Genomic DNA, 57,649 nt, shown 5'->3' with positions numbered 1-57,649 from the left:
TGCCACTGTACTTGGCTTATGTGGTGCTGGAGGTCTGAACCCAGGCCTCATGCAGCACGCACTTTACTCACAGCTGTCCAGCCGCCCAACACTGTCTATTTGTTTTGATTTTACAAGGTACTTTTTTCAGAATCGTATTTTATGACATTTAAGAACATATTTACACAGTTGCCTAAAAGGAGCTGACATTTTCCACATGACTCAGATCTTACTGCACTTAGATGTATTATTCAAATTAAACTAGTCAGATATAGGAAGAGAGGCTAGAGATTAAAATGTGTTACCTGCCAGAGAGCGGGTTATAATAAACAGATAACGGACTCAAGGAGGAAAGCAAATGTTTTCAGCTTCTCCAGTGTGAGACGTGCTACCTCCTCTCTGACATTTCTCTTCAATAGAAACACCTGGTTAATATGTATTCTATAGAGCACTGTGTACGGAGCTCCCGAAGGAAGAATGCTAAGCTCATCTCACTAAACTATCTCAGACCAAAAACAAAACATGTGTGCAAACACATTATGGAGCAAATACTCTATTTCTCTAGCTAGCCTGCAGGGAGACATTTAAAGGAGCCATTTACCAATCTCTCCATAAACTTAAATTAAATGCTGGACATCTAGCTTAGAAATCTAGTTTTACCTCAAAATAAACACTAAATTCTGATTTTTAAAAAAAGTTCTGATTTTCTTAATTACAAAGAAGTAATCATTTCATAATTCCATTGTAAATTTATTGTGTTTTCATAATTTGATGAGTTTTAAAGAACTTAGTTCTAAAGGTAGGTAATTTATTTTTTGGTTTTTTGAGAGAGGGTTTCTCTGTGTAGCCCTGGGTGCTCTAGAACTCAATCTGTAGACCAGGTGGGCCTGGAACTCATGGGGATCTGCCTGCCTCTGCCTCCCAGGAGGTGGGATTAAAAGGGTGTGCCAAAAAACAGGTTATGGTAGAACATGCCTTTGAGTTTGAGGCTAGCCTAGGCTACAAAGAGTTCCAGGACAGCCAGGGCTACACACAAAGGGCCCAGCTGCGGCAGGTTTTATTTTTAAAAAGTATGTTTACTTATGGGTGTGTGTACACATGTGCCACCAGTGGAGGTCAGAAGGCGACATGCAGGACACAGTTCTGTCCTTCTACTACGTGGTCTTGGGAGCTGAAGTCTTACTGTTGGGCTTGGCCCCAAGGGCATTTACTCACCAAGTTATCTTGCCAGCCTGGGGTGGGACTTTTCTTTTTTAAAAACGGTTTGCTTATGTATTTATTTTGTTTGTAGGGTTTGTCTGTATAGATGTCTGTGTGCATGCAGTGCCCTCAGAGGTCAGAAGAGAGCACCAGGTCCCCTGGAACTGCCTATGGGTGCTAGGAGTTGAACCTGGGTCTTCTGGAAGAACAGCCATTGCTCTTAATCACTGAACCCTCCTTGCAGCACAGGGCTTTTCCTTATTTACTGCTTTAAGTGAAGTTTTCCCAACTATTTTCACACTCAGCCACAGCTACAGAATGATAGTACTTTTGCACATGTGTCTGAAAGTGATCAGTCCAAGGGCTGGCTTGGAGGGCAGTTCTTAGTGCTCTGGGTGGCAAGTTTTGCCGTGACTATTTCCCAGCTGTGCCCGCTGCTGCAAAGCTGTGTTAAAAGCTGCAGGTTTGCTTAGCACAGGTAGTTCTCACCAAGGCAGCAGGAGCTTTGCTGTAGCACCAAGAGCCAAAATTTGTTCAAAACAAAACAACCCAAAAACTCTCTTATTTGGGTTGGAGAGATGCTGCAGGCCCGGTAGTGGTGGTGGTGATAGCAGCACATGCCTTTAGTCCCAAAACTCAGGAGGCAGAGGCAGAGGCAGAGGCAGAGGCAGGCGCATCTCTGAGTTGGAGGCTAGCCTGGTGTAAAGAGTGAGTTCCAGGACAGCCAGGGCTACACAGGGAACCGGTCTCAAAATCCAAACCAAACCAGGTGTATAAACTGCTTTTGCAGAGGACCCAAGTTCAGTTCTAGCATCCTTGTTCGATGGCTCACCACCACGGGTAACTCCAGTTCCAGGGATTCAATGCTTTTGGCCTGTGAGGGCATCTGCACTTAAAAAAAGAAAAAGATTTATTTATGTATTTATTTTATGTATTTGAGCATTCTATTTGCATGTACATGACAGAAGAAGGTTGTGAGCTACCAAGTTGTTGCTAGGAATTGAACTCAGGACCTCTGGAAGCATAGACAGTTCTCTTAACCTCTGAGCCATCTCTCCAGCCCTTAAGATTCCATCTACAAACGGCTGTGAGTCTTAATATGTTCACTAGGAACTGAGCCCAGACCTCTGGAAGAGCAGACGGAGCTTTTAACTGCTGAGCCATCTCTCCAGTGCTGGCATCTGCACTCTTGTGTATATACCAACCCCTATTCACATAATTATAAACAATCAAAATAAATCTTTCAGAAAGTTATTCGGAGCAATAATACAGTTTTGTTCTCTATTTCTTCTAAGGGTTCTAGCATTATCCATTCTTTAGTGAGAGCTTTGTTTCAGCAGCCAACCAGAACTTGAATTCTGTGTGTAATTTGCATATGTATGCTTTTTATGCAAAGTGGGTTAGAAACTAAAAATACTGCTTAGTCTGAGCTCTTCAAAAGTATTTGAAACTAAAACATACATGTAATTTTGGGCAGACCAGAGTTCCTAAAAAGGTAGCTAAAATAATACATTCTTCACCTACGTGTCTGCTGTGTGGGAGGCTGGGGCAGGTTTTGGGAATTGGACTCAGGTCCTCTGGAAGAACAGCAACTGCTCTAAACTGCTGAGTAATCTTCCACCCAGAGCAAAGCAAACGTTAGAGAACGAAAGCATGAGGTGGTTCTCTTTGTAATAGGGGTGTGATGGAGGAGACCAGTTTGCATTTTAGTACCCTCCCAGAACTAAGTTAATTTACTAACTTTTCTCTTTTGAAGACAGGATTTTACTTCTTAAAAACTTGATCTTTTATGAATAAAAATAAAAATCCCTAACAAATCAAGTTTACTCCATAGCCAAGTCTAAAATGAATTTTTATTTTATTTTTTACTCACATGATTTCTTTCTTTCATTTGAGTTTTCTCAGGTAAGCCTTTATTATGATGGGAAAACCAAACCAAACAATTCTTCTCATGCCCAGTAAAAAACAGGAAAAAGAATTATCAATTATGTATAGACAATGCATAATAAAAAGGGGGAGGAAAAGAATACATAGATTAAGACAGAATTGTATTAACATTCACTTTTGGGTTATGAGGTGAATTTCATTCAGCTTGGTACACTCACAACGAGACAAGGTGGGTTTTAGACTGTCCTACCACTGACACTCCAAATTGTGCTGGGAGTGTCCCCACATTTTCAGAAACACCAAGTGTGGAGAAGGGCTCTTGGGTTGTGGGGCCTCGGCTGGCTCAGCACTCAGGCTCTGTGCCCTGGCCTCCCCAGGGCAGTCTTCTGTCAGGAGGTAGGAGTGCTGTGTGACCTGCAGGGGAACAGGAGGCGAAGAGCAGATAGCCTGGGCCCAGTCTTTACTGTGTGGTGACGAGCTTCACAATCATGCTGATGATCCGAGACCCCCTAGGACAGTTACACAGGTCCATGCTTGGGTTTTTAATTTTATCCTGGAGGAGCTGGTCAAGTTCGCAGCGGAGTTCCTTTACCAGTTCAGCCACCTAAGATGAAAACTGCAGTATTAGCTGTGCTGGAAGCCAAGGGGAAATCGATTTTCGTAGAGAAATAGCTCATTATGACTGTCATGATTTAAGACTCCTGACATTATTTTAGAACATACTTTAAACACATCTATTTATTGTTTGTTTATCTCTTTCACATCTATTTATTACTACTTTAGAGGTAAGCTCTTGCCGCGCAGTCAGGCTGGTCTGGACCGTCTATCCTGTTGCGCCAGCCTCTGCATGCGGGGATTGCAGTGTATGTTATCAGGTCTCATTACTTTAGGAAGTGTGGTATTTAAGTGTCTTCCATGGTTTGGCTTGTTAACTTTGTGTGTCTGCGAAGCATGGGAATCTAAATTCAGTGCCTCATGCTCATCCAGGAAGTGCTTTCCTGAGTGCCACCTCTCTAGCTTTGTTGGCGCTTTCAGACAATCTCACATCTAGCCCAGACTGGCCTAGAACTCACAGAAATCTTCCCTGCTCCTAAAGGCTATGATTCCGAGGTTACAGGTGTAAGCTCTATGTTCAGTGGGAGCTTTGATTTATTTGTTATTTAATTATTTAATTAATTATTTATTTTTTTCGAGACAGGGTCTCTCTGTGTAGCCTTGGCTGTCCTGGACTTGCTTTGTAGACCAGGCTGGCATCACAGCGATGCACCTGCCTCTGCCAACGAGTGCTGGGATTAAAGGTGTGCACCAGCACTGCCCGGCTAATTTCTTTACTATTTATAAAATAATTTTATTTATTTATTTTAAATTTTATATGCATTGGTCTCTTGCCTGCATGTATGTCTGTGTGAAGGTGTTGGATCTCTGTAATTGGAGTTGTCTACAGACAGGTATGTGCTGCGATGTGGGTGCTGGGAACTGAACTCCTGTCCTCTGAAGAAGAGGCCAATGCTCTTAACCACTGAGCTTTCACTCCAGCTCCAGTGGGAGCTTTTTATTTTACTTTATGTTTTTCAAGATAGGGTTTCTCTGTGTAGCCTTGGCTGTCCTGGACTCACTTTGTAGACCAGGCTGGCCTCAAACTCACAGCAATCCACCTGCCTTTGCCTCTCAAGTGCTGGGATCAAAGGCGTGCACCACCACCATCCGGCTAGTTTGTCTTTTTTTTTGTTTTGAGACAAGCTCAGGTTGGCTTCATACTTGCTTTGTAGCTGAGGTTGTGCAAGAACTCGGTACCTCTTACCCTGGGGTTGTAGGTGTTACTGTGATGCAAAGGTGTTTTTTTTTTTGGTTTTTCGAGACAGGGTTTCTCTGTGTAGCCTTAGCCATCCTGGACTCACTTTGTAGACCAGGCTGGCCTCGAACTCACAGCGATCCGCCTGCCTCTGCCTCCTGAGTGCTGGGATTAAAGGCATGCGCCACCACGCCCGGCTTGTTTTTGTTCATTTTTAAAGCTAGGTTCCCACTATGTATCCTAGGATGGCCACTCACTCAGGCACATCAGCATGCAAGTGCTAGGTTATAAGCACATGCCACCACTGCACCCGAGGGAAGCTCTGATGAAGCTTCTAAGCGTGGAGAAGCCTTTGGGATGGCAGTTGTGAAGCCAGGATCTACTGCAGCCATCTGGCTCACACAAGGAGAGTGGGCCGTTCTCATTGAGCTGCTGCATCAAACCGGCCTTGCCTGGCTCCATGGTTGGTGACTGCCACTAGGCATATGTGGTTACTGAGCACATGGAACGTGCCTGCTTCAAACTGAGATGCGCTGAGAGTATAAACGCACGCCTGTCTTCGATTACATGTTGAACTAAACTAACTAAAACATGAAGGGTATATTAGGTTAAATAAAACATACTAAGATTAGTTTCACCTATTTTTTTTCACCTTTTTTCTTTTTTTAGTATTGGGCATTGTATCTACAGCCTTACACATGCTGCTGAGTGCATGCTCTACTACAGAGGTATATTCTCAGCTTTTTAAAAAAGATAAAGTGTTACTCTGTGGCCCAGACTAGTCTTAAGTACCTGGCTCGAGTGATCCTCTTGCCTTAGTTTCCTGCGTGGCTGGGATGGTATACACATTTCCTTTCATTTTGTTTTAATTATTTTATTATTTATTGCTTTATCTTTGTGGTTTTGGAGATTCAACCCAGGGCCAACCAATGAACTATTACCTGACCACTTTTTTGCTTTCATGGTAATGGTAAGATTATGGTGATTTTTTTTTTTTGATCAGGGTGATTTTTATCCATTAATTTTTGCTTATATAATAGTACATTGTAGTGTACCATTAAGGAGCTTCTGCTGCTTTTGCTTTTGTTTTTGGTGTTTGTTTTTTTTTTTTTGTTTGTTTGTTTTTTGGCTTTTCGAGACAGGGCTTCTCTGTGTAGCCTTGGCTGTCCTGGACTTGCTTTGTAGACCAGGCTGGCCTCGAACTCACAGAGATCTGCCTGCCTCTGCCTCCCAAGTGCTGGGATTAAAGGTGTGCGCCACCACCGCCCGGCTCTTGCTTTTGTTTTTGAAGCAAGGCTTTGCTATGTAACTCTGGTTGTCCTCAAAGTCACAGTAATCATTTTTCATCAGCCTCTCAAATACTTGAGCCTGTGACCTTAAACCTTTATATCAATCCTAAGCCACCCCAGGTGGCCCTGCCCTAGGCTTTCCTTCTGCCTCATGCAGGTTTCCCTCTTCCTGCCCACAGGCCCTCACACAGTGCTGCTCACTTCACATTAGCAGAGCTCTTTCTGAGCTGAACTTTCACACAGTGAGCTCTCCTGTTACCTGATGGGAAGCGGCCACAAACCGGATCCAACCGTCATCCAAGGAGACAACGAACGCACCCCTCTGAAGTTGCACATTCACTTGGCCTCCCCCAAACAGGACCAGGGGGTACACAGACACCATGCTGCATTCTCGGATAAACACCCGGCTAGTTTTGATTTTCTCATGGTACAACAGGTAGGGACTGTCAAAATGTCTGACCTGTAACATAAAACCTCAGAATGACAATGTTGTCGCAGTCAACATAGGGGATTTTCACCAGTCCTGTGTATTTTATTTTATTGTTTTTTGAGACAGGGTTTCTCTGTGTAGCTTTGGCTATCCTGGACTCACTTTGTAGACCAGGCTGGCCTTGAACTCAGAGAGATCCGCCTGCCTCTGCCTCCTGAGTGCTGAGATTAAAGGCATGCACCACCATGCCCTGCTTGAACTTGGTGCTTTTATGTGTGATATCCTAATAGCCATTTAGACATTTAATAAGTATCTGACACTGTGTGTTTTGCCTACATGTATGTGTGTCTATGGAGGTCAGAAGAAGCATGGAATCCCTTAGAATTGGTGCTATGGACAGTATGAACCATCATGTGGGTCCTCTGCAAGCCTATACCTAAAAGAATTCTTGATTCCTTCTTTCTACATCTCCTCATTTCAGAGAACGGCAGCCTCACTTGCTCAGCTGTCTAAGCCCGGGTGTGTAAAGCCTTGGTTCTGTTTTTCTCCCCATTCCATTTGGATCACCATCAAGTCCTGACAGCTGGATGCTTAAAGTGCACGGGAGCTGACATATTCTCATCTCATGACCTTTCTAGCTGCCACCGCACTGCAAACCATCACCTTCCGGCGGAACCACTGCAGGGCTTCCTCTGTGCTCATGCTGTTGTCACTTCTGCATCTTTACTGCTGCTTCTCACAGCAGCCACAGTGATCTTTCAGTTATGGCCAAAACACTCCAACGGTTCCCCAAAGATTAAAAGTCTAACCGCCCCCATGGCCCATCTGTCCCTGCACACCTCCTACCACTCTCACCTTGATGAGCCATCCCACTGAGCTTCATTATCTGCTGCCTTCCTGCATATAAACATCTCGAACATACTCTCACCTCACATCTCAGCACTTATTTCCTGTGCTCGGACACACTCTCCTTAGAGATCTGTATGGCTTGCTTTTCATTCAGGATCTGACTATTTTGACCCATAGAGTTCTTCCCAAATTGCCGTACAGAAAGGGCCCCTCTCTCAGTCTTGCTGCCTGCTTTATCTTTTCCTCTAGGGCATTTGCCACTGACAGGTACTGGCTTATTTTCTGCCTAGCTAGAACAAACTGCTTGAGTGGAGGGACCCCGCTCACTTTCTTCCTTCAAGGCCTACAATGACAGTGCCCAACACAGCGCTAGGACTAGCTGGTACTGCAGGAATGCATGAATGCTTGCGTCTTCCATGTGGCTAACTGAAAAGAGTGGTGTTAACTCAGGCCTCTGCTCTGCAAAGCCAGATAGAGTTAGATGAGTGAGGACCTCCTGGTCCTCAGGTTCCTGAGTTTGAGGAGATCCTTCTCATGGTTTGGCGCCACGTTTTTCAGTAGCACCATGGGGCTGACCGGTGCTGACCTTTTAACCTCACCCCACATCTGTTCTTTTGTTTTGAATAGGGTCTCACTATGTAGCTCTCTGGCTATCCTGGAAATCACTATGTGGAGCAGGCCTGCCTCTGTCTCCCTAGTGCTGGGATTAAAGGCATGCACCACTACACTTGGCTCTCTCTTCTTCTACTGTTTCCTCTTTTTCTCCTTTCTCTCTCCTGAAAGCTTCATTGAGCATCACTTTCAGCCATGCATCGTGCTAGACTCTGGAAATATAAAAAGGCTTCAGATTCCTGTCTTTGGGAACTTTACAATTTCAGGACATAGTACTGTAGTAAGAACAGTGGACAAATGCATGCTCAGTGGCAGAACACTGGGAGGAGGGGAAATTAGAGGGAAAGACACTAAGGAAATTCTGTTCATTTTTAGAAGTGCTGAGGTGTGAACACAGGGCCTTGCCATACCAGGCAAGCACTCGCCCACTGAGTTACACTCCCAGCCAGGAGATGGCTCTTAGTGGAAAAGTCAGGGTAAGCAGGGCTTCCTGGGGAAGGAGACTAACTCTGGGAACAGAAGCAGCGTGTCTGGTGTCAAGGTATGGGGACACTTGCTCTGTATGCACTGCTATAGCATACAGAATGACAGAGGAAGTGGGTTTCGAGGGGCCAGGGCCAGATGTCAAGTGAGAGTCCATACAGAAAGACTTAAGAACAGGATCAAGATGTTGACAACAGTGGTGCAGAAGGCTGGAGAGAATCCCACGAGACAGCATTTGGGTTAGAACTGAGGACGTGGCAGTGAGCATGGGAAGAGGCAAAGGTGCCACTGCCTGGACGTGGTGCCCGTGAGAGTCAGTATAGAGAAAGGCGGAGGTCTTCATGGCATCCTGCTCTAATTCTGAGGCTGCCGTTTACCAGGACGGGCACACAGGAGGAGAATGGTGCACGGGAAGGTGATGGGTTTGATCTGAGGTGACTGGAGGGTGGTAGCCACTGTTCTGCAGCAGGACAGCTCAGAAGATGCTCTGGAGAGACTCAGGACAGCATGTGAGGGGTTAGCTGAGATGAGGAGGGTGTGCCCTTGGAGGGTCAAGGAGTATGCATACACTATAGTGAGAGAAGCAGAAAGGCAGACCACTGCCGCAGAGCAGAGGAAGGGGGCCTGGTGAGGACACAGAGGGAGATCGGGGACAGGAGGAGATACTTCAGGACCAAAGGGAACATTGTTTCAAGAGGAGGAAAGCTAGCAATGTCAAAAGGTACATTAGAAGCAAGTGTGCTTAGATTCGACAACTGGGAGCTGCTGTGACCATGGCTGAGTTTAGCCTATTGGTCGGAAGCAGCAGCAGTCTCCTAGCACCATGCGGAGGGATGATAAACCATGCTGATGGTACAGTTAGCTCGTGACTCCTTAAACCAATCCAAAGAGACAATGTTCATCTGGGAGCAGGAATGAGCACTTCTTGTATATAGTAGAATTTTCTCAAAATGGAAAACTTTCCCAGAAACAGGTTGCCAGTCTATACAGATTCAACCTTTATAAATCTGTGGTACTGCTGGGGACACTGCAAGTCACGGAACAAGGCTTGTCTGCTTTAGGGACTGCATTTCTTATCTGAGGATATGCCATAGGTAGCACACTAAAGGCTGCGAGGCTGACCTGATAGTTCACTGAGGAAGGGTGAATGTGGACATATCCGTCATTCTTGGTAACGAACTTCAGCTCGGCTGACTTTGGCTGCAGTCTGACAACTCCACTACTGGTCTTCTGGAACTTTCCTTCTGGGGTCTTGACCTATAAAATAAGTATTTATAAAAATACACATGTTTTCATTGCAGAATTTATCCTTTGAAACAAACAAGGATTGTTTGAACAGTTTTTATTTCTTTTTATGTTTCATTTTTTTTCAAGGTAGGTCTCACTGGATAGCACCAATTAGCCTGGGACTTACTACGTAGCTTGGTTGGCTTCAGATCTTTGCTTCTCCTGTCTCATATCCCCAGTGGCTGGGATATGTGTGCATGTGTGCATGTGTGTGTAAGCATGCACACCGTGTGGAGGTCAGAGAACAGCTTCCATGACTTGTTCTCTCTTCCCACCATATGGGTTTCAGGCATCAGGGCAGCAGGCTTCAAGGCACCTTTACCCACTGAGCCATCTCTCTGTCCCAGGACTGTTGAATCGCTTGCTTATTTATTTATTTATATAATTTTATTTTTAGACAGTGCTCTGCCTGCATGTAACACCTGCATGCCAGAAGAGGGCAGCAGATCTCAGTATAGATGGTTGTGAGCCTCCATGGGGTTGTTTTGGAAGAGTAGACAGTGCTCTTAACCTCTGAGCCATCTCTCCAGCCCCTCACCTGCTTTTTAAACTTTGCATATTGAACATATTTTTCTATTTGTTCAAGATTTTCCTAAAGTATTGTTATCAAGAGTTATACAGTACCTCATTGTAAGTATCTAAAATTCAACATTAAACTTTATTTTTAGAGCGGGTCTCAAGTCACCTGTGTGGCCTTGAACTGTATAGCTGAGACTGTCTTTGAATTTCCAATTCTCCTGCCTCCATCTCTCATGTGCTATGATTACAGGTGTGCATCACCACACCTGGTACACGTTACTGCAAATTCAGAGTGTCTGCTGAATGACTATCCTGGCTGTAATTTTTTCTAATAGCCCTAGAAATGGAGCATAATTAGGATAGATATATACATTTTATTCTTACCCAGAGTGGTTATTTAAGACTCACACAGCATCAGTATTATTAAATGTTTTGTTGTTGTTGCTGCTGCCAATTTAAAAAGTAAACAAGTCTACTGTAAATCTGCAATTCTTTGTACTACTAAATGCAGGCACTCTTTGTGTGTGCACTGTAGGTTAATTTACACCCTCATTTCGTACAAAATATGTGTCCTTATACAGACCGGGAGAATGAGTGAATTGGGAAGCCTTGTGAGCTGTGTGTATCTCTTTAAGATGACTAATAAGCATATTTTAAGTTTACCCTTTGGTACTCGCTTTGGCAAAACATATACTAAAATTGGAATGATACAGAGAAGTTTATCCTTTGGTTACTAAGAAAACAAGAAATAGGAGGATTCAGGAAAAGTGTAGTTACCTGCACTACGTTTGGATACAGAGCGGCGCACAGTACTGCTGAAATCAGCTTGGGGTTCTCGGCATTTGTGTTTGCCTGTGAGAGAAACACAGCATTAGCCACACGACATGTTTCAGCAGGTCATGTGTTTGCCATCATCTTCCTTTTTTCTTTTTGAGACAGGGCTTCATCATGTAGACCAGGCTGGCCTCGAACTCACAGAGACCCACCTGTCTCTGCCTCCCAAGTGCTGGGATTAAAGGCGTGCACCCCTCCCCCTGCCGTTGTATTTTTTTCTCTCTCTTCTTTTTCATTGTACTTAAATTTGATGTCTGTCTAAAAACAAACAGAAAAGGCACCTAATTTCCTATTTATTATAAAACCAATTTCTTCCTAAGCAGAAAATAAACCTTGCAGACCATAGTCACACAGGACACATGTTAAAGTGCTCACAATGACTCTTTCTGGATGCACATGCATGCAGAGCAGCTGTGAAGCCAGTGCTCCTGACTGGGGCGTGGCTAAGGGGCCTCGCCTGAGCCAGGGTGAACCTGGTGCCAAGGCCTGAAGCTCCCAGCACGATCAAAGTGAACTCTTGGTTTTGGATTTCTTGATTTTTGTTTTTGTTTTGGTTTTTTGAGACAGAGTTTCTGTGTTACAGCCCTGGCTGTCCTCGACTCGCTTTGTAGATCAAGCTGGCCTCGAACTCACAGAGATCCACCTGCCTCTGCCTCCTGAGTGCTGGGACTAAAGGCGTGTGCCACCACGCTGGGCATAAAGTGAACTTTTGGTACAGGGTTAAACAAATAAATACATATGGGTGGTGTTGATGAGCACCTTGGAGAGAGGCTGGTTTGTGAGGCAGTTGATGCTCCAGCAAATACTAACTGCTAGAAAAGAAAGGAGCCTAAGTTCATTGCGAAGAAGTGCTCTTCCAAGACAATGGCTGGAAAAGGCTGACCTGCTTTGAGAAAACGTTACCAGAGCCGACTGTGAAGTACAGAATTATTAAGAACAACTTGATATTTGTTGATCAACGTGAAATTTAAAAACAATGTTGCCAATGAACAGAAAACCTCTTGGTCTCATGAGTGTTAGCTGACAGTGTGTGAACAGGGAGTGCCGCTGCCGCCTGCTCACTGGCTGTAGTGGAGCACGGCCACGACGCCACTGGAATTAGTTGAACAAGACAGAAGTACACATTCCTTACCTCTTCTCCTGTGGCGTCCAGGACACCGTCTCCTCCTTGGGCTCTTTTTTCGATTTCTCTTGCTCTGAGTCCCTCTTTCACAAACCCTATGTCAGACAGCAGTTCAGTGAACTGCCGTTTTAGGCTGGCCATTTCCTGAAAAAAGGGGCAACCCTTTAAAAGAGGGAACTAGCAACATATCCCAGGTGAATGGCTCACAAGTGATTAGCAATGGGTGCAGATGGACCATCTAACAAGATACAAAGCTAATCTTGTCTTTTTTTCTTTTCCAAGGTTTCTCTGTGTAGCCCTGGCTGTGCTGGACAGGCTTTGTAGACCAGGCTGGCCTTGAACCCACGGAGATCCACCTGCCTCTGCCTCCCAAGTGCTGGGACTAAAGGCATGGCCACCACCCAGACCTTGTCTATCATTTTTTCTTTCTTTCTTTCTTTTTTTTTTAGACAGGGTTCCTCTAGGTAGCCTTGTCTATCCTGGACTCACTTTGTAGACCAGGCTGGCCTCTAACTCACAGAGATCCCCCTGCCTCTGCCTCCCAAGTGCTGGGTTGTCTGTCATTTTTAAAAAGTGGTTTTCACAAACTGGCAGTCAGAGTGAGATAGTTACATGGAAGTCCAAAGCCTTAAAAAACTCTGATGATCATTTTACACTTTAAACATTTTAACTGGGGTGTGGTAGGTCTGATTTTCTTGTAAATTCTTGGGATAAGCATAACGGATGTATTTTGTTTGTGGTATTATTTGTTATTTGTTTGTTTGTTTGTTTGTTTTTCGAGACTGGGTTTCTCTGTGTAGCCCTAGCTGTCCTGGAACTCACTTTGTAGACCAGCCTGGCCTCAAACTCACAGAGTTCTGCCTGCCTCTGCCTCCCAAGTGCAGGGATTAAAGTACGCAGCCAGGTTGTTGCTTTATTTTTTAAATCTGTTTGCATTTCTATTCAGGTCCTGTCAGTTCCTTACTTGAGCTTAGAGTGGCTAATGTTTCTCTCAGTGGAACTCATCTACAGGACTTCCCCTCTGTTCTACTTTGTGGTCCTACTGGATGACAGCTGATGCATCATGGAGTGCTGTAGATCTAGACAGTTACAAGTGCAGCTCTCTCTGTCTTGTGGCTTTTGTTCAAACACAGGCTGCAAGAACCAAGTTCAGCAGCTCATGTCTGCGGCCTCATTACTTGGAAGGCAGATACATGTATTTGAGGGCAGCCTTGGCAGCACAGGAAGGCCCGTCACTTTATTTTATTTTATTTATTTATTTATTTTTTAGTTTTCGAGACAGGGTTTCTCTGTGTAGCCTTGGCTGTCCTGGACTCGCTTTGGAGACTAGGCTGGCCTTGAACTCACAGCGATCCGCCTGCCTCTGCCTCCCGAGTGCTGGGATTAAAGGCATGAGCCTGCACACCCGGCTTGGCCTGTCACTTTAAAAGTGGGGGACAGACATGAAGGGAGGGGCTTCCTTAGCATGCTGGAGACCGACTCCCCGCACCAGTCTGCAGGAGCAGCTAAGGTCTCTGCTCTGGTACACCTTATCTGCCAGAAGGAAAAGTAGATGTTGGGGGCACAAGCACTAAGAACACTGATTTTATGTTCCACTGTCCCTGCCCTCTCCAGCCCCCAGATCGTTAGAGAAACAAAAGCTTTGAGGAGATCTTCTCCTTTGCTACTCTGGCTTCCGAGACACTGTGGAAGGAGACCTAAAAGTATGTCACAGGGGAAGACAGACACTCTTGTCTGTGATTATGCACAAGACAACAAACATTTCTCTCTCTTCGATGCTTGCCTCTCATAAACGGTAGTTCTGGTGGGCACAGGAAAAAACTAAGCATGAAAATCTGACTCAATATTCTTTGGTTTTGCCCAAAGAGTTAGGGGGTTAGGGATGGTCACAGACCCCACTGAGAGTGTGGTAAGAGCTACAGTTAATCTCTTGAGAATGATGCACATATGCATAGTTTGGCACATAGTTCAGGGGGTCTGGTCCAGGTTAAGGCCTGCTACAGGCACTGGGAAATGGACTTGAAATAAGCAGACCCCTCTCATGCTGCCCGTCCACTCTGTCTCCCACGTTCAGCAACACGGAACAGGTCGGGTGAAAGTTTCCTCACTGAAAAAGCCTCGTGTCATGTGGTTCCAGAATCCATTCTGCACAGCCCAGAAACCTGAGCATACTCAGAGGTAACTGTCTAGACACGGCAAGTGAGGTAAGGCTGCAACCCCGCTGGGCAACTGTGAGCTACTACAGTGGACACGAATGAAGGACTGGACACAAGAACTCACCTGCAGAGTTCTCCCCGACAGGAAATTTTGTCTGCAGTAATTATAACTCGCTCTCCCACTTTCTTTTGTACTCAGTTGCCAACCCTAAATTGTGGAGAAAATCAAGCTGAACTTACACACTGATGTTGGTGCCAACTCTAGCCACAAAGCTAAGCTCTGAGGTCACCTTACCTTATATGCACATAGAAGGGCCAGATAATCACTGTTTGCAAATGCAAATTCCAGCTTTTTCTGATTAGCCTCTTCTTTTTTATCCCAGGGAGACACCTGAATGAGAAATGGATTTGGAGGTCACGCGTATCTGAGGTCCACATGGCACTGTCTCACTGCTGGAACCGAGTGCACCACCCCGTGTATAGCTTATTCAAGGCAAGCGTGCTGGCGAGGCTGATGAATGGCCTTGTTTGTGAGTCCAAAACGAGCCCATGGTAAGCGTGCCAGCTTTCTCAGCACAGGTGGGAAAGACAGCTATCAAGGACCTACTTGTATTTTTTGGAATTGCTGTTTGGCTCTTCCTTTTTTATTGATTTATTTTTACTTTATGTGCATTGGTATTTTGCCTGCATGTGTCTGTGAGGGATGACAGATTCTTGGAATTGGAGTTACAGACAGCTGTGAGCTGTGATATAAGGGCTGGGAATTGAACCTGGGTCCTCTGGAAGAGGAGCCAGTATTCTTAACTGCTGAGCCATCTTTCCAGCCCCTGTTTTTTGTTTTTAAAGACAGTCTCACTGTGAAGCTCTGACTGGCCTGGAATTTGCTATGTACACTAAACTGGCTTTAAATCTGTGGTGGTCATTCTGCCTCTTTCTCCAGAATATGCACCATCACACCCGACTTATTTTTAATTTTTATTTCTGCAGGGATTCTATTCTATAGCCCAGACTAGCCTGGGACTCACCATGTAGCTCAGGCTGGCCTTGAAAACTGGTCATAGTGGGATGGTTATACAAACCCCAAGTTGGTGAGGCTCCAAGGCCTCACCCATGCTAACAAGCACTGCACTTTACCTCCTAAATGACACCAACTTAAATACTCTCGAGTGGGTGGATTATATGCAAATTATCTTTCAGTGGAGGTACATTTTAAAGTTGATAAATATATTAATTATCTCTTGAAATTTATAGGGGTATCTTGCTGGCTTATTATTTTTTTATTTTTCTATGATAAGCAATAGCAAACCCAAAGCACATTATTTTAATAAGCTATACCTCTAATTCCCAATTTTTTGCGGGGGGGGGGAGGGATGGGATAGTTTTTTTTTTTTATTAATTTATTCTTGTTACATCTCAATGTTTATCCCATCCCTTGTATCCTCCCATTCCTCCCTCCCCCCCACCCCCGGGATATAGATCTTCAAAGGATCAAATATTGTGTTCTGAAATTTTTCACATCCCACATACAAGCAAATTTTTATGGGTCTTACATACCTCTGAAGCCTAAAGATTCCTTTGAGACTTGTGACATAAACTCAAATTTAGACAAACATTTACTTACAAAAGGGGACTTGAAGGCCAAGCTGGCAGCAATGGTGAGAGCAGGGTCCAGACAGCGGAAGATAGACCCGAACAGCATCAGTTTGCCGATCCTCACGTCCACTGGCAGGGAGGCCAAGTGGTAGCCTAGAGGGGTCAGTTTTTCATCTGGAGTTAAGGCGCCCAAGTCGCGCAGCCGTACTTTTGAGGCACGAAGAGAATCAATATGTGGCGGTTCAATGAGCCGAGAGAACACGGACTGGAGATTATGAGTGTTAAACATTTCTAGAATTTTAATTCTGGAAAAGAAAAGAAAATCATAATTTGTAAATTTGATAGCTGGTAGAATGAAGCGGAGGGATAACTTTTCTTTCTTCTCCTCCTCCTCCTCTTTTTTTGTTTTTTTTGAGACAGGGTTTCTCTGTGTAGCCTTAGCTGTCCTAGACTTGTTTTATAGACCAGGCTGGCCTCAAACTCACAGAGATCTGACTGCCTCTGCCTCCCTGAGTGCTGGGATTGTAGGTGTGTGCCATCATGCCCAGCAACTTTTGTTTTTGAGTGAGAAAGAAATGTATTATTTATTTATTTATTCTTTTTTTCTCTCTCTCTTCTTTTTAAAGAGATTGACTTAAATCATTTCTAATTATGTGTAGGTTGATCTGCATGTAGTGCAAGTGCAGGTGCCATCAGAAGCCAGAGGTGTAGGATCCCTTGGAATTGTAATTACAGATGCTTGGGAGCTTCATGGTGTGGGTGCTGGGAGCTGAGCTCTGGTCTTCTGGAAGAGCAGCAGGTGCTCTTAATCACTAAGCCATCTCTCCCACATCTCAAAAATGCTTTTTTTGTTGTTGTTGCTCTTTTGGTTTTTCAAGACAGGGTTTCTCTATGTAGCAGTGGTTGGTCTGGACTCTTTGTGGACCAGGCTGGCCTTGAACTCACAGAGATCCACCTACCTTTGCCTCCAGAGTGCTGGGATTAAAGGCGTGTGCCACCCTGCCTGGCTCAGAAATGCTTTTTAAAGGCACACAGTAAGGTTCTGAGAAAAATAGAAGCAGCTTCCCCAGTTCTAGGATTATAGGCAGGGGTCATCATACCCTTCAAGCTGCAGTGCTGCTTTAGGCAAAACATTTTTTAAAAAAATATTTATTTATTTATTATGTTTACAGCGTTTTGCCTGCATGTACACCTGCATGCCAGAAGAGGATATCAGTTCTCATTATAGATGGCTGAGAGCCACCATGTGGTTGCTGGGAATTGAGCTCAGGACCTCTGGAAGAGCAGCCAGTGCTCTTAACCTCTGAGCCATCTCTCCAGCACTAATCAAAACATTTAAAAATCTCTTGTCCTCTAGTTTTCTTAGCAATAAACTACAGAAACACTTGAAGTTTTGAACTTATCCATTTAAAATTTCTTTATATAAACTTTCAAAACTACTTTTATCTCAACAGTGGGTTCAAATTATGAAAGAGAATTCAAATGGTGAAAGAAGTGATGGTATGGGCATGGGATCCTCAACACTGCTGGGGGAGGGAAACTGGTTCAGCTGCCATGGATGGCGGGGTGGAGGCTCTGCAAAGAAACTGAAAACAGGACTACCATATGACCTAGCGCTTGCACTTTGTTTTTGTTTTTTGAGACAGGGTTTCTCTGTGTAGCCCTGAGTTTCCTGAAAACTCACTGTGTAGACCATGGCTGGCCCTGAACTCAGAGATAGTTGTGAGCCATGATGTGGATGCTGGGAATTGAACATATGTCCTCTAGAAGAACGGCCAGTGCTCTTAACCACTGGGCCATCTTTCCAGTCACATAAAGAGATCCTAACATTCAGCCTACATTACAAACTTCCTGAGACATGATGGTGATGATGATAGCTGACATTTGTAAAGCAAGTATTATATGTCAGGGATTAAAGGCATCACTACTGTCAGGCCTTATAATTTTTTTGGAAGTTATCAACGTAGATAAAAGTTGTTTTTCTTTTCTTTTTTTTTCCAAGACAGGGCTTCTCTGTAGCCTTGATGGTCCTGGACTCGCTTTGTAGACCAGGCTGGCCTTGAACTCACAGTGCTGGGATTAATGGTGTGTGCCACCACTGCCCAGCAAAAGTTGCTTTTCATTAATGTACATATATTTGGTACTTAGCTTTTTCACATGAGGTATTTCACTAGAGTGATGCACTGACAGTGATAATGTACTGAAATTTCACATAGGAAAAGAAGGATAAACTATGCTGGCAAATAGGATTTCCCCAACTTTTTACTATTGAATGTTTCAATAAAATCTCTTATGTTACATGTACTACCCTTCCCCTCTCATCCTTCATGAGTCAATCAACTTCCAAAGTTCTCTCAAGTCCTTTCAGCTCCCTGCTGCTTGCACCAGCATTGTTTTCATGCTAAGCATCAGCTGCTCCCCAACTGCTTTTGTTTGTTTTTGAGATGGATCAAAGCCAGGGTCCTCCTGCCTGACTCTCCAGTGCTGGGATTGTAGGTGTGTACCATCCTTCCTGGCTTCTTCCTCAGTTCTCATCTTTAAGAGTAACTATGGGGGGCTGGAGAGATGGCTCAGTGGTTAAGAGCACTGGCTTCTCTTCAAGAGGTGCTGAGTTTAATTCCCAGCAACCACATGGTGGCTCACACCATCTATAAAGAGATCTGATGCCCTTTTCTGGCCTGCAGGTGTACATATAGATAGAGCATCCAAATACATTAAATAAATAAATAAATCTTAAAAAAAAAAAAAAAAAAGAAAAAAAAGAAGAGTAACTAACTATGGACTAGTATTCCTGTATCTTATAGTATACCTGCTACCTGAAGGAAGGAAGGAAGAGCTATGGGGCTGGGATTATAGCACAGTGGCAGAGTGCTTGACTAGCAAGCACAACACCCTAGGTTCAATCCCCAGTGCTTAAAAAAACAAAGAGCTTTATACAACTAATCCTTACCTACTTGGTTATTTTTTACCTTCTCTGTTAACAATCGGATAGGAGAACATGAATAATTTGCATTTCTTATGTATCACCAAGCAATTTTTCACGAACATTGAATCGAATCTTGTTTAGCTCATGTAATATTGAGTCTGTTCAACTGCTCACTAAATCTTATTTTATGACACTTGTTCATTAGTTACTAATGGTGTTGTAAACTTGGTTTACTTTTCTCTAACTGATAATGGGGTGGTACATTTTTCCCTGGAGTGCTGTGATGTTTATGTGTCCCCTGGCAAGTCAAGTTACTTTCCTAACTTACAAATGTTTTTTTGAGCTTTATTGTAGGGCCACTTTGCAAATGTGAGAATTTTTATGTGCAGAGTTAAAAGGAAAGGAAAGGTCCACATCGACATGCTTTTCTTTTTGCAAATGAATGGGAGGAAAAAGAGAGTATGAAACTTAAGTAGAAGGAGAAACACCTGGACGTTTGGGAAGCAGAGCATGCAAATGTAACCTTAAGCACAGCTGTTCCAGGGGCACTCTCTGTATTTCTGGTAGCTGCTGCTTTAAAAGGTGGTGGCTGTAGTGGTGGCTTGTGAATAAATGGAAGCAGACTCCAGACGCAACACGGCCAGCTCGGCCTTTTCTCTGCAGAGCATTGGCTTGAGACACGAATGTGTCCTCTAGACTTTCCATCCCCTTACCAGCATCATATCTAAAACAGAGAAGGAAATAGAAGATTGAGTTATTTTGTATGTGTGTGTATAGGTGAACTTGTGTGTCTGTGAGCCGGAGGATAACCTTGGCTGTAATTCTTTAGGCAGTGTCTCTGTCTCTCTCTCCCTCTCTCTGAGACAAGGTCGCTTACTGGCCCAGGACTCCACAAGTGGGGATGGCTGACCAGTGAACACCAGCGATCTGCATGCTCTCCTTCCCCATGCCACCACAACTATCTTTTTCTTTCCTTTCCTTTCCTTCTCCTCCCTCCCTTCCTCCTTTCAATGTGAGTTCTGGGAATTGAACATAGTTTCTACAAGAACTTTACTGAGTTACTTTTAGGAATACTGTGAAGACTACTGGGCATGGACCAGCATTTTACTTAAGACAATCAATCACCTTACTCACAGAGATCACAGTGCTCTGTTTATTCTAGGACTGTGGTGTAACTAGTGTTATTTAAATGCCATCATATACCACTACACACATTTTCTTTAATCATGAAAAACCATATTGGAAAATTAATCCATTACTTCTGAGGCAAAAATGTTAAGTGTTGCATCCTTGTTTGACATTGAATCACACACAGTTCTGTGTGTATGTGCCTTTAACTGTATGTATGTTAACACACAGTTCTGTGTGTATGTGCCTTTAACTGTATGTATGTTAACCTTTAACAGCTATGCTATCCTAGATGAGGTATCTGCAGTCCCTCTGTTACTTCACCAGAAAAGAATACCTTTTCTCTTTCATCTTTCCAGAATCGATGACATAAACAACATCATCAATGGTTATGGATGTCTCAGCAATGTTGGTGGAGATTATAATCTTAGTTACGCCTACTGGAGGTTTCACAAACACTGCCTGCTGCTCTTCACTGGATAGAGATGAGTGAAGTGGATGAATAACACATCTAAAAGGAAGTAAAGCCACAGTAAGGGTTCAGGCGCACGGTGTTTAAACTGAGCTGCAGTGGGTGGATTTCTGCTGAAGTTAATTAAATGACTTCAAGAGACCTAGCGCTCCGCATTGTGAGGGCTCCTTCTGATCTTACGAAATACAGCCTTCCAGAAAAAACCTGTCCCAACCTGGGAAAAGTTTTGGGGTTAATTCAGTTGTAAACCACAAAGAGGAATAAGTGATTGATATTTTATACATAACAAGCCTGAAACAAACTAACCAGCAAAGAATTATCTTTTGCCTTTAGTCGGGTGGGCAAAGTGGGAGGCAAGTTAGGGCATCCATTGCTAAATTTCTAGGAAGTGTTTGTTAGCTAGCTTTGATGGTGGCACACCCAGTGACTGGCGAAAATCCTTGTCTCTCACAATGGCAGCAAGTCTTTGTTATTAATGCTGGCCTTCCTCAGCTTCTCTCCCGAGGAATCTGGCAACTGAAGCTGCATGCAAACTTGTGTGTCACTGTGATCAAGTGAAGAGAAATGTCTGTCCTTGATGGAAGAGAGTAACATTTCCTGGACACAGAGGCCTGCCCAGTTCCAGCTGGCATGAACACACACGTCTAAGGACGGTAAGGGCCATAGGGACCCTTCTGCTCTTCATCTCTATAGGTGGCTGCAGCGGATGACTACGAGAAAGCGAGTGGCTTACCGCTGACTGCGTCTGTTGTTGAACAGAGAGTTACACTGGAGCTGTTCATAAAGCATCTTGATTTCTGCTAGCCCTGGTAAAAACACAAGTATAGCACCTGGGTATAAAAAAGGAAGAAGAAATTAAGATAAATGGAACAAGGAACACTAATACAGGCCACAAAAGTTTTTAAACCAATAATCTGATAGTTTTTCACTATCAGTTTTTCTTTGTAAAGACTTAGTATTTGAGTGATATGAAATTACATTTTTGTATATACTCTGAATTAATAAGGACAAAATAGAGTAGTATTACCCCTTTCCAATAGAAAACTGAGGTATAGGGAAGCATACCTTAAGTTATACAAGAGCACTAGCTAAGTTCTCTGTGTGCATGCGTATGCACGCTTGAGTGGACTGAAAGATCTGAGGACTGAAACCAGCACCTTGCATACACTGAGCCAGCTAAACTGTTCCACATACTTCCTCAGGACCTGGCCAGTACAGTCATCTCTGTAGAAGAGTGAACCTTCAAGACTGGAAGATTCTTCGGTTAATGAAATCCAGATGTTTTACTGGATATGATAAAAAGAAACTATAACTGGTGATCTGATCAGGCTAAGTTCAGACACATTTGAAAGAGATAGTATATTGCACTCGGGAGGCAGAGGCAGGCAGATCGCTGTGAGTTCGAGGCCAGCCTGGTCTACAAAGTGAGTCCAGGACAGCCAGGGCTACACAGAGAAACCATGTCTCGAAAAACAAAACAAAACAAACAAACAAACAAAGAGATAGTATATCAATTAGCCATGTTATATTAAGCACTGATAGCCTTTAAAATTGTGCATTAAAGAAAATGAGCAACACTATGAGATTATGATTTCTGCCTAACAGCAGTCCCTGCCCAATAATTACTTTCTTTTGTAGAGTTCTTTTTTAATAATTGATTTATTTTTATTTTATGTGCACTGGTGTTTTGCCTGTATGTATGTCTGTGTGAGGGTGTCAGATCCTGGAGTTACAGACAGTTGTCAGCTATCATGTGGGTGCTGGGAATTGAATGAACCCTGGTCCTTTGGAAGAGCAGCCAGTGCTCTTAACCGCTGAGCCGTCTCTGCAGCCCCTTTTGTAGATGTGAGAGACAGAGTTTCACTTGTTAGTTCAGGTGGTTTTGAAGCCTGTAGTTCAGTCTGGCCTGCAGCCCATGTGGACTCTCCTGTCAGTCGCCCCAGTGCTGGGGTGACAGGTATGAGCCTCCATGTCTAGCTTTCTCCTGCGCTAACCTCGTCAGTGAAGTCTCCCTCAGTCTCACGTATGTAACAGGATGTCCACGTCAGCTGTGTAGCATGGACGGAAAACAGACCTCCTGAACTCACACCTACAGCCATGCTTACTCTCGCCATGAAACAAGGATGGAGTCTAAATTATCACAAAAACAGCTGTCTTGCAGGGATTTTTTTTCCCCCCACACACACATTACCTCATTTGCCCTTCACAGACACCTATGTAAGAAGAGTGTCAGAGGAGGACACTCTACTCAGTCCTTGGCTAGGTGGGAGAGCTGTAAGCTGATTATCTCAACACAGACTTCAAGGGTCTGGCAGATCCATCCCATGCTCCTCTGTGCTAAATGACACAAGACTTAGAGGGGTAAGACAATCTGTGTATAGATGGGAACGTGTTTATATTTCTACCTACTTTATCATCATCTAGTCCTGCCTAGTGGCTTGGCCACCAGCTGGGGATAGCTCTCAGAGTCACCAATATATCACCGATTCTTTGTTGTTATTTTTTGAGGTCTGCCTCTTCCTCCCAATGGGATTAAAAGCATGTGCCACCATGACTAGTGAATTTTGGTAATTTTCTAAAATTTCTTTTTGGCTGGTATGTTTGTTTTCAATAAATCTTTTTATTTGGAATGAAACCAGGCCACCAGTCCATTGGTAATGCATTAGCAACACCTGACAACTTGCCAAGAGAAGAGAAATAGGAACTTAATAATTTACATGGCTTTCAAGTCTCCTTAGAAAATGTCACGATGATAAAGACTAAACTGAGAGAGCAGCATTACCATGATTTTAAGTAGTATGTAATGAGCATATATATAAAGTCTTTTATTGATCTGTTATTTCACTCAATCCACACCTAACCTTAAATGAAATTTTCTTTTAGCTAGGCATGGTGGTCCAACCTTTAATTTTAGCATTTAGTAGGTGGAAGCAGATGGCTCTCTGTGAGTACAAGGCCAGCCTGGTCTACACAATGAGTTCTAGGCTAGCTAGGGCTACAGAGTGAGAACCTGTCTTAGAAAAAAGTTTTATACTTAAATGTTCCAATAACTTTCCTAGGAGCTGAGAAATACAGGGTGAACAAGAAATTTTTTTTGTTTGTGTTTTTTCAGACAGGGTTTCTCTGTGTAGCCCTGCCTGTCCTGTAACTTGCTCTGGAGTTCAGGCTAACGAACTCAGAGATCTGCCTGCCTCTGCTTCCTGAGTGCTGGGGTTAAAGGCATGCACTACCATGCCCAGCAAAATCCCTGCTCTTAAGTTTACATTCTACTGAAGGAGATGGGTCAGTAGCAAATAATTTCAGAGAGTATAAATACTAGTCACTTTGGATGTTATGACAGAGTTAAGAGTGGGGACGAGATCATAGGATGGCCTACAGTGGGGACATGTATGAGGACACCCAACTGACGTGAAAGACTCAGCCAAGAGAAGATCTCGGCTACACTGAGGATAAGGAGCTACAAGTGAAATGAGGATGGGTAGCATGGGAAGAGGACAGGAAGTAAAGAAAAGGGATGACATCGGCCAAGCATGACCTGTGACTTTACCCCTACCTCCTACCTCCACCTCCCAAGTGATTAGCGCCCCCACATGTACTGCCACTTTGGTTTATGAGATACTAGAGACTGAAACCAGGGGTGTCTGCATGCTAGGTAAGCACTCTACCAGATGAGCTACACACACAGCCTTATTTTTACTTTTTTTTGTTTAGTTTTTCGAGACAGGGTTTCTCTGTGTAGCCCTGGCTGTCCTAGACTCACTTTGTAGACCAAGCTGGCCTGGAACTCACAGTGATCTGCCTGCCTCTGCCTCCCGAGTGCTGGGAGTGTGCACCACCACACCTAGCCTTACTTTTACTTTTTATTTAAAAAGATTTGTTTTTAATCTACATCTACATAACAATTATATGTGGCTATGTATATGTGAGTCTAGGTGCCTCTGAAAGCCAGAGGCATCGGCTCTCCCTGGAGCTAGAGTTATAGGAGGTTGTGACTGCCCACATGGGTGCTGGAACTGAAGTCAGGTCCTTTGCAAGAGCAAAGTGCTGTTAACTGCTGTGCCATCTCTCTACTCTCTGTTTTTAAAAATGTTTTTAATCTAGTTTGCACACAGCTCAAACACTCAGGACTAAGTGTTTAATATGTGCACCATTGGGGGTCAGGACTAAGTGTTTAATATGTGCACCATTGGGGGCCTGAAAAACAAAGCAGTTACCTGGAGGGTAGGAGTGCTTGCCGTCCACAATCCACTCCAACAAGGCCTCTATTAACTCCAGGTTCACCTTTTCAAAGTCCATGACAGACATCGTCTTAATGACTGACTTGCTCACTCCTGAAAGAAAGGTAAGAATCAGAAGAATTACACCTCCTATCTGTGAGGTCAGTGAGTCTGTGCTGGTTCAAGAGCAGAGGAATTCACCTCCCTTCGCCCCTCTCTCTCCCTGTCTGTCTGTCTGTCTTTAAGAGCTAGCCTTAATTCAAGATGAGGGTCACTGAAGTTTTGATCAGCTTGCCTCCCTCTCCAGTGCGGGGACTGTGTCCACACAGCAGCCCGTCTGATTTATGTGTTCCTGGAGGGCAAACCAAGGCTCCCTGCCAGGCACGTACACTGTGTTAACTGAGTCACTTCCACAGCCCACACATATTTCGTGTTTCTTGAGCAAGGACGCAAAGAGAAAGTGTTTGCCCCACTGTAACATTCTCTTACTTTTTCTCCTTTCACCATCATATATTTATTCAACGGTTAAGATTTAGAACAAAATTCAGTGAGACACATTTTAGAAACTCCTTCCAGAGTCAATCAAAGCCTGAGTCAGGCCATCTGGAAGCCCAGGTAACAGTTACCACAGGAAGATACAAACAGAGCATAGCTATTTCATTAGCATCTTACAACAGGGCTAAACTCTTAGGTCCCTTCAAGACAGTGATGGAAATTATGGCTCTTCCTTGAAGGATGCAAGTGAATGAACAAACTTCCTCAACGCTGGGTGTGGAGTGGTGCATGCCTTTAATCCTAACACTTGGCAGAGGCATGCAGATCTCTGTGGGTTCAAGGCCAGCCTGGTCTACAGAGTTAATTTTAGGCAGCCAGGACTACACAGAGAAACCCTTTCTTGAAACACTCTTTCCCTCTCTCCCCAAAGAACTTCCTATGCACTGGAGTCTTAGCAAAAGCTGCCTCTGCTCTGCGGGTCTCTCCTACACCAGAGGCCCAGTTTCAGCTAATTGAGTGCAGTGAGTCTCAGGCTCTTTTTGCCTGTTGTTATGTGCCCCGCCCCGACCATGTGCTGAAGTTACAGGTGCTCAATGACATGCCTGGCTTTTATTCGAGTGCTGGGGATCTGAACTTAAGCCTTCATGCGTGCGCAGCAAGCACTTTACCCACTAACCCATCTCCCTTGTCCAAGATTGACATTTTCAAGATTATTTTGTAGCATGTCCCTCTATTTGGCTTTATCTGATATTTCGCTATAATCAAATTACATCATGGAATGCCAGGCGTGGTGGTGCATGCCTTTAATCACAGCACTTGGGAGGCAGAGACGGGTGGACCACTGTAAGTTCAAGGCCAGCCTGGTCTACAAAGCGAGTCCAGGACAGCCAAGGCTACATAGAGAAACCCTGTCTCAAAAAACCACCAACCCCCCAAATTACATCCTGGATTTCTGACTGAAATACTACAAAATAATGCTGAATTTTCAGTGCATGGCTGAGGTCTGCAATCTTTGCTTGACCATCTAATTAAGATTCTCCCCTGTGTAACTCCTCTTAATTCCTTTTGTAGTTAAGTCACTCATGGAGAGATATTTGAGGCTATTTAAGTATTGGGTAAATTTTACTCACCAGCTTTAGCAGTATACATAAACTTCGAAAATTACATATTTAAACAAGATTTATATATAAAATATAAAAAATTAAGATTTATTTATTATGTAGTGTTCTGCCTGCATGTTCACCGGCAGGCCAGAAGAGGGCACCAGATCTTATTACAGGTGGTTGTGAGCCACCATGTGGTTTCTGGGAAGTCAACTAAGGACCTGTGGAAGACCAGCCAGTGCTCTTAACCTTCAAACCATCTCTCCAGCCCCTAAAACAACATCTTTAAACATTCCTCTTTTAAACACATTTTAGTTGTGTTGTTGGGATCCCCTCCTCCTGTGACATGCTGCACCTGGCCACTGTTTGGCCTGCTAGTTCCAGTTTCTAGCTCTCTCCCATTCCTGCTCTTTTCCCTAGACCTCTATGCCTTCTTCATCTTTTATAAATCAGATCCTCTAACCTGTTACTCCTACAGGTGGGCTGGTTTTCCTTTCTCTCTATCAAAGACATTAAAAAAAAAAAAAAAAAAAAATCAGAGCTGGGCACAGTAGTGCATGCATGTAATCCCAGTACTCAGGAGGCAGAGGCAGGTAGATCTCTTGTGAGATCGAGGCCAGCCTGGTCTACAAAGTGAGTCCAGGACAGCCAGGGCTACACAGAGAAACCCTGTCTCAAAACAAAACAAAACAACCCAAACAAAAACCTCAAACCAACTCCAGCTGGCAGGTGTGGTAGCTGTAATCTACACAATAGAACTGCTGTTTTTTTTTTTTTTTTTGCAAGACAGGGTCTTTCTTTGTTAGCCTTGGCTGTCCTGGACTCACTTTGTAGACCAGGCTGGCCTCGAACTCACAGCAATCCGCCTGCCTCTGCCTTCCAAGTGCTGGGATTAAAGACGTGCACCACCACGCCCGGCTAGAACTGCTTTTGTAAGTTTAAAGTTGTTTTGACAAGTTTAAGGCAACGTTACTATAAAATTAGTCCTATTTCTCTTTTTCTGGATCGTGGTGGGAAAGAAATGACAAGAAACTTCTGGCATACTCACTAGCATTCCCACAGTAAGCACATTACCTTTATAGCGGATCAAGAGCTGCTTGAAATCTAACTGCTGATCCGGTATTGTGTCGCTGACGGCTTCCTCCTCATCCTGGAGTTGAAGGGCCAGCCTCAGATCTTCCTCCACTTCTTCGAATGCAGTTCTGTTGTGCCTGGCTTTAAGCTTTTCCTTTGCCATCTGCTTCATGGAGCGCGTATATGGGCTCCCGTCCTGTAGCACATACCTGAGGGAAGAGATGAGGAATGTGCCTTTGTGCTCCTGCTGAGGAAGACAGACATATTCTCCCAGCTTGTTTCCCCTCAGCGGAATGCTGCTCTGTTTCTGCTAGCTCATGTGTTACCTTCTGGCCAGCCAGGAGTTTGTTGGCTGTGCCCTGTTTCTGGTTGGGAACACACTGGAAAGAATGAATGCCAGTGGTTCTGTCTGATGTTCTTATCTAAATCAAATAAGGCTATGGAGGAAAGTCCTACGCAGGAAGAACAGCATTCAGAAGACACTTGAGCTGTCCTCAGTTGCTCTGCCCCTGGTTTTAACTCCTTCTTCAGAATCTTACCCACCTCCCAAGGGCTCCAACTATAATTCTAAAGCCGCTCACTCCACCCGTCCAACTGAATGTAGACTTGAATTACCAGTTCTTTTCTGAACATTGCTACAAGACCATCTTCAAACACACTGCAGGAGTCTCTTAGTATTTCTTACAGACAATACAATTATATGGTAACATGGAAAAGTCTACACCTGATACTAAAAGCTCTAGGTCTGCCACTAAATCACCATGCCATGGAACTTTCGAGAGTCCGTGATCTGGGAGCTGACTGACCTGCCTACAAGTTACTTCCCCTGGAAGTCTAAAGGTTTCTCAAGGCGCTGTGAAAGGGAGGCTGGGAGGACAGTGAACGGTGGGCTCTCTTCTTTCCTTCTACCTTGCTCACCAGATAATTCCCGTCTTAGTTCTCATTTCTTTTTGCTTCTCTGCAAGACTTATTTATAGAAAGGGTTCTATAGTTTTTTTTTTTAAAGAAGTCTAAAAATCCATGATTCTATAACCTTTGACTTCCTCTAGCTCCCTCTCACCATCAATGATCATATTCTCTTTTTACATTCAGCATTCATCTTGTTAGCATTTACAAAATCAGTGTTTTGCAGCGTGCATAGCGGTGTGGTGTGGTGAAGAAAAGAGCCTTTCAAGAAACTTGCAACCAGTGAGAACAGACCAAGACAGTCACTATTCTGCAAAGCAGATCAGAAAAAGTACCATTAGAGGTGTAAAAACATGCCCACAGCCTCTAAGAAACAAGCAGGTAGGAATTTCACCAAGGTAGCATTCCAGCTCAAGGTTAAAGGATGACCTGGAAACAAAGAGGGACAAAGGAGTAAAGACTAAGGACACAGCAGCCTGGTGCTGTTAAGGCTTGTACAGCAGGCTGGTAGATGTCAGTGGTGTTTTCACCCTAGGTTTAGTAGTTAATAACAAAGATCCTGATCTGGAAATGTTTGTGACAGAAGTGACAGCTACAACCCTATGACTCTGATAGTCAACAAGGATGGGCCTAACAGTAAAGAACATGGCAAGCACCACAGCCTGGAGGAGTCTCAGCTCAGAAAGCCACAGGAAAATTTGTTTGTGTATAGCAAAATTAACGTTCCTACCCAATTTTGAAATCATATAGGTATTGCTCCCTTCTTTGTTGTTATGTGTATGTGTGTACATGTGCATGTGCATGTGTGTGTACACACACGCACGCATACCTGGATGGAGTCAGAGGACTATTTGTGTAAGTCAGTTCTCTCCTTCCACCATGTGGGTTTCAGGATCAAACTCAAGACTGTCATCTTGGTGGCAACTATTTTTACCCTCTAAGCCATCTAAGCCTCCTCCTACACACACATATCCTTAAAAAATAAATTTATTTATTTACTTTTGTTTTTTTGTTTTTTTTCAAGACAGAGTTTCTCTGTGTAGGCATCACTGTCTTGAAACTCACTCTATAGACCAGGCTGGCCTTGAACTCACAGAGATCCACCTGCCTCTGCCTCCCAAGTGCTGGGATTAAAGGCATGAGCTACCACCTGGCTCTTAAAAATACTTTGTGAGATTTACTTTTTTGGGGGGGGGAGGGGTGGTGAGCACCTGCTAGCTCAGAGAGACAGAGAAAGCACCCAGCTGACCTTCCTACTCAGCTCACATCCTGATAGAAAAGGCCCAAAAAGCTCAGCTCACAGCCCAGGAGGAAAAGGCCAAAAAATCCAAGGCCAAAGGCTTGCTAGCTTAAAGCCTAAAAAGCCACAGGCCAGGGAGCTGAAGCGCTCAAGAGCTAAAGAGCTAAAAGCTAAAGAGCCCAAGAGCCCCCTCTGCTTCTACAGTTTTAAAGAGCCTGTTAACTCAAAGTCCCTCCTGCTCTTTCGTCCCTGGCAGCTGGTTTCTTGCTCTGTGTAAGATTTACTTTTAATTAGTTGTGTGTGCTGCATGTGGGCATGTACATGTGTGTGCCTGGTGTCTAGGGAGCCCAGAAGTGTCAGATGCCCTGAGAATGGAGTTACAGATAGTTGTGAGCAACTATGTCGGTGCTGGGAATTGAACCTATGTCCTCTAGAAGAGCAGTCAGTGCTCTTAACCACACAGACATCCTAACATTCAGCCTACATTACAAATTTCCTGAGACATTATAAAGATGGTAATAGCTAATATTTATAAAGTATGTATTTTATGTCAGACATAGTTCTGAGCACTTTGTTTGTTTTTAGTTTTAATTTTGAGCCATGTAGGTACCTGTAAAAGCCAGGAAGAGAGTTAGATCTCAAGAGCTGACGTTACAGGCAACTGTGAATTAGCCATCCTAGTTGCTGGGAACTGAACTCAGGGTCTAGTAGAGCAAGTGCTTTTTTGTTAATGCTGGTTAATCTTTACTAATTCCTCAACTGGTCCTTGTAACCCAGGGAAGTGATAATATTAATAGACCCATTTGACACATGATGGAACTGAGATGCAGAAATATTAAACTACTTGTCAGAGTAAGTTAATAGCAAGTAGACTTAGGCTGGAGAGATGGCTCAGAGGTTAAGAGCACTGTCTGTTCTTCTAAAGGTCCTGAGTTCAATTCCCAGCAAGCACATGGTGGCTCTCAATCATCTATAATGAGATCTGATGCCCTCTTCTGGAGTGCACGTGCATATGCAGGCAAAAGACTACACACACACACACACACACACACACACACACACACACACACACACACACACACACACACATATCTTTAGGAGAAAAAAACAAAGACAAAAAACAAGTAGGACTTAGGTGGGCGTAGTGGTGCATGCCTTTAATCCCAGCACTTGGGAGGCACAGGCAGGCGGCTCTCTGTGAGTTTGAGGCCAGCCTGGTCTACAAAGTGAGTTCAAGACAGCCAAGGCTACACAGAGAAACCCTATCTGGAAAAACCAAAACCAAACAAAAAAGTAGGACTTAAATACAGAGTCTATTTGCTTACAGAAAGAGGAATACAAAATACTCAATAGAAAAGTTAAATGAAGCCGGGCATGGTGGCATACGCCTCTAATCCCAGCACTCAGGAGGCAGAAGCAAGCAGATTGAGGCTAGCCTGGTCTACAAAGTGACTCCAGAACAGCCAAGGCTACACAGGGAAACCCTGTCTTGAAAAACCAAAACAAAAAACAAAAAACAAACAAACAAACAAAAAGAAAAGTTAAATGAGAGCTAGGCGTGACACACACCTGTAATTCCAGCACTCAGGAGGCAGAGGCAGGTGGATCTCTGTGAGTTCGAGGCTAGCCTGGTATACAAAGTGAGTGCAGGACAGCCAAGGCTACACAGAGAAACCCTGTCTCAAAAAACCAAAAGACCAAAAAAAAAAAAAAAAAAAAAAAAAGTTAAATGAAAAATGAAAGGTAATTGAGGAAGAAGGTTAGTATCCTTTAACACAGAAGATAAATAATAACTGTGCTTACAAAGATTTTCTTCTTACCTTGTCACAGCAATTGCATCCTCCAGAAAGAATTGATCAACAGGAAATGCGCGACCTAGAAAGACAAGAAAACAAACTAGAAAGGCAACAGAATACTCAGTAGGCTAGCTAGAATTTTGTGTGTAGTTTGTACACACTATCTACATATTAAAACAATGCTTGGAATAATAAAGTATTTTGTTGTTTTTCTGAGAAAGGGTCTCTCTACATAGCCCCGGGTGTCCTGGAACTTACTACATAGACCAGGCTAGTCTTGAACTCACAGAGATCCCTCTGCCTCCTGAGTGATGGGGTTAAAGCTGTGCACCACCACACCCAGCTTAAAAGTAGTCATAAAAAGCTTTGATGACAAAAATTGGTAGGCATAAGTTCTAATAAGTAGAGAGAACAGAAGTGGAAAGAAATGATAATTTGCTAATGGGACTTTAAAACTCATTACCCTGTTTCTTTCTTCCACCTCTTCTCCCCTGAGACGTTAAGCATTCGAGACTGTATTTAGACCCAGCATGTGCTTCCTTCTTTTCATCTGCTGTCACCACTTGCAACACAAGCTCCAGTAATGCTATCACTTCAGGCACTATTTCCAAATTGTCCCTGTGGTAATGAGTCAACTGTAAAAGCCAGGCCCTGGCTCAGAGTGCTAACTATTCCACAATGAGGCTATGAAAGCACCAAAAGAAAACACAGACTACCCAACTATCCTCCCTCTTTATGATAGTTATTCCTAAAACATACATTTTGACATTAAAAATCTTAGAAATCCTAAGAACTAAGATATTAAGAGTTTATATAATACACAATAAAAATCTAGCAAGTGTATAAATTACTCCTCAGCTGCTTTATATTACGATGTTTTGCTGTATCACTTCTCTAGAGACAGGTAGAAATACCTCACGTTTTGAATGAACTTGCTTACTTAAAGGGATGGAGGCACAGCCACAGAGTGAGCTGGTGACCAGTGTGCTTCGGTTACCTGGTATAGTGATAACGGGGCAGTAGCTGAAATACTTTGAGAAGAGCCCAGCATCCAGAGTTGCACTCATGAGAATGACCTGGAGGGTGGGTCTCTGCATCACAATGTCCTTCAGAACTAGCAGTAAGAAGTCACTGGAGATAAGAGAAGACACCCAAGGGTCAGACAAATGCAACATAGGAAAGCTAATGACTTGTATGTATTTGTAGCACTTAAACCTTAAGGGAAAAGTATAAAACTAAGATGTGCCACAGTCCTGGTTGAGAAAGTTCAGAATTTAAAAATACAGAACATTAGTTCTCTTCAATTAAATTCAGTGCAATACCAATCAAAATGTAATCGGATTTATCACTGAACTTAATCATTCTGATTCTTTGTATCTATACATATACAAAAGGCACACACAAAGATTTTCATTATGGAATGCTTGTGAGAGCAGAGAAACAGAAATGGCTAACTGCAACTGCATCCAGTCTATGGAAAGGCTTGCAGGTGCTAAAAGGCTAAGCTAGAAGTCTAGATAATGACACACACACTCCCGAGCCTTTTGTTAGTGAGGACAAACCACAAAACCCTCCATAAACTGTGGAGTGCTGCACTCTACAGAACAGCAATACTCCAAGCCACATCTGTAACCAGTGCATACTAGCCCTCACCCTCCGCCAATCATCAACACAGCTGACTTCTACTCAGTGTCACTCTGAGTGTGCCATTCCACTCAAAACCCTTCAGTGACTTCTCATCAGCTGCTTACTACCATGGCTCTCTGCAGTATGGTCTGCTCCCCACCCACTGCGCTTCAGCACTCCTTTCTTGCTGTTCTTGAGGAATGCAGCTCAGGGTCTCTGCACATCAGTAACATGCCAGAATTCCCCTCACTTCCTTCAAGCCTTTACTTAAAACATGGTCAGCAAGGCCTTCCTTGGCTAATCTACTTAAAATTCCACCATGCATTTCTTATTGTCTTTACCCTGGTTTATCGTTTCTTCTTAGAACTTACCAAATGCTCAATAAATACTTTTCAACTAAAAACATATATTTCTATAAAAAGAAACCACCTGAAAACAAATGGTCTCTAACTAAGTAACAGGTAGTCTTATAAATTCTGAATGCTTTATTAAGGTTTATAAGGCCTTTGAAGGTTTGGCTCCTGTTTCTTCTCCCTCCTGCCATCTTCTCTTTTATTATCTACTCCTCAGCCATGTTGGTTTTCCTCGGTTCAGGCTTCACCCGGCCCAGGCCCACTGCAGAACGCCCTTCCATTCTGTCTGTGTTCCCAGCTGTTAGATGGGATTCCCTTTCATGTTTCAGTTTAGTAATTAAAGTCATCTCTTCAGAAATGTGGTCTCTGACTGTCTTGTGGCATCATTCTCCATGGCTCCTCATTTCTTTTTGCTCTCAGACCATGAAGACGAGGGGAACTCCTTATGCTCCATTCCCAGCAACTGCTACACTACTGGGCACTTGAGGTCGGTGCTGAGTTCATGAACTAATGCTTATAGCATGACCAAAAGGACAAAGGAAGCACATATGGACCAACCCTCTGGGACACAGCATGACGCCCGGGAGGCTCTCCTAGAGATGGACATGCCCTCTCCAACCACTGTGCTGCTGACCTTGGAGATGAAGAGTGCTGCTTCCCATTCTAAGGTAACCTTCTTATGGCTTCCTCACCACTAAGTATTAAACTCAACTGAAAGCAGGTGACTTTTTCAGCCATGTCTTCCTTTTATAGGAGTGGTGTCCATTAGAAAAACCTTCCTTTTACCTTTCTTCTGTCCTCTCGTGAACTTCATCAACAATGATGTGGGTGACTCCCTGCAGAGTTGCATCTCCTTCTAGCCTTCTCAGCAGCACTCCTGTGGTGCAGTATAACAGTCTAGTGGCTGAGGACTTACACAGAAGAGAGCATTGTCACACATTAATGAGATTTTGAAAAAGCAACTATTGGCAAGCCACACTGAATGGGCAGGAATGAGCAACATTAGAACCAATAGCAATTCCATTTAATACAAAATTATATGTGGCAAGGTGAGGTGGCACACACCTGTAATCCCAGTAGCTGAGGGAAGCAGAGGCAGGCAGATCTCTGTGAGTTCAAGGCCAGCCTGGTCTACAAAGTGAGTCTAGGACAGCCACGCATACAGAGAAGAGACCCTGTCTCCAAAAACCAAAAACCAAAACCAAAAACCAAACCAAAACAAAAAAAGCATATGGCTTCTAGCTAAGATCAACAATATACCCTTGGCACAAGCCAAGGAAAGACTGCAGTGAGCACGTGAGCTTCCTGGAGACAGCCACCGTTCTGCATGGCTGTGATGGGTGTACCTTGGAGAGGCATGGGCACAGGGGCTTTGTCTCCATATTGCTTCTTGCTGCTGCTGTGCCTTCCCATACTTGTCATTTTTGTATCCTTCATATATGTGGCATGCTGTGATTGGGCATGGGGAGACCCTCACTGCCTATAGTCTGGTGTGATTGCTTCCTGGGAGTTAGCCCACTTTGTTGGGTGAATTTCCTGCAGATTGATATGAAGATGAACTTTCATGAAATAATACTGTTTAGATGAATTGATGATTTTATAATTCCTGATAATAATTTTATACAATTTCTGATTTGATTCAAGTAATTTTAGGCCCTCCTGCAAAATAGCAAAAGCTCCATAGCAAGTTCTGTGACTATTATTGTGTCACAAGCACATAAATTGTACTAGGGCTGGAGAGATGGCTCAGAGGTTAAGAGCACTGCCTGCTCTTCCAAAGGTCCTGAGTTCAAATCCCAGTAACCACATGGTGGGTCACAACCATCTGTAATGAGATCTGGTGCCCTCTTCTGGCCTGCAGGTGTACATGCAGGAAGAGCACTGTGTACATAATAAATAAGTGAATAAGTCTTTAGGTAGAAGAATAGGCTTGGGACACACCTTCTTCTGCTTCATATTAAAACTGTAAATTTAAGACTCAGAAAAAACACCCAAGTGGCTGGGCAGTGGTGGCGCATGTCCTGTAATCCCAGCACTCAGGAGGCAGAGGCAGGCAGATCTCTGTGAGTTTGAGGCCAGCCTGGTCTACAAAGCAAGTCCAGGACAGCCAGGGATACACAGAGAAACCCTGTCTTGGAAAACCAAACCAAACCAAACCAACGAACCAAAACTCACCAAAGTACTATTATAAAATTTTTGTTTGTTTTTTGAGACAGGGTGGATATAGTCCTGGGAGTCCTGGAGCTCATTGTGTAGACCAGGCTAGACCACATAGAGAGCCTTCTGCTGCTGCCTCTCAAGTGTTGGGAGTAAAGGCACGCAACACCAGGCCTGATTATAAAACATTTCTTCAAAGTGGGTGTTTAAATCAAGTCTACATTTGCTTCAGCTTTAACAGCAAGATCACTTCTGCTAATTAAGAATAAAAAGCCAGGGCTGGAGATGGCTCAGGAGCACTTGCTCTTTAGAGGACCCAGGTTTGCTTCCCGGCTCCTACATGGCAGCTCACAATCATCCATAATTTCAGTTCCATGGGATCCCATGCTCTCTTTTGGCCTCATTAGATGCCAGGCATATATGCAGGCAAAACATGTTATAATATATATAATAAATATATAAATCTAAAAAGGTTTTTAAAAAACCTATATAAAGCATATTTGGTGCAACCAGATAAGAGTCGTTACATCAGAATGCTTAGCAAGGGGTCTTAACCCCACTGAAGGTGATTATTAATAAACTACAGGTTCATATCCCCAACTGTCTGTCAATGTCCAGATCTCCAGTTCCTTATGTCTGAAAACAACTGATTCCAATTACCAGGAAGCAGCAGAGCATACACACCTTGACGCTTTCCAGCCGAATCTGGTACCCCACAGTCAGACCCACCCTTTCTGCTCTTTCTTTAGCCACACGTTCAGCAACAGAGATTGCGGAGATTCGTCGGGGTTGGGTACAGATGATGTTCGCCACCCTCTCGGGTGGCCCATTTAGAGAATTATCCAGAATGAACTGTGGAATCTGTGTGGTTTTCCCACATCTGTATGTCAAAACAAAGGAATCCTAAAATGAAGTTTTCAAGGGCTAGTTAACAAAGCAATCACAGGCAGCAAGGAATCCAGTGCTAACTAGAGCCGTGCTGCTCAGCTAGTGCCTACGTCCTAGGAACAAGGCCATCAAATGAGTCCAGTGTCATTCATAACGAGGGCTCTGAAAAAGACACAAGATCTAAAAATGCCTCTAGGGATGTGAACTCTGATATGGGTCCCAAAGAGAGTGCTAGCGTGTGATTTTTAAGTATTCTAGGCGGCTTGAAGACTGTTCCGTAGTGAGAGTGCTTGCTGTGGAACATGAAGACCTGAGCAAAAGTCCCCAGGACCTCAGTACTGGGGTAAGGAGGCGGGGCAGAAGGACCAATGGACAAAGGGGCTTGCTAGCCTCTAGCCTAGTTCCAGGTTCAAGGGATTAAGACAGAGAGTGACAGAGCAGGACATCTGACATCCTCCTGTGGCCTCAGGAACCTGCACATACAAGCCTCCTCATACAAATGCATTTTTTAATGATTTGCTTATTTTTATTTTATGTATACTGTGTTCTGCCTGCTTGTGTGTATGTGTGACAGTGTCAGATCCCCTGGAACTAGAGTTACAGACATTTGTAAGCTGCCATGTGGGTGCTGGGAACTGAACCCAGGTTCTCTGGAAGAGCAGCCCGTGCTCCCAACCCCTGAGCCATCTTTCCAGCCCCAGTACAAATGTCTTTTATATTCTTCTCTTTGAGGTGGATTGATTTGGCCATAAAGGGACTGAAATTTAAAAAAAAAAAAAAAAAGAAAAAAAAGAGAGAGAGAGAAAGTGAAAGATATAAAATTACTACTATCTTAGTTGAATCTCTGAACAAATGCTTTGTGTAATCCTGAGTAAAAAACTAAATTAAGCCTGAGAGTTGCCCTGGATAAGCATGTTTGTTTTTCATAGAGAGTATGGAACAGAAAAAAAAAAAGTTACTTAAGTTGTCATTAAAAGAAAACAAACAAACAAACAAACAAACAAACAAAAACCCAACAAGCTCTAAAGAAAGTAGGATGAATGCAGAAGACATGCAGCTCTCAGGCTGTTAGAGCAGAGCTTCCCTTCTGGCTAACAGTGAGCCTTGTGAAAGCCTGCAGCCAGCCCTTCTGCATTAAAGCAGAGGGCAGAGGGACGCAGGCACAGGGTGAACGCCTGAGTTCCAGGTCAGGTGTTTGTTCCTTGGCCCTGATACTACAGAAGACAACCACCTTCATGGAATACCACTTAATTTTTTTTTTTTTTAAATATTTATTTATAATGTACACAGTGTTCTACTTGAATGTACCCCTGCAGGCCACAAGAGAGCACCAGATCTCTTTGTGGATGGTTGTGAGCCACAATGTGGTTGCTGGGGATTGAACTCAGGACCTCTGGAAGAGCAGTCAGTGCTCTTAACCGCTGAGCCATCTCTCCAGCCCCAATACCACTTAATATTGACAGCAGAAAAAAGATGTGCAGATTTAAGAAAAAGCAAGCCTGGTCATGGCAGCTGCTACTCCTGCCCTACACGTACACTACAGCCACATTCCAAGTAAACCACTTTCTTACCCAGTCATACCACTTATGACAACCACTTGGTGCTTGCTCAACAATTTAAGAATGGTTTCTCTTTCTTCCCAAGCAGGTAGTAATTGTCTTTCTTGCAGAATTAAGTGGAACTGTCTGGAAGCCTAATAAAAAGCAAGGAGAAGGCAGCAGTTGAGTTACTTTTAGTCACCTTTCACAAAACTCAACTCAGACTCCCACGATGGGGTATTTCCTTTCTGCTTTTCCTTTAGCAATTTGCTGTCACAGTGCAGACACGTTAGGCCTGGTTACAGGGGCTTCGGTTAGAAGGCTGGCTGCTGTAAGCACTGGAACCTACAGTTTTCCTTATCTAAACAAACGGAAAGGTATAAACCCTTGCTTAGCACTTATCTGATCCTTCCCAATGAGAATATTTATAACAACACTACAATAAAATATTTTTTCACAGAACAATTCATACACACATTGTCTAATACAGCAACTTGGGCTACATGAAGCTGCTGCACCCTTGAAATACAGAATGCTCTTCCAAGGAACTGAACTTATTTCAATGAGTACATTTAAATGTAAATGGCCAGAGCTCGGCAGGAGCTACTGCAGTAGACAGCACAGCTCTACACCATATCAGACTTTCCCTACATCAGTAATAAGAGCAATTGCCAAAGCTTTCTTTTTGGCCATTCACCATAACTATGTAAATCAGCTTCACAATACTGGCCAATACTCTGAACACTGCACTGTATGCTGATATTATAGGGGAAGAGAAGATAGATCATAGACAGTTAGTAGGGACAGGGGTGAAGTTAAGTAGGAAGGAAACTTCTAATGTTTTATAGCATAGCTCAGGCTGAGGCTGGGGGAACAGAAGTTCAAAGTCATCCTTTGCTACACAGTAAGTTCTGGCCAGGCAGGGCTAGAAACAGGTCTTTAAAAATAATGGTTTTTGCATATATCAAAATAGCTAGATAAAGGAGTTTTTTAATGCTCTGAAAGAACTGCTAAGTGTGTAAGGAGACACAAAAGCACTAATCATATCATATCCATGTATTGAATGTCATACAAGTATGTATGTGTCAACTAAAAATAAAATCTTAAGAGTTGGAGAGACAGTTCAGTGGTTAGAAGCCTGTACTGCTCTTTCAGAGGGCCAGAGTTCAATTCCCAGCACCCACATCAGGTGGCTCATGACCATGTGTTAAGTCTAGATCCAGAGAATACAATGCCCTCTTGTGATCTATGAAGGTACCTGCACACATGTGATGCACACAAATGAATAAATATTGATACTCTTTACAAATAAAATAAAAACCAAAAAAAAGAAAAAAGAAAAGAAAAAAAGAAATATAAGCTGTGCACACATCTTAATCCCAGCACTTGGGAGGCAGAGACAGGCAGGTGTCTGTAAGTTCAAGGCCAGCCTGGTCTACAGACTGAGTTCCAGGACAGCCAAGGCTACACAGAGGAAACCCTGTCTCAAAAAACAAAACAAAACAAAACGAACCAAAAACCAAAACACCAAAAACAAACAACAAAACAAAACAAAACAAAAACCAAAAAAAAAAAAAAAAAAAAAGGAGAAGAAGAAGAAGAAAATGGCAGTACGTTGGAACAACACAGAACTAACTATACTAATGTTATTTCCTGTAAAAGATTTTATTTTATCTATAGATCTGTTGTGGATAATTAAATGACTAGTTGTTCTGTCTCCACCATTTTTTTATAGTAAGATTATATACATTTTGATGCTCTATGAGCATTGCAGTATATACTTGATAATATACTATATAAAAATATAAACATCTCAGAAAGGTCATTTAATCTGATCTAATCTAATCACTGGAAAAACCTGTTTCTAGTTGTGGTGTGGCTCAGCTCTAGCACGCACCTTTAATCCAATGAGCTTTTTGCTTGAGTATTGTAAACAGGATTAAATAAAGTTAACCCTAGGTCAAGAGGCAGAACAAGCTACAGGGAATGAACATAGGAAAAAACAAAAAACAAAACATAGAGAGTAAGAGGAGGTCAGGAGGACAGATAGGGAGATGCACAGGAATTAAGAAGGAGGGACATTTGAGTCTGAGGGATTTTAGAGACGGTGTGGGGAGGGAGCATTCCCTCTTTGGGGACATCTTCTGAGGGGGAAGGTCAGCTGGGAGCTTTTTCTGCCTTCTGAGCTAGCAGGCTTTCACCCCAATATCATTTGTAAAATCAAACAATTGATTATTTTATTAAGACAAAATCCCTAGCCTTTTTGTTACACCCAATTAGGTCCTCCAAATATACTTATGGTTTCTTTTAAAACAATCTTCATGTCAATGTAAAAACAACATGGACTTTTGAGACAGTTGGCTTGAATCCGTTACCACCTAGTGTCTATGTGACCTCAAGCACGTTATTTTTCCTGTGAGCCTATGAAATGGGATATGAGTCTTTCCCTTCTCCTTAGATATGGATTTTCTTTTCTTTTGTTCACAGTATTGATATTCTCTTTAAACAGCAAGTTAGCTATTATTGCATTAAAGGTAAATGGTTCTGAGACCATGTGGCATACACATACATTTGATATTTGCCAGCTGAGAAGTATCCAAGCATCCAGATTTGCTGCAGCATGGAGAAAAATGTAACTGCCCAGGAATGGAGTGGCAGCATATACCTGTGGCTATCTAGCAGCATCTTGTCTTAAAAGGCCAAAAAAAAAAAAAGAAAAAAAAAGAAAAAAAGAAAACAAAATACCAAAAACAAAAAAAGAAGAGAAAAAGAAAAAAGGGTGGGTGGGAAGGGTGAGCAGAGGAAGTTTAACCCCTCAGAGCGAGCTGGAAGCTAGGGGGAAGGGTGACATACAGACTCCAGTACCTGTTTCATCTGGAACTGCCTGCAGATCTTGCTGTTCTCAGCTTGTATGGAGTTTGCCGGCCAGTCGTATCTTCTGTAACTCTTTTTCTTAAGGTTCACATAGCTTTCATTCTCTATTATCACTGATATAGGACCTTCATCCATATCAGCATCGTCCTCCAGATCTGACAATGTTTCCCCTTGAAAGGAATAGAAGGAAACATTTTCGATTTGTCCTTTCTTTAGGAAAGGGAGAGAGTCACTAACGAAATAACAACGACAACATCATAAGACAGAGAAAACCCTGAAGCTTGAATCAAACAGGTTCGTTCATTTCCATACTACTTCTACACAGGACCTTAAAATACTAACATGAGCTTCCCTTTTGTTTGTTTGTTTGTTTGTTTGTTTTAAGACAGGGTTTCTTCCTGTAGCCTTGGAACTTGCTCTGTAGACCAGGCTGGCCTTAAACTTAGAGATCTGACTACCTCTGCCTTCCAGGCGCTGGGATTAAAGGTGTATGCCAAAAACAAAGTTTTCAGTTCAAGGAATTAACACAGTATGTCTCAGCTGTTTGCAAGTGTCCCCCAAATTCAGTGATAGAAAATGACCCAAATATTTATAAAATGATGTACTGTTCAACGAAATGTGGTGTACCCACGTAACGAAATATCCCTCAACAACAAAAAGGAGTAAATACACACTATGGCACGTGTGAGTTTTGGAAACATTATGCTAAGTGAAATAATCCAGCTTCCAAAAGCTTCATACCACGCGATCCACTTCTATGGAATGCATAACACAGGCGCATTTGTGACCTTAGACTATGGGATAATAGTTGTTAGGGCTGACGACAGAGGACTCATGAGGACAGGGTTGTTTCAGGGTAGTCAGGAGTGGTCATGATTGTGCACCTCTAAAACATAAAAAAAAAAGCTGTTGAATGATATCCTTTAAGTAGGTGAATTTTATGGCATATAAATTATATCTTAGTAGTGTTACTGAAAAGCCAGACTAGGGATACAGCTTAGTATAAGACTGCTTGCCTGCCATGAGAAAAGCCAGAGGTTCAATCCACAGCACCACCACCAAAAACAAAAACAGAAAACAAACAAACAAACTCCTGACATATAGCTTGTCATTTCCCAAGGGACACAGTGGAATACCATGTACCAGAGGCTGCTGTGCAGGAGTGAGTCAGGGGCCGCAAGTCCACCTGGCTACCTATGCAGCAGCCACCAGCCTCGCTGCTCTCTACTTACTGACAGTTACCAGGAAACTATCTCCTCCTGGGGTGCTGGGGTTTAAGCCTAGAACCTCATGCATGCCAGGCAGACTCTGCTGCTGAACTGTGTCCCTAGCCCTTAGCCAGGAAATTCTTATGGAAGATGGAAAATTTCATTTTTCCTGAAAGATAGACAATAAGTGAAAGTAACTTCTTTGATGACTGCTGAAGAGGAATTTGTGGTGTAAGAGTCTGCATGACAAAGCTGTTCAAAGCCAGCAGCCTACATATGCATTTGTATTTATGGATTCATAAAGATGGCATTATTTTGATTATTTTTTTTACCAGCCTAGATTACTACAAAAACAGAAGGAAATGGTTACCATATTAAGTAAATATAAGAAACTAAATTAAATGAGACAGACTTTCTGAGAAATTGCCTTAGGGCCTCTCTGACCTCAGCCTACCCAGTCTGGAACACGGGCAGGCCCTTACCCAGCTGGCCAGCACGGCTCATCACCCAGGCTGGTCATTCTCCATAGATTATGCACAGTCCAAGACTTTCTATCTAGGGAGCTCGACCAAAGTGTCACAGCTGGGATCCAGTTAAAGGCAGGCACAATGACTGGTTAAGGAATTCTTGTCTCTCTCTTTTGTTTTTTTGGGACAGAGTTTCTCTGTGTAGTCCTGGCTGCCCTGGAACTCACTTTATAGACCAGGCTGGTCTTGAACTCACAAAGATCTGCCTGCCTCTGCCCCCACATGCTGGGATTAAAGGCGTGTGCCACCATGCTGGCTCTCTTGTTGTCTCTCTTTGTTCAGGGTCACCAGGAAATAGTCCCCACCCAGCCTCAAAATATTTTACTTTTAAAATCATCGTTCCTAATGCTGAGCCTAGTGCTGTGCCTAAGATGAACATTTTACGTACCTTCTGCAATTTGATTTGAAAGAAAAGGATTACTTGGGATCACTGGTTTGCGGTAGGCAGGCTTACTTATCCTGGTCTCGGAAGGTTCTGGAGGGACGTTCACAGGAGGAGCACTATACTTGTGTTGAGTATGTGTTAGTAACTTGGCAATCTCAGACTCGTCTTCTAAAAGGGTTATCAGAGAATATACAACAGGCTCCGAAGTTTCTGCAAATTCCAAAGCCTTGCCATAAAGGAACTCAGAAATATGTAACCGACAAACCAGAGGTAGGTTCTCGTTGGTGGAGTAAAATGCCACAAGGGGAGCTTGGTAGGGGTATTTGTGGTCTTTAGAAAAGCGAATCTCAAGCTCATACAGAAAAGCTGCATCCTCATCAGCATTAAGATGAGAATCGTCGACGTTTCTTTCTGCTCTTCCAATAATTTGATTTGGGGGCACTTCGTGTTTGAATTTGCATCTTGATCCAAATTTACAATTTCCTTTGAGGTAAAATTTACAGGTTTCAGGTGAAGTGTCCCGTACATTTTTGGTACCTTCCTTTTGCTTAGACTTGCAGAATTTATTTGTCAGATATTCCAATTCCAGTCCAATGGTCCAGACTCTGTTCTGAATTCTTTCTATAAACTTTTCTCCACAGATGGACTTGAGAGCAAGCACCTCTTCCTGTCTCTGCTCCACACACTCATTCAAGCTTATACGATCAGCTGCCTCGGAGAGTCTCATCCTCTCTCCAAATGCATCTGAAAAGCACTGCTGGAGGAGATGCTCTAGAGCCGCGCCCAAATCTCCATCACACACCCTCAGGGCCAGCTGGCAGTGCTCAGTGTGGAAACCATACCTGCCCAGGGTAAAAAGTGACAGAAACGTTATGTAAAGTCTTCACATTACTGAAGTGAACTCACTTAAACACACGCATATGCAGTTTTAAGTGTGGACAGCTACATTCTGTATTTGGAAAAAGCAGCTCTGATAAGACTAATCCCTCCATCTTAAAGGGCAGATTTTAGGTCTAAGCGCTCTGCAGGCACTGCCATGATAGGACACCCACAGGAAAGATACTTGGGTTTATAATATGGTCTAGAGGCCTTGACTTCTGTAAGTGATAAAAATGGTCACCTGGAAAGTTTCTGCACTGCATATGGTGAGACTGCAGGTTCTGGAACAGGAGAATCTTCTTCGGGGCCGATGTACTCCCAAGGACTGCAGTCAAGGAGAAAAGCAGGCCCCTGGCTAGCTGGCCAGCACGGCTCGTCCTCACCCTCAGGAGCATCGTCTTCTTCTTCTTCCTCCTCCTCCTCCCCAGAGGCGTCTTTTCTAGAGGAGGGGACATTTTCAGGTATTGAGTGTTAATGTTTCTTATTTCTGAGAAAGATTCAGCAAGGGTCTAAACATTTAATTCAAGGAGCTAAGGACTCGGGACCCTGATTGCTCTTCAGCTGCTGGTTTACTCCTATAGTGAACTGTTCATTTCTATCTTAAAAAGGACATTTCCTGGGTACATGCATGCTACCAGGGCTTATGTAAAGTTACTTATAGAAACAGATTCTTGTGAGCTTCTCAATAACCCTGCTACATATTACTGGAACCCCCATTTTGTAATTAATCAATGAAACCTTGGAGAGCATTAGTAACTAAGGTTACACCAAAAGGAGCAACTAGGTGTTTTTCACCCTAGACAGTCTACATCCAGAGCTTAGCTTATAGCTCTTCCTCACACATACTACCCTCCCCCCCTCTCTTAAACATGTAACTCTCTTTCCTAAGTCTGAGACAAACAAATTTTGTAGAGGACAGGAAGGTCTCTGTTCTTGACTGGCCACTCAGTAATTCTATCAAAGCAACTACTTACTTATTGAATTGCTGAGAACGGAGCCTAGGCAAATGACTCCTGTTTTCTAGCAAACAAAAAAACGAGTGAAACCCTTCAACTGACGGTGTAGCACAGGAGGTATGGTGCAACGTAGAGGCAGGAGACGACTAGGATTACAGAATGAAAGCTCTTTTACTTGGGCAGCTGGGCGCAATGTTAAAGCTTGACCTAGAGGCTGGAGAGATGGCTCAGTGGCTAAGAGCACTGGCTGCTCTTTCAGAGGCCCTGGGTTCAATTCCCAGCACCCACATGGCCGCTCACCACTTTTTGCAACTCCAGTTCTAAAGAATCTGACACCTTCTTCTGGCCTCCTCTGGCACCGGGCAGTAAGCGGTGCCCAGACATAGAGCAGGCAAAACACCTATATACATAAGGAAAAAGAACAAGAAAAATGTACCTTGCTAGGGGGTTGGGATGGGTGGGAAAGGCGAGGCAGGAGGACTGCAGTAAGTCTGAGGCCAGCAGCCTGGGCTGCATTAGCAAGAACTTGCCTCAATATCTGCTAAGGGTTCATACAAGCTTTTAGTTGGAATGTTTTTAATAAAGCACTAATGATCTATATTAGCATGGGCCTGGAGAAAAAGAAAGATGAGGCAATCCACGCTGCTGCTCAGGGTGATGCCGGGTGCACACATGTTAACCCTGAGACTTGATAAGTGCTCTGTTATTTCTCTTGACTCACTTCCAGCTAATTACACAGTCACAACAGGTTCCACACAGGTAGTTCTCAACCCAGGGGTCACGACACACCTGCACATCAGAGGTTTACATTACCACTCACAACAGCAAAATTACAGCTAGAAGCAGCCATGAAAATAGCTTTATGGTTGGGGGCCGCCACAATATGAGGAAGTGTATTAAAGGGTCGCAGTGTTAGGAAGGGTGAGAACCACTGCTCTACACTGAGACAGTACCCAAAGCTGAAAAGGCATTTGCCAATGTGTTCTCCTCAATATAAAATGTACTCAAATAAGATACTTTACTCGGATCCTGCGTCGACGCCCTGTTCCTGCAGGTCTCTCAGAAGGGCTTTCACGTTCTCCTGATTCTCTGACGTCATATGCAGTGTCTGAAGGGGCACTTTGGCTTTAGGCTTCCACTTAGGCCGTGTCTCTCCTTTGCTTTTGTCGTCGCTGGGCCTGAATTAAAAACACATGCTCATGAGCAAAACTGTGTCACTCTCATCAGTGCTCCCAAATACTCGTAACAGAGGGCAGAGGGTAACAAATGTGGAGAGAATGGTTTTCTAGTGTTTACTGGATCTCACTAGCCACCCGTTAGCATTTTCCCCAAGCCAATTTAAGTTGGAAAGTTCCTAGCCTGCTCGCTACAGTGGCAGTTTTGAAGAGTGCAGTCCACCACCTTACAGACATTCTCAATCTGAATTTGTCTCATCATTTCTTCAGAATCTGTTTGGGAAAGATCACATGCTCCTATGTCCCAGACCAGGATGGCATGTAGCACAGACTGGGGTCACAGGTCACCTGAGCTGACTCTCTGCCCTCCCTCCACCCCGCAAATGCTGGGATAACAGGTGTGGTCTACCATGCTCTATCTCCACTCTTTTTTGTTTTGGTTTTTTGAGACAGGGTCTCTCTGTGTAGCCTTGGCTGTCCTGGACTCACTTTGTAGACCAGGCTGGCCTTGAACTCACAGCGATCCACCTGCCTCTGCCTCCTGAGTGCTGGGATTAAAGGTGTGTGCCACCACACCTGGCTAATAAATAATTCTACCTCTGTCCGTGATCTTAAAGTCCACCCCTCTATTTGGACACTATAAGCCCGCCTCCTTACTTCCTCTGGTGATTCATTCCAGCCCTTATCCTCATCTATGCCTGGTACGGGGCTGTAACGGCCCAGAGAAAAAGGGCCAATCTTTCTAGTATCACAAAGGCATATATTGAAGAGTAGCACCAGTGACCAGCATGATTAAAATGTCCTACACACTTGCTTCAAACCTCTGTGGTGTTCCATATTAGTCAAAGCAAAAGCCAAACATCCCTCTCATGGCCCACAGGGCCATCTGCAGCCTAGTTTCTCTGCTCTGACACTGCCCACTTGCTCTTGTCACATGGCTTCTCTGCATTTCCTAAGCCTTCTAAATGTATTCCTGGCTTAGGGTCTGGCATTCAACGTGGCTTCATCCCCTGGGACTTGAATGTCTTCCTCTTACATAGCCTCATAGCTTGCTCTTGCTGTCTTTGTTCAAATGAACCGTTTTCGAGGACTCCCACACGACACCTCTATTATTTCATATACGCACATTACCTCACACAGTACTCTATTTTCCTTCCTGCCTGGGATACACTTATGGTCCTTCCATCTCAAAAACCTTTTATGGAGATGAGTACAGTGTTTTACTTATTGCTATAATTATGTTACCAGAACATAGAATGTACTCAATAAATAGCTAATGAATATTTGAACATGTAATATTCTTTCTTTTTAAAGTTTTTAGGGCTGGAGAGGTTAAGAGCACTGGTTGTTCTCCCAGAGGTCCTGAGTTCAATTCCCAGCAACTGCTGGCACAGTTGCAGGCAGAATACTGTATAAATAAGAAATACATCTTTAAGTATTTATTAAATACTTAATAAATGGTGGTGCACACCTTTAATCCCAGCACTCGGGAGGTAGAGGCAGGTGGATCTCTGATTTCGAAGTCAGCCTGGTCTATAAAACAAGTCCAGGACAGCCAGGGCTGTTACACAGATAAACCTCATCTCGAAAACCCAAAAAAAAAAAAAAAAAAAAAAAAAATTTACTTATTATGTATAGTGTTCTGCCTGCATGTATACCTGCACATCACAAGAGGGCTCCAGATCTCATTATAGATGGTTGTGAGCCACCATGTGGTTGCTGGGAATTGAACTCAGGACCTTTGGAAGAGCAGTCAGTGCTCTTAATCTCTGAGCCATCTCTCCAGCCCAAACATGTAATATTTTAAGACCTATAATGTATGTACTTTGAAAAACAAAAGATGTACATTTAACTCAGAAGACTAGCAGGTAAGGTGAAAACATACTTTGGAACTATTTTCAAAGCTGGGTGTGATGGCTCATGATTATAATCCCAGTAGCCTAGGCTTGAGGGAAACCTCGTCTACCAACCCCACCAAAGAAATTGCAATTACTCCTTTATATGACATTATTTGATATATATATTGTTCTCAATATTCTCTATAATGCCTCGACCTTTTTTCTCTATGTTATCTTAGCATCCTGGACTTGCTTTGTAAACCAGGCCGGCCTCAAACTCATAGCGATTGGCTGCCTCTGCCTGGCGAGTGCTGGGATTAAAAGCCTGTGACACTGCTGAGCTTCAACCTTTTTTTTTAAAGAATGGAAAACCACATAGATTCTCTGGCTGGATACCAGCTATTTTAGTGATTATATATAGAGAATATATATTTAAACCCTCCAATCAAAGACTCATTAGAGCAACTCATTTGGTAGCTAGTTTAAGTGACTTACATTCTGTTTCTTTTTTCCTTCTTTTCTGAATACATACAGTTGAATTCGCTTAGCTACAAGTACGTATGATCTATGATGTTGTCAAACCTCACATCTACTTATATTCCTTTCTTCTAATATTCAGATAAGCTATTACTATGAATACATGTGTGTGTGTGATGGTTCTAATGAAGTCAGTCCCCGCCCCTCGGTTTTTCGAGACAGGGTTTCTCTGCGTAGCTTTGACTGTCCTGGACTTGCTTTGTAGACCAGGCTGGCTTCAAACTCACAGTGATCTGCCTGCCTCTGCCTCCTGAGTGCTGGGATTAAAGGTGTGCGCCACCACTGCCTGGCCCCTAACAAAGTCCCTGGACCTCTAAGAATCTCATATACAATTTGGTACAGTTTAGGAGTCAATTGGAAATTTATATTTATACTGTATAACATAGACTAGCTACATTTACTTTTTTAACATCCACTAGACTTACTAGAATTGTCTATTCACAATTAAAAGCTGGACATGAAGGAAGGTTGGCTATGTGTGTTACTGGTTACTACATGAAATGCCATCAGATGATAGCTCGTCCAGCTGGGCAGTATGGAACCACGACTAGAAAGACATATTTAGATTGCATTTTGGGCTGTTTAATTCTTTTGTTTTGTTTGTTCTCCTTTTTTTTTTTTTTTTTTTTTTTTTGTTGTTTTGTTTTGTTTTGTTTTTTTTTTTTGGTCTTTCGAGACAAGGTTTCTCTGTGTTACCCTTGGCTGTCCTAGACTTGCTTTGTAGTCCAGGCTGGCCTTGAACTCACATCGATCTGCCTGCTTCTGCCTCCCGAGTGCTGGGATTACAGGCATGCGCCACCATGCTGGCTTTGGGCTATTTAATTTTAACATCAATTTACAGAGTCTACAGAATACTTTTAAAATTTTGTTGTACTTTTATCCCTCCTAGTATTTACTTTCCTAGGAAACATTTCTTTCAATACATTGAACATTACATCCAATTCAGTGTCACAAAGTAGTTAAGGTCAGAAGTCAACCTACTTAAACAAAACTATGATTTACCATCATGCTTTTAAAAAGTTAATGAAGAGAGGGACTGATAGAATTTTTGTTGTTGTTTTGTTTTTGGTTTTTTGAGACAGGGTTTCTCTGTGTAGCCTTGGCTGTCCTGGACTCACTTTGTAGACCAGGCTGGCCTCAGACTCTCAGAGATCCGCCTGCCTCTGCCTCCCTGAGTGCTGGGATTAAAAGTCTACGCCACTGTGCCTTGCAAGAATTTTAGATGAGAACAATTAACTGGACCAGAATGCTCACCCACACCTGCCTCTTGGCTATTTGTTGTTCCACATATTAGGAATTGAAACTGTTTCCATATCTGACCATTCAAAAAGTCTAAGGAAGGGCTGGAAACATGGCCCACTGGGTAAAGGTGCCTGCCACCAAGACTGATGAGCCGAGTGTGATCCTGGGACCCACATGTTAGAAGGAATCTAGCTCCCACAAGTGGTCCTTTGACATTCACATTCACACTACAACGCATGAGTGCGCTCTCTCGCTCTCTCTCTCTCTCTCTCTCTCTCTCACACACACACACACCCCCCACACACACACGATGTAAGGAAATGCATAATGACCTGGGTGAGTGCTTTGATTCAGTGATGACACAAAAGTCATCTCCATCATCCCAAATTCTACTTGAGGCCTTTCTATTGCCACCGCCGCCTCCACTGCCCCCGTGAGATTTATTCGTGTGACCCCTGCCTCCTCTTCCTCCTCTAGAAGACCCCTTTCCATCCCCTTTGCCTTTTCTTCTTACTGAAGAACTCATTTTCACCTGAAAGACAAAAAATTAATATTGATACCATAAACCATAAATACCATAGCCTTTTTTTTAAAAAAAAAATCAAAGTTATGGATAAAGTCTACTTTAAAGAAATAAAGAACATGCACAGTTTAAAAGGGGCCAGGTTAAGGGCAGAATGACTAACTGCTTCACATAATTTTTTTTTAAACAAGTATATGTACCTTAGGACTAATATTTAGTAAGTTTCTCTGATATAGATTCTTTTAAAAAATACTTATTTAATGTATGTGAGTGCTCTATTTACATGTATTGTTGCATGAAAGAAGAGGGCATCAGATCCCTTTCTAGATGGTTGTGAGCCACCATGTGGCTGTGTAATGTCCAAGTCATGAGACTCCCAAAGACCACCAGGAACCAGCTAGATGTAAATCACAAAGAGTCTCATTTATTAGTCAAGCTCAGAGTCTGGACCGTCAGCCCCTTCGTGAGGAGCGAAGATGGTGGCCCCTAGTGCTAGGAGAACAGAGCTTTTAAAGGAAAAAAAAAAATGTGGGAGGCAGGTTTCCAAGCCTTGTTACATGATAGGCTAAAGGGGTACAGGAAAGCTGCTCTTTAAGCTGATGGCTAGGGGACCAGGGCTAAGCAAGGGGACCAAGGCCAGACGACAGGGGGGAATTTTTTTGTAGGTTCTGGTTGTGGTGACCTGTGGCTCTGATTAGTTGGCCCTGGGTACAGGCTCCTAGGAACAGTTGTTAGCTATGTGTTTGAAACTCATGAGGAACTCCAGGTTGTGGGTAGGGGTCAGGTTCTTAGGCTCTGAACACAAAATGGCATTGGTTTGGTCTCTACAATTGCTGGGAATTGAACTCAGGACTTCTGGAAGAGCAGACAGTGACTTAACCACTGAGCTATCTCTCTAGCCCCAGATTTCTTTTTTCTTTTTTTTCTTTTCTTTCGGTTTTTCGAGACAGGGTTTCTCTGTGTAGCCTTGGTTGTTCTGGACTTGCTTTGTAGACCAGGCTGGCCTCGACCTCACAGCGATCCGCCTGCCTCTGCCTCCCAAGTGCTGGGATTAAAGGTGTGCGCCACCACTGCCCGGTTTAGCCCCAGATTTCTTAACTAAGAATGCACATCAGAGACATATGGGGGAAGTTAAACACACATATACTTTTAATCCCAGCATTTGAGAGGTAGAGGCAGGCTGATCTCTGTGAGTTTGAGGCCAGCCTATGGAGGAAGGTCCAACTGTGTGTTTTGTTTTTTGTTTTGTTTTGGTTTTTTTAGAAGAAAAACTTTATTATTGTACAAAGGTAGAAATAGATGGGGAAGGACCTGGTAGGCAATCTGCCCTGATTAGCATCATATGCCCATTGAGAACTGCTTCTATAGAGAAATCATTAAAAATACACTAGGAAATATTTAATGGCTAATTAAAAAAGAAAGCAGGACAGAGTAAACTAGGAACAGAGGAACAGACACAAGACATATAGTGACAACAACTACAATGTCATGATATATGTAACTCCTGCTATCTCAATAATAACAATAAATGTGAATGGAGTAAACAATCCAGTCAAAAGATTGCCAGGCTCATTTCTTTTTTAAAGGGACAAAGTATAAATTCCAAGATACAAACAAAAGAATGGAAAAGATAGCTGGGTGGTGGTGGCTCCTGTCTTTAATCAGGAGTCACTCCGGAGGCAGAGGGAGGCGTATCTCGAGGCCAGTCTGGTCTACAGAGTGAGTTCCAGGGCAGCCAAGGCCACACAGAGAAACCGGCTCAAAGGAAAAGATGAGGTAAATATTTGAGAATTTATGTTCCAGATATATGCCAACCAGAAACTACAGGGAAGGCACATTAGCTATATGAATAATAGACAGAAGAGACTACAACAAAAAATGTTACTTTAGATAAAAAAGGATACATCATAATGATAAAAGGATCAATTCATAAGGAAGATATAACAATTATAAGCATATGTATACCTAACACTAAAGCACCCAAATTCACAAAGCAACAACTATAAGAAATGGGGCCACCGACAATTTAGTAACAGTAGTACCCACTGTCCATAATGGTAGAACAAGCTGAAGAGCAACAAGGAAAGGAGTCCTTTCTTCTCCTTCTTCTTCTTCTTCTTCTTCTTCTTCTTCTTCTTCTTCTTCTTCTTCTTCTTCTTCTTCTTCTTCTACTTCTTCTACTTCTTCTTCTTTTCCTCTTTTGGTTTTTCCACAAACGGTTCCTCTGGGTAGTCCTGGCTGTCCTGGTACACATTCTACAGACCATGCTAGCCTCAAACTTAAACTCAAGGGAGCTAGCCTCTGCCTCCTGACTGTTGGCATTAAAGGTATGCACCACCATATTTAGCTGGAAAACCTTAAGTACCAGCACAGACCTAACAGACATACCATCACTCAACAAAACAGCTATCCAATTACATATGGAGTGTTGTCTAGGACACCTCATATGCTAACCTATGGAGTAAACCTCACTACTTTTTTGTTGTTGTTCTTGGTTTTAGTTTTTGGAGACAGGGTTTCACCTGTCCTTGAACTCAACTTATAGACCAGGCTGTTTTTGAACTCATAGAGATCTGCCTAACTCTGCCTGTTGAATGCTGGGATTATTAAAGGCATGAGTTACCATGCCTGGCTACCTCAATACATTTTTAAAAGACAGAAATAATACAAAACATGCTCTGCTGCTGTAGTAAAATTAGAAATGAAAAGTAGAAACAAAAGTTGGTTAATTCACAAATATATGGAAGTTAAAACTAGATCTCTTGGTATTTTTTTCTTCAAGATACTCCATGGTTTTGTGTATGTTTTGAGTATTTGTTTTGCCCTCCTCTCCTACAGCTAGAAAGCTCTTTGGAAGCAGCAGCTCTGTCTATTTTGATCACTACTGTACCTCCTGCATATGCAACATCTGGCAGAAATCGAGAATTAAGCATGTGCTGGGGTATGAATGACTGAAGATTAATGAATAACTCAAGTGAGAATGAAGATCCGCTCATTAATTTATCTATTCTACAAATATTTATTACAGTTTTCTGTGCCAGATCTCGGGGATTTAACAGCTAAGACAAAATTCATGCCCTCTGAAGCTTGCTTTCTAGAGGACACGGTAGAGAAGAAACAAGTATATAACCAATTAGGGCCGTCTCAAGTCTGTTTCCCTCTGCTCTAACAGAATACTTAAGACGGAATAATTTATGAAGACTAAAGTTTTATTTGGGCTCACAGTTCTGAGGGCCAGGAAGTACCAAGCACACTGTATGCGAGCAGATGACAGCCAGAATCGCGTACCAGATCTTGGCAAGGCAGAAGAGAAGTGGAAAGAAAGCTTAAGGAAGAGTCTAGACACAAGGGACTGCTCTGCTTTATAATAAACATCTTGTGAGACTGGCTTCTCTCCCTTGAGGTACTGATCTCTTTTAATTACCTAATCACCCTTAAAGAATCCAACTCTTTTTTTGGTTTTTCGAGACAGGGTTTCTCTGTGTAGCCTTGGCCATCCTGGACTCACTTTGTAGACCAGGCTGGCCTCGAACTTACAGCGATCCGCCTGCCTCTGCCTCCTGAGTGCTGGGATTAAAAGCGTGCACCACCACGCCCGGCTCAAGAATCCAACTCTTAATACTGGTAATCAATTTCAACTTGAGTTTGTGAGGGGACAAATAATATCCAGACTGTAGCAACAAAGCAATGGTTGCTCCCCAGAGGTAGAAGGTAAGTAAGTCCTTTTACTGAAGACACCAAGCACTTCAGACATGGAGCCCAGAAGACCTGAGTGGGATTTGACCTGAAAGCCTCTTCCCTGAGGACCAGCTTTCATGGTACCAGAAAGCACCATGTAAGCTTCCTAGAAGGAAAACGAACAACAGTCTTACCCTGCTACATCTATAAAACACAACGACAAGCATTGCACAATGACCCTAAGGGGGTAATTGTGGTAAGTATACCATGGTGGTAACCAACAGCTCTTTAATTGGAATTAAAGCCTGATCAACAATAGGAAAATCATGCCCTGTAGGCATAAAGTTAGTGTATAATTCAAATGTTGATTTGTGTACCCCCATATCTGGTAGCAATCCTTGTTCTCGTGTTCCCTAACTGTCCCCTGGTATGCCAATAAAGCAGCTCACAGACAATCACTGAGCAGGGGAGATGAATAGGGCTGAACTTGCTGCCATCCAGGGGAGGAGGCGTTAGAAGAGGACATAGGTGATTCAGCACCAGAAGGGGTCCAGGTGACATCTGGAGAGGAGAGGATACAAACTGCAAGTATCTCTGTGTGTACTCTGAGAGGAAACCAGATTAGCTTAGAGGGTTAAGAATGGAGCAATAGGGCTGGAGAGATGGCTCAGAGGTTAAGAGTACCATCTGCTCTTCCAAAGGTCCTGAGTTCAATTCCCAGCAACTACTTGGTGAGTCACAACCATCTGTAATGAGATCTGGTGCCTTCTTTTGGTGGGCAGGCACACATGCACATGCTGGCAAAATACTGTATAAAATAATAAATAAATCTTTAAAAATAATAGAGCAGTAACTGTTCTGTTATTATGTTGTGAAGCTTATTAAACAAATATAAAAGAGTGTCAATTATTTATTTGTGTGATGACCGGGTTAAAGAGAAACTGGGAAACACACACAATTTTATAAAAATAACCTTAACAATGCTTGGTACTGGAAAACAAAGGCTAACTACTTAGGGCTACCTCATGGATCAGAGAGGAGAACTTACAATGTTACTAACATAATTCCTAACTACATACATTATTTTTATAACCACAGATTAAGAGTAGTTCTTGATGGAGTGCCTTGACTGTAAAAACAGAATTCCTATGAAGTTACAGGTGGCCTTGCTCAAACCATTATCAATGAGCCACAGAAAGGAAATGCTTTGCTGAGACTACCAGTCTCCCAAGATAGGCTGTCTCCACTGAGCAGACAATAGCAGGAAGGAGAGGCCCCAGACTCACACACAGCCCCCTGAACTGCAGTAAATTCCTCATCCCCAAGCCTCTCTCTAAACTCCAAGTATTCCCTCTCCCCTGACAGATAGCCCTTTCTTGTGGGAGAGTGTCTGCCTTTTGTTGTTTGAAAATAAGTTTCATCTGCTGAGGTCAGACTCAGGTCCCCTTCTGCCATTTATCTCTTTACTCTGAGCTCTGAAATCTAACAGCTCTCACCCCTCATCAACAAAACCTCTCTTTGCAGCAGACAAAACCATTGCAGGAAAATCATAATTGATCAAGATGCAGAGAACAAGAGAGTGTATGATGCCCAGTCCCAACTGATACACACAATTCCTGAACCCTTGTTTGAGGGATCATTACAAAAGGGACAGAAAGGTTGTAAGAACGAGATGAACAGGGATTCTGCTCTGAGACTGGTCTCCAGGAAATGTCAGAGGCTACACCCACAAAATCTCATCAATATGGCTGCCTAAACCATGGAAGTGCTATCACAGAAGAGGTAGAGGCCGGTAGATTTGAGTTTGAGACCAACCTGGTCTACAGAGTGAGTTCTTAGGGAGGAAAAAAAAGGGGGGGGGGGAGGGTAGAGAGAGAGAGAGAGAGCTAGCGAGCGAGCCGGGGTGGGGGTGGGGTGGGGGGAGAATATAGAAACTAAAGTCAATTATTTCAACTTTCCTCTAACTCCAGATCCCCCCAGGTAAGAACATGGTAAATAGAAATCTAAATTCTCTAAAGACAGCAGTATATTATTCACATACAAAAAACAAAAAAACACAAACAAACAAAAAACCGTAAGGACATTACATGCTCAACAAGTGACTAAAGGAATAGCACAAATTGAACTCTCTAATTCTGTGCATCAATACTTGCATATCTCTTTCCCCCCTTTTTTTTGAAAACAATGTTTCTCTGTCTAACAGCCCTGGCTGCCCTCGAACTTACAGAGACCCGCCTGCTGGGACTGTTGGGGCTAAAAGTGTGCACCACCGCACCCGGCTGCATATCTTTTTTTTTTTTTAAAGTAGGAAGAAAAGAAATCAAACACCTTATCTCCCAAACCCCCAACCGGATCAATTCATACACTGAGAAATGAACAGAAAAAGGCAAAAAGATTCTGTACTGATTTAAAACAAGTTACCTCACACCAACACAGAAAAGCTTAGTTTCAACTTGAGCTGTGATTTTCACACAAAGATCTGAACCAAGACTGGTTATAGTGGTATGCAACACCACATTCCACAGACGATTTCTATAGAATACAAATTAGGTTGTGTAATCAATCCACAGGGGGGAAATTCCACTATTTATCCAGTCTGGGAAGATTTCTTTCTTTACCATAAATACTGGACCTAAGTTGCCTTTAAAAGAATCCTTTGTTTCACACCCAAGTTTGGCCCCGACATACAGCATCAAGCTGAGGTGATGAAAACCGAACACTTGCCTCCGAGGCAAATCTCTGATCACTATACATCACCCAGCTCCATTCAGATTCCTAGTCATGCAAGGTTCCTTTCTTTAACATACATCTCCAACCTTCTTCCCCCAATAGCCCCTCCGGTCGCCACGCAGCCACAGACAGGAAATGGGGCTGGCGCCCCTCCAATCCAACCCTGCTGGGAGCCTCGGGCTTAGACAACCTCGGCTGCAGGTCCCGGGGTCTCTAGGATCCTGCTGGTCCAGGTTCACGGGCCCGGGGCTGAAAATCAGGGGCTCATCGGGGTAGGCTGGTCCTCGGATGTGATCACTGGAGAGGGGAGGCTGCAGGCCTGGCAACCCCGGCCCCGCGCGGCCCCGCACACGCCACGGTAGGCCGTACCTGGCTCGTAGCGTCGCTGGCCGCAGAGCTCAGGAGGCGGCACCCAGGGCTCGGCGTCCGGGCTGGGCTCGGCCTCCTCCTTGGACCTCACCCTCAGCAGCCGTCCCGCCCAAGAGCCTTCTGATTGGCTCCTTGCATGTTTGCTTCCGGGTCATCGGTCGCCCTAGCAACCGAGCCCCGCTCTGTCCTAGCGCCCAGCTCCCATCCGGGCCGCAGAGCTGGCGAGCCAGGGCGAATCGCAGAGTCGGGAAAGCCTGATTTACACCTCTTTGTCAGGTGAGTGCGCTTCCTCCTAGGCCGCTAGGAAGGGCGCCTTTACCTGGCACGGGTGGACTAGGAGCCAGCTGCAGCGTCCACACTGCGGTGGAGGTAATCCGGAGATAGGGCGTGGGCCTCCGAGTCAGTCGTGGGTTCGCTGTCTCTATCTCTACGGGTTGGTTTCCTTTACAGTACCAGACTGTAGCAAACGCGGTTCCTACTAGTTCAGAGTTTGAATGTGGAAACGTCACCCCTTTAGTCAGAGAATATTTTATTAGTTTCTTTAATCAAACTCACACAGATAAGGCGTTACATAATAAGAGTGAAGTCACCCCTGAACAAATGGAAAAGAAATTAAGCATTATGTTTCTAGACTAATATGCCTGCTGATTTCTGCACAATGCCAACTCCAAAACAGTAAACTGGGGTACAACCCCCGACCCCCAGGTTGAAAGCGCAGCTAAAGTTTTAAAAAATTAAAATTACACTTGTATATCTTTATATAAATATGTTTACAA

General features: G+C 43.4%; 1 protein-coding gene across 1 annotated transcript; it reads right to left on the bottom strand.

Annotated features, from left to right (window-relative positions):
- Window positions 1-2,992: 2,992 nt before the first annotated feature.
- Window positions 2,993-57,000, bottom strand: Dhx57 (DExH-box helicase 57). The gene is made up of 24 exons (XM_051164383.1): window positions 56,874-57,000; window positions 49,906-50,105; window positions 45,804-45,959; window positions 44,067-44,264; window positions 42,950-43,788; window positions 40,818-40,996; window positions 37,986-38,107; window positions 36,211-36,406; window positions 34,156-34,280; window positions 32,388-32,521; window positions 31,415-31,469; window positions 27,449-27,657; window positions 24,774-24,890; window positions 21,293-21,389; window positions 20,425-20,598; window positions 19,483-19,683; window positions 16,062-16,338; window positions 14,736-14,831; window positions 14,565-14,648; window positions 12,294-12,428; window positions 11,105-11,179; window positions 9,644-9,778; window positions 6,407-6,607; window positions 2,993-3,670 (listed from the first exon to the last, which is right to left on the bottom strand). Exons 2-24 carry the CDS (start codon window positions 50,097-50,099, stop codon window positions 3,527-3,529), a joined length of 4,143 nt encoding a protein of 1,380 aa, XP_051020340.1. The 5' UTR covers window positions 50,100-50,105; window positions 56,874-57,000; the 3' UTR covers window positions 2,993-3,526.
- Window positions 57,001-57,649: the final 649 nt, after the last annotated feature.

Source organism: Acomys russatus, chromosome 1 (genome assembly GCF_903995435.1).
Source record: "Acomys russatus chromosome 1, mAcoRus1.1, whole genome shotgun sequence".
In the NCBI taxonomy this organism is placed as follows: Eukaryota; Metazoa; Chordata; class Mammalia; order Rodentia; family Muridae; genus Acomys; species Acomys russatus.
The sequence above is the reverse complement of the archived record's forward strand: the minus strand, read 5'-3'. Positions and strand labels throughout refer to the sequence as shown.

What these genes read in the sequence shown, in the direction of transcription:
- Dhx57 (XM_051164383.1), bottom strand. Translation starts at nt 50,099, where the DNA reads ATGAGTTCTTCAGTAAGAAGAAAAGGCAAAGGGGATGGAAAGGGGTCT. An exon ending in TGTCGGGGAGAACTCTGCAG is followed by an intron (nt 12,429 to 14,564) that starts GTGAGTTCTTGT and finishes CCCTTTTTTCAG; the next exon opens with GAAATGGCCAGCCTAAAACG. An exon ending in CTTCCTCAGTGAACTATCAG is followed by an intron (nt 6,608 to 9,643) that starts GTCAGCCTCGCA and finishes TTTATGTTACAG; the next exon opens with GTCAGACATTTTGACAGTCC.